The 72089-nt window shown below is 47.2% G+C and overlaps 1 protein-coding gene and 2 non-coding genes across 3 annotated transcripts; all 3 read right to left on the reverse strand.

Annotated features, from left to right (window-relative positions):
* Positions 1 to 3741: 3741 nt before the first annotated feature.
* LOC149354403 (uncharacterized) lies at positions 3742 to 33933 on the reverse strand. The gene is made up of 6 exons (XM_089575980.1): positions 33782 to 33933; positions 33108 to 33244; positions 24613 to 24720; positions 16440 to 16505; positions 4861 to 4968; positions 3742 to 3782 (listed from the first exon to the last, which is right to left on the reverse strand). The coding sequence occupies exons 1-6, from the start codon at positions 33931 to 33933 to the stop codon at positions 3742 to 3744; spliced, it is 612 nt and encodes a 203-aa protein (XP_089432106.1).
* Positions 33934 to 50179: 16246 nt separating this feature from the next.
* On the reverse strand, positions 50180 to 50250 carry TRNAG-GCC (transfer RNA glycine (anticodon GCC)). Its single transcript has one exon. It is a non-coding gene; the product is annotated as a tRNA-Gly (tRNA).
* Positions 50251 to 52751: 2501 nt separating this feature from the next.
* Positions 52752 to 52822, reverse strand: TRNAG-GCC (transfer RNA glycine (anticodon GCC)). The gene has a single exon. It is a non-coding gene; the product is annotated as a tRNA-Gly (tRNA).
* Positions 52823 to 72089: the final 19267 nt, after the last annotated feature.

Raw genomic sequence — 72089 nt, forward strand, 5'->3', positions numbered from 1 at the left:
CATTCTGCTCCTTTTGTTTTTCCATTTCGCCGCCGCGATGCATTCTTTTATGACAGTTGCTTCTCCTTCAGAAATATATAAGCCACTAAGTTTCTCACCTAGGGCTTCGTCAGTAACTGAGGAATGTTTCTCTTGCGACAGCTTCAGCTGAAGCCTGGTTGACGCAGCCTATTTTTCCGACAGTCAACTAACCTTTTCAGCCCGTATCGGGTTCTTCGGAAGGTCATTATGTTACTGGCGTCAGGGGAAGTCATTTGAAAATACTTAGGTCGTCTTTTCTCTCACTTTTAGTCCATTGGTTTTTTGTGAATGCGAATCGTCGTTGGCACGCGTTCACAATATAAGCAAACGTGTCCACCATGCTTCAGAATTAAATCACATTTTTTGTATGATTTATTTATTTTTGTGATTGTGTGACCAGTGATATCAACAAACGAACTTTTAGAACGGATATCAGAGAAGTCTTTAACGTTGGGCCCGCCAAGACACAAACGTGTTTCACTGACGCGAGCTATTAAAGACTCGATATCTTCTACGCAGCTCACCTTGCACGGAAACTCACAGGAGCGAGGTGTTTCTTTTTGCCAGCAGCGCAACTGTCACATTCAAGCCCCTGTCAATGGAAACCGCTTTCCTTGTTATTTCACGGCTTGGAGGAGCAGTGAAGTATTTGCAGCCCTCGTCACCTGCAGCACTGTTCTGAAGCGGAGTCGGCTTCAGGAGATGCATCTCTGCGTCACAACCGTTTTCACACCGTCAATATCAATGTTATGGCATGCCCACGCACTACTGGGGAGCGCTAGGCTATCTGCCTTGTCGAAAATTGCAGAGAACCCACCTGAAGAAAGCACCTCTCGATCAGTAACATCCTCACTGGATTGCTGTTGCGATTGAGGCGGCTCCAGCTCGTACGGCGTGTCACAAACTTCGGTGTCATTTGGAGAACCAGCGGAGTTTGGCGTCACACGGCGCTTTTTAGCAGCTGCTGGTGGTTGGCGATTGAGTGGTTCCTTTCTTTTTCTCCCCACCTTGGACATGTAGCTGAGACAGCCGGGGAATATCGTTGGTGCTGCATCTTTCGCTTGTGGTGAGGAACGTGCGAGCAGTGTTAGAGTTACTTAGTGTGCGTATGTGCGCGTGATTGTGACCTTGTACATAGTTGCATATGCTCTCTTTCCTATCTTTCCTCGCTATGCCCTCTGGCTGTGTTTCGCCTCCCTTTCTTCTGCGCTGTCTTTATTTTCACCGGTCGCACCTCGGGCGCTTAAGATTGTAGACAGCCGCTCCCGCGGTCGACACCCATCTTTTCTTTCCGTTTTTGTTCATTATCTTTAATAAAACTACTACCGGAACCTCGCGGCTGAATTACCGCTGACAAAAGTCTCCGGTACTCCTGAGCAGCACCCGAAGCCGATGCCTCTATTATTAGCCGGTGCCTCCAGACCAAACTTTTGGAGGTTGAAGTCAGACCCATGCCGTCTAATGTGTGATAGTCAAAAGAGCTGACCATTGAGAGACCTGGCGCCTATGTGCCCAGGTTGTTTTTCGCGCGTCCTGGAGAGTTTTGTCCCTGATACTGCAGGTGAGTAGACCTAACTAAAATTATGCCCGTTTTTCTTGTTCTTTTTTTCTTCGTCATTCTTCAGGAACGCTTGAGCACTAATGCGATTTCAACGCGTTCTGCGTATTCCGCAATGGGCTCTCAGTTATTTGAAGAAGGCGGCCCTCAGCGGCAACTGTCGCCGGCATTTCTTTTCAAGGCTATAGCTGCCTGTCTGGCGCATATGGCGCATTCTTCATTTCCTGCCTCTAGTAAAGAATTAGTCCGAACGTAAGGTATCTTGACCAGTTTGAAATTACTGTTTCACTGTGACAGTCTCACTTCCCTGTATGTAGCTTTTGGGAGATTAAAAAGTTTACCAAAATGTGTTCGCACAATTGAGTTTTAAATGAAGTCATTTACCTCCTATTTTTGCTCGATTTTACGATGCAGGTTGTTTAAAGGTATAGAATCGCTTTTCTTGGCATTTGGCAGAATATTTTGTGCCCTCACCTCAGTTAGGAGCTACCTACACAAAGGAGCATGTAGAATGGGTGTTTCAAAAAATATAGCACACAATTTCCGTAAAAAGCCTTGCTTCTCTAGCTGCATGAGCTTCGAGTCATTGTAGGCAAAGAAGGCTCCCTCTTTCTACTACACCGCATAGCCACCTTACTACCGCGCTTCTAGGTCGGCTGCTTCAAAGTGCATAGTCTGCATTACAATAAATAGAACAATTGCAGGTACGAGATTATAGCGACACGCTCACAAGTACTACAATCCTGATAACAAATTGTCACCCGCTTTACATAGCATCAAAGTTACATGACTTAAATCTCTTATCCCACACTTTATTTCACTTCTTTGGTGCTCTGCGTAACGCTAAGATATATAAAGGATAGATGCCATAATTTGCATTCCTGCTTCTAAAAATAAACCAGACCGTTAAACCTGTGCTTAACGGCAACCGCTCACGTTTTCTTTTTTTTCAAACCAAATTATCAGCTTTCATATATGCCGAAGGCACGCTATAAGATCATGCTGTGTAGAAGCTAGATCTCGCTGTGAAACAACGCAAAATTCAGACACGCGTACTTTTGCATCTCCAGGTGACGGAATGATGTGGAATCGTGCTATTTATTTTCTGTATCTGAGTGCGTGCTCTGTTTTGTAAGACCATGAATGGCAGTTTACCACTATCCCTCAAGAAACAAGTATAATACAGCTGAGCCTTACCGGTACGCCCCTATGTGGGGGAACGTGGAGTCTAACGAAAAGGGTTCAACTACAGTTATAGTGACAACGCAGCGAGCTATTGAAATAAGAATGATATGTGCAGCGTTAAGAGACAAAGAGAAGGCAGAGTGGGTCAAGGGACGAACGCAATTTAGAGACATCCAAGCGGATATCAGGAGGATGAAATGCGCTTATGCAGGGCATGCGATGAGAAGGCAAGATAACCCATGTCATTAAGGGTAAGACTGCATTCCAGGAGAAGGCAAGGGTAACAGGGGCGGCAGAAAGGTAAGTGGGCGGATGAGATAAAGAAGTTTCCGGAGATTAGGTGGCCGCAGCTGGCACAGGGCAGGGTTAATTGAACAGGCTTAGGAGAGGCCTTTGCCGTGCAGTAGGCGTAGTCAGGGTGATGATGTTGACGGATATGATTCATTTTAGAAGGTTTAACGTCCTGAAACAACACAGGCTATGAGCGACGCCATAGTAGAGGGCTGTGGATAATTTATACCACCTGGGGTTATTTAACGTGCAGTGACATCGCACAGTGCACGGGCCCCTAGCATTTCGCCTCCATCGAAATGCGACCGTCGCGGCCTGGAGGCAGTGGCCGAGCACCAAACCCGTTGATCTACTGCAGCGGCAGATGACGGTTATGATGAAACTTCGTGTTAATAGTAATAAACTTTAACCGAAAGTGTTGTACCGTTCCTTAAATTTCAGCAATGTACGCGCCAGTACCGACGAATGCATACAACGTTCGCATGTCACCTTGTTAACAAAGACACGCCCAAAACGCACGCTGCGGCAAGGTAAAAAAGAACCAAAGAACGCACCGACCAGATTTCTTTTTATTTTATTTATCATATAGTGTACGCATCGTATCTACTGAGCGCCCTGTAGCGCAAAAAGCAGCGGGAACAGCGAAGCGATGCGCATGCGTCACGTAACGTCATCAAACCTTGACATTATCCATACGGTGGCAGAGGATGCTTGTGAATGGAGTAGCCTGAAAAAAATAATGAACAGATGCAATGCTGAGCAGATATACAAGTTCAGAAAATAAAAATTAACCAGTTTCCGACTCATACCATGCACTGCAGCTCACTTTTCCGTAACTATACTCCATCCCCTGCCCCTTCTCTTTATGTTTTTCTCGTCCTGAGGAGCTGTTACGAAAGTTCTGCTGATAAAAACACTGCCGCTGAACATGTCAGCAGCTGGCTCTCGTCACTTCCTGGGTGGAGTTTTGTTACACATATCGGCTTCCAAATTATGTATTCGGGTCTCGCAGGGTAACTTGCCCGCAACGCTACAAGAAAAAAACAACTAGAAATGGCGGGAAAATAAGCCTTCAGCACCATTATTTGTGTCCACTTGCCAGCCCAAGCATGGCAGACTATTTTTTCATGCGCCGAGCGCCGAGAATAGCGCAACCCTGTCGTTGTAACGAGACAACTAGCAGCGATTGAACAGCAAGGTCATGTTAAAACCATACGACCAAGCCGCACTTCTGCTCGAGAAACCGAATCTGCAGTACTTCTTAGATACCAGGAGCGGCAAAAAAATCCTTGATGCCTGATTACGGGGCACTAAGGATGGATTCGTAAAGAAACTAGCAGTCTGCTCTCTACTGCAGCAGTTTCGCTGCCAGACAAAAGCACCACGCAGGTTAAATTTAGAACATTGCTCGTTCACTGCCTTCAGAGCCGTCAGTAACATTCACAAACTAATTTCACGCACAAAGACGCGTGACGAGCTTTGTAACCTCAACGGTGTGTTTTCTGCCCCTACTGGGTACCTATAACACCGGTTTCCCGATGAAAGGAATTACTGCGGGATTAATAATAAACTGGCTGTGTAGTAAGTAGCGCTGGAGGAGCTATGGGACTGGCATGGCCGGTGAAAAAGGCAGTCATTGTGTGCGTTGACACACCCTCGAATGAGGTTACCAAGCTGACTAGTGAGCGTATCCATCACAGTATCATAAAGAAGCATAGGAATTGCCTTTAGCACACTCCATCAATGTGTCTCCCGAGCTCGCAGTGTGCCCTGACGCTCACAAGCAAGCATGAAATTCGAATTACCTATGTACCAAGAGCAAACGCAGTTGAAGCCATCGCACTGCCCTCGAACTTCCTTGTCGTAACCATACCTTTGGCTGCATTCTTGATCGCAGTAATCTCCTTCGCATTCTGGAAAGAGCACAGTTGGCGAGAAGGAGCAGTTGGTGCATGAATCCCCCGAAAAGTTTCGCGAATGCGAGAACTCTCTACCATGATTTCGAATGAAATGAAATGTGTTGAAATGGAAAGATTGTTTCTCTCTCTCGCCTTAAAATTACAGTAAGGAGGAGAGGAGACACTGGTCAAATAGCCACTAAAGACAGTTGAGAGAGCACCTAGAGACGCATGCACGAGCAGTAAGAATGGTTCCCATATGTAACTTTAACAGATCGTAACATATCCCAAGCAACTTTCAGTAGTTCAATGTTTACTACAATACAACATACTCGATCCATAACAAGAAAATAATTTGGCTTACTTAGAGTACTGTTGCAATGTTTATCTGGCTTCTAAAACAAACCAGATAGATAAGCACAAAAGAGACGTCACGGCGTTATGTTTCTTTTGTGTTTATGCTATTTCATTGTTTTCAGAATGGGTATAGTGTTGAGCTACATTATAAAAAATGATTCTATGCGGCATGACACGGAACAGAAAGGTAGAAAAACTGAGAATTCGTAATCCCGCGAGAATTAATAGAGGCGGATACACAGTGCGCGAGGCGACGTGTCATTTGAATCTGAAAATAATGTGAAAGCACCGCATTTGCATTAAGAATCGACTTCCTTTTACACCTTGAGTCTTCAATCCAGTTATTTTTGAGCGGATGGCTATGTTTTTACCGTTTTGTGAGTGGCCCTCGGGCCTCAGTCAGTGAGCTCCGTGCTATGAGCCGACGAACGTGACACCACGCTTCCCATCAGCAGCGCCCTGCACTGGCTGGCCGTGACTGCAAAGTTGAGGTTTTGCCGTTTCGTGCCGTGCTTGCGAGGCATGTTGCGAGCACTTGCCAGCAATATGGTGTTTACGCTGAGCCTTGCATGAACGCTCGGTAACATCGAAAAATGAACCCATGCATTAGGTGCGGTGTAATACGGTGAAACCGTGGCATTAACGTGATTTCTGCGGCTCAAAGGATAGGTTTGATCCAAGCTCCTGCCTACAGCGAGCCATGCCAGTATCAAGAGGAAGTGCTCGCGCGCACCCCTCGAGATTAGCTGTGGAACGAACCAGTGCTGTTTCTTTAACGAGCGCGGGATGGCGCCAACTATACCATTTCTATCAAAGTTTGCTTTAATAGTTGCTAGTCACTACACACGGTAGAGATTTCGGAATGAAGTGGCAACCGTATGACGCGATATTCCTGGCAGTGCTACGTACGATGGCGGCGGCCGTCGCCCACCGCTGCCGCTGGTTCACGCGCACGAGGCCACGAGACTTCAGCTTTGAGTTTTCTGTGGTGGTCTGTTGCCGCCGCTCCCCATTCAGTCACCTCTCCTCATCAGGGAAGTATAACACTTCTAGAACCACGTTTTTAAGACTAAACAGCATAAAGTACGACAAAAGCGAGCATCAAAATTCTTCTTGAAATAGAATGTATTTTTAAGGGATAGAGCACAGCGGTGCCAAACTATATTCGGCGGTGCTGGGACTTGCAAAAAGTGACGTTTCTCTCCTACTCCTTTCCGTAATAATTAAAAGCATATAGGCCAGAACAGCCTTTATTGTTCTCTTAATCCTACCAAAGTTTCAGCTGAATTATTTTGATGCATGGCTCAGACGGAGCTAGCGTTGACAGCTTCTTCGCAAAAACCACGCTAGCAAAAAATAGACGCCCAATTTCTCCAAATAGCTAGATGAGAAGTAACGTACCCCCAAAGCCATCTTCTATTGGCTAGTCTCGCGAGCTGCGTCCGGATGATTAGCGAAATTTTCTGCAAACCCAGAAACTGAGCGACGCAATGAGTGACAGTAGTTACGCGGCCCTAAGCTCATCGTGCGATGCCAAAGCGCGGCGTGTTGCCTCAAATCCTTGTTGCCTTTTTAAAGAAAAGGTACATTTTCTCGTCCAAAAATACATACATTTACGCGTCATATCAGGCAAGCAACGTTTCCCGTGGTTCACTACCTCATTAAAACGCCTTCTAAGTAAAAAAAAGCGAGTTTATCGCAGAGCGAAAACCACCGGTTGCTCTAATCACTGGGATTTGTATCGTGCCATAACATCTGATTATCGAAAAGCCTTAAAAAACGCCAAGCAGGTATTTTCCAGAGTATGCTTCCGTTTTTGTTGGTTGATAATTCCAAAAAATTTTGGAACATCATTTCTGGTCCCAAGCATAAAACAATAGCTGTAAACGATAGCAGCGGCGCAGCCATTCCGTCATCAGAGTGCCCTCAAGTGCTCAACGACGCCTTCTCTAATGCTTTTTTGCAGCAATCATCTGTTTCTCTGCCCTCTTTTCAGTCTGTGCAGAATCCACTAATGGACCCAATTGTGTTTGACAGTATTGGTAAAGAAAGTCTAATTAATAGTCTCAAAATTTCGTCGTCTTCGGGAATCGACGACATAAATTCTAAATTTTTAAAGAATACAAGTGTTTATTCTTCCATTTACTTGTGTGCACTGTTTTCGCAATCTTTGAATTGAGGACAGCTGCCCGGGGACTGGAAGGTGGGTAAGATAGTACCAATATTTAAGTCTGGTGATGCTCATTGCGCCCTTAATTACAGACCCATATCATTAACGAGTGTCCCGTGTAAACTGTTTGAACATGTCATTTTTTCTAATCTGGGGCGCTATGCCGGAAGGCCCGAGTTTGGCGATTGCCCGAGTTTCATCCGAGTTTGCGATGACGGCAGTCAGTGAACGAAGCTAGCGCGGAACGTGCGCAGGCAGCGGATAATAAAATGTAGAGATAAAGCCACGTAAAGGTGACACAAGCGCACCCTGCGCGCCTGTTTCACGCTTTAAACACAATACACTCCGCAATACCAGGCCGCAGCGCTACCTGAAGTTATCAGCGCCATATCAGCAATCGCGAAATCGTGACTTCTCTGCTATCTATCTGCACACTCACCGCTAGCTGTTTGACACGCCTTTTCGGGCGCGTCAAAGGCGTGTCTTCTCTTTCAGGCTTTATCTGTCTCTCCATTTCCGAAGACGAACAGTGCGCACTAGGTGCACTCTAGTATCAACCTTTTCTCTTCTTTCGAATACGTTAAAAGGCAACAGATAATATTATGAACATTTTATTAATTTTCAAATGTATCTTAAAATCTGAATCCAATGAAGCGCTGTTGAAAAGCATAGCTTTAGGAAATTAACAAAGATTTGACACTTTCTGCCGCTAGTGGCGATAGTGAGGCCATTGCTTGCAGCGTAGCTTGCATACGAACTAGAGCGGCAGCCCACCGTGCCGAAAACGAGAGAGCTCCTGCGCTGACACGCTGCCGGTAGCGCTGCCTTCGACTGGAAAGACTGGGCAACTACTACACGCTGAATCTGTCTTATTTTTCGGCATTGCGTAATATATTTTATTGTGTCGTATATCAAAATATAACAGTCATGCATCTTCTGGCTTGCATAATACACAAAAGCAAAAAACTGAACTGCACTGGACCCCCCGCGTCACTGCTGCTCTCTGCAGTGACCTCAGGTGGAGTTCTCCGCTGCTACGGCCGCTGCCGCACCCCGCTATGGCCAACCATTGCTTTTAGTACGCTCTTGGCTAATCTCAGCGGTAGAAATTGGCCGTGCGAGCGGCTGTGATGCGGTGTGAGAAAAAAAATGCTGTTTGGCTGTATTCAATGATTCATTACGTATGCCTGTTGTGCGTGACGCCTCTTTAGTGCACTGCGGATGCGAAGATCGTGCTATCCAGCGACACAACTCATCCTATGTCATCAGACGCTGACTAAAAGCTGTGAAGGTGGTGGCGCGCGTATCTGCGTAGTATTTGTTTACGCCGCGCACTTCAAGGTTTTGCGAACTGGTTTTGTCACTAACGTCGATTGCCGTTGTATACTGCAGTGACATCGCAATAATATCGTTCGGGCAGATGAAAGATCCTGTTTGTAATAATGGAATCGGACTTATAACAGAGAAAGGTGTTACGGTTGTGAAGTACGCAGTGCTTGCGTACTGGAAATTACGAACTCTTTATTGCACTGGGTCTGGAGCAGCGACCGTTTGTCGATCCCGGATGTGTTTGACACATTGATGCTGAGCTTTATCACCGATGAAAGGACGGCCAAGCCAAACACCTGTGATGCGATGTTGTTGGAGTAGGACGTGCTCCAAGCACCGTTTCGTCGTCGTGCTCCGTGTTTAACGCCTTGCAAGCAGGTGTGACGCGCCGTCAGTGTTGCGCTGTGTCCTACGTGGTTTCAACAGTCTATAGTGTTGTGCAATCTTGGTATGCGAGTGAAGAAATCGGCGGCTGTCGCCACGTTGCATGTCCTTCGCAGAGGTGTTTAGATTTATCAGCGATAACGTCCGTTTTGCTTGTTATATTTAGATGGTCAACATCGTCGATGTCTGTCAGCAATCAGCACAGCCGCGCAGCATACCTGTAGCCGGCAGGGATGTTGGGAGTGGCCCACCCATAGCACGTAGGCCTATAATTTATGTACGGCACGCTGGGGGCGTGACCAATGGTTTTGACTGACAGGTGAACTCGGAGCTAAACTCGTGAACGGTGAAGTGCCCCGAATTCATCTCGGGACTGTCATCGCGGCAGCAGCAGCAGCCTGGGTCATCGCTTCCTCTGACGGCAAATGTCAGTACGGCCGGCTGGACCCGTCTATTGCCATGGCCGACGACGAATTGCAGCGACATTTTCGCCTCTCCAAAACATCGGTACGATGGTTGTGTAAAGAGTTAGGCGACGACCGACGCCTGCGAAGAGTGCGTGCCGGGCCTCGTTCGCTTTCTGTCGAAGAGCAAGTCCCCTGCGCCCTCCGGCTCTTCGCGACCGGGAGCTTCCACTGGGGAGCGTCGGCGCAGACCGCTTTATTGGATGCCACCAAAGCACTGTGAGCCGCTGTGTGAGGGACGTCTCTTTGCAGAAGCGGTGGCTCGCTTTACCCACGACTGCGGCCGAGCGTGCGTATGTTAAGGAGCGTTTCCTTCTGCGCGGCGGCATCACAGACGTCATGGGATGCGTCCACGGGACCTACATTGGCGAAAGAATTGCAGATATGCACAAGAATGTGACACATATACAGTCAGAAAATAGGCGATTAAGAAGTCTAGAACATGTTTTCTGCGCTCCTGCATGATAAACCAGCATTCTAAATTAACAGACATCTTGCTTCTGAACTTTGCGATCAGTAAAAAATAATTGTTCTCGCCAAGTCCTTCGGGCTACTCTACAGCACAGTGCCAAAGTCGGTCCCAGACTCTTTTGGCCAAGACTGTATCAGCCGCTAACCTGTTGCACAGAACAATTCATAACATGTCAGGTACCTTAATAGAGGCCCACAAAAAAGTGGGCTCCTCTGCAACGGCGAAATCGAAAGTTGCAGACGGCCACTTGTTAATCGGGCCACTGCAGAGCACTCACCACTGTGCTAATTAATTAAACCCGACGAATGAATGTCATCCTTCGCACAAACCTTTCGTTTGCATCTAATAAATACAGTCACAATACATCAAAATCGGAAGATAACCGCCACTGCTGACCAAAAGCAGGTGCGAGCTTATTGACAACGAATTTCGGACAACTCACATTAACGCGGTACGCATGAAATGAACAGATGCATGCAGTTCATTTCGGAACACGGCATAATATTCAAGCGATTCTTAACAAAACGTGTTTTCTCATTCAAGTCACGCGAAATTCAACTTGCGATGAAAAAGAAAACGTGCGATAAAAAAAGTTTCACCACGCGGGATTTGAACCCGCGCACTCCCATTGTCTGTGGACTCGACGGAGCGACGCGTTAGACAACACGACCACAGAGCAGCGCGGAGTGATACACCTCTCTCTATTTTATTTTGCGGACTACTTCCGTAGCCTTCACAGCGTTCCACATGTATCTCGTCGCCATTGGCAGTCAGCTGATGACGGGCGTTGGTAGCGCTCCCTCGCGGTACAAAGCAGAATTTAATAATGCATGAATCACTCTAAAGCGCTTTAAATCCAAATCTTGCACACTATAAAATGCTTATAAAGGTGTACTAAGTGCATTATAAAATTCAACAAACATAAAATTCAACAAACACACAAATGAAAAGTGCACCGGCGGTTGGCTCACGTGACCCGTTCTTTGTAGACCGCCCAAGAAGCCCATGAGGTGGCGCCGATGTGATGATAAAGCAGGGAATATATCCAGATAACCCAATGAAGTTGGAGGCGTGACGAGGGTGGGATTTTGTCTTGCTACCATTAGTTCACTCATCTGAGGGCGTCGCCAGAGCTCGGGAAGATTCCGAGTTTCAGCAAACTCGGGCCTTCCAGCATAGCGCCCCTGGTTAAATTTCTAGAAAATCACTCGTTCTTTTTCTCTCATCAGCCTGGCTTTCGTCAATGATTTTCTTGTCAAACACAACTCATTTCCTTCACCCATGATTTATTTGATGCATTAGACAAGGGACTTTTCATTGACTGCGTATTTCTAGCTTTTCAGAAAGCATTTGATCTTGTTAATCGCCAACTACTTTGTTTTAAGCTCGGTAAACTGAACATCGACCCAAACATTCTTTCATGGATCGAAAGTTTTTTGCGTAACAGAACTCAATTCGTCACTGCAAATAACGCTGATTCCTCACCATGCTCTGTTACCTCCGGCGTGCCTCAAGGTTCCGTACTCGGGCCGCTATTGTTTCTGATATGCATTAACGACCTGCCAATTTCTATTAACTCCACAATTAGGCTTTTCGCTGACGATTGCGTCATTTATCGACTAATCAAATCCGCTTCAGACTCATCCATACTTCAAAGTGACCTAAAGAAGGTATCTAATTGGTGTAATAGTTGGCTTATGAGACTGAATATTAACAAGTGTAAGGTCATGCGTATTTCACACCGATCTGCTAACGAAAATCTTATTCCCTACAATATTTCAGGTTCTCTCCTTGATAAAGTTACCACATATAAATATTTAGGGCTTCATATAACTTCTAACCTTTCGTGGCAGGCACATGTTGATTATATTGTTAACAATGCTAACCGCATGCTTCGCTACTTCCGTCGTAATTTTTCCATGGCGCCATCTTCTTTAAAGCTACTACTCTATAAAACCTTAGTTAGATCGAAATTAGAATACGCGTGCTCTGTGTGGCACCCGGGACATGAAACTCTTACAAATTAGTTAGAGTCAGTACAGAATAGTAGCGCTCGATTTATTTTCTCTAACTTTTCCCGCACTTCTAGTGTAACTGCAATGAAAAATACTTTGAACCTTCCTAGCCTTTCCCTTCGTAGAAACTCGCGCGAATGCTAACTTTTCACAAGATTTACTACCACAATCAGCTAAAATGGGATCTTCTATCTCAACCATCATTCATATCACCTCGCACGGATCATCGCCACAAGGTACGCATTCCATACTGCCGAAGCAATGCATACTTCCACTCGTTTATACCCAAGACGGCGAGCGATTGGAACCACCTGCCCACCTTGGTTGCCGATATTTCTGACACCTGTTTATTTAAAAATGCCGCGGAAAACTATGTGTTTGACTAGGCTGTTTTGTTACCTAATCTGATATGTATTTTGTTCAAGCTTATGTTTTTTCTTTCTTTGCTGTATTACATTACATTTTGCATTTACTTTTTGTTTTCATTTTGCTGCATTGTTATTACATTTTTATCCACTCCCTTCTGTAACGCCCCACTGGGGCCCTGAAGGTATTGTAATAAATAAATAATAAATAAATAAATAAATCATCGCCGCATGCGGTTAGTGGTTAATTCTGACCCAATCACGGAATTTCCCCGCGTAAACGTGTTATGAAGGAAAAGTGACCGCCTCTCTGCGACATGTGAGCGCGAACAAAGTAGCAGTTAAGCTGCGATAATGTGTTTTAGCCCTAGAACAACATTTCGTGCCGCAGATCGTTGGCATTCTGCGCAACTGCGCTAGCTGCTTCACACATCAACGTACAAAAGCACGCGATACAGGCCGAGTATCTGGACGCGTGGCATGACGAAGCCGAACGAAATGGACTGTGCAACAAAACAAAGACACGTCGAACGCGTCTTTTCGTGCGGTCCTACCAGGGCGTTGGGTTGCGACGAGCAAGGATGACGTCACATGCCATATTGACGGAGCTTGCACAGAAGACCGCTAGGTGCGGTCGTTTGAGAAATATCCATTAAATAAAATATTTACTTTCCTCTCATTTCTGTTTAAAAACAGTGTTGTTTTCGTCAATCCCACTGCCGCAGCTATTAATTCGACCAGAAATCTCGGCGGCAAATTTTTTTGGCCTACTATCACTTCAAATATACGCATCCACTGGCGTCACGTGATAACGACATGCTGACCGTGCGTGCTGAAGCGCTTGGCTGACAAACCTTAATCACACAGGCCGTGCTCAGTGAATGCCTTGTGTGCTTTATTCCTTCGAGAAAAAGCAGTAGGAAAATAAAGCTACAAATGCTGATATAAAGTGGCCTAAAAAAAGCCATTGCGTGCGCCCAGTGAAGTTCTGTGTATCTTTTTCAAACCTTTGCTTGGCGCGTGATAGCCTTTTATGTTTATCTAGCATAAATCCTACCAACACAATACACTTTTATTTATATCCTAGAGTTTAGGATATAGGACGACACCAGCCTTGATAGGAGTCTATGGTAGACAGAGGTTGGCCAGATGTTTCTTGATAATTACAAGTGAACAAGGGAGGGGAAAGCCTTAGGGTGCTTGCCAACGTTTCGACAAGAGTACGAAGACAAGTCCTCTTGTAGAAACGTTGGCAAGCACCCTGAGGCTTTCCCCTCCCTAATTAACTTTGTGATTACCAGCCTTGGTAGGATGCGACTAGGGATATAGGATAGCATCACCTGACACCAGTCTCAACAATGAGCTCTGAGGGCGGAAGACTGTTCACAGTGACTGGGCGTAGAATTGGTTTGGTTTAGTTCATGGGGTTTAACGTCCCAAAGCGACTCAGGCTATGGGCGACGCCGTAGTGAAGGGCACCGGAAATTTCGACCACCTGGGGTTCTTAACGCGCACTGACATCGCACAGTACACGGACCTCTGGAATTTCGCCTCCATCGAAATTCAGCCGCCGCGGCCAGGATCGAACCCGGGTCTTTCATGTCAGCAGCCGAGCACCATAACCACTGGCCCACCGCGGCGACCCGGACATAGAATTATTGTATCTTCGGAAAAATCGCGCCGTGGAGAGTTCTTCCGAGCTCAGCTGAAGGCGAAGTGCAAATGTAGTGTCATATTAAGCGCACACTATGGGTCGCCAGAGGAAGTCAACGTAAATGTGTTCATAAACACGTGAGATGCGTTTCCGAAGTGAATGCAAACAACCATGAAAAAATCGTCTGCCAGCTACTTCCGGTTCCAAATTTCTCCCACGTATTGCCTTCTGCATTGCAATTTCCGTGCTTTCGTGCAACTTTGCTAATCTGTTTGCTAATCTGCTAATCTGTTGCCAATCTGTTTGTGCCGCGACATTGCGTATTGTACAGCATCACCGTAAGATCAGGCGTGCTGTGTATGAACACGTCCTGAGCGCAGAAAATGATAATTACGAAAGGTACAAGAGTTTTCTCGTTGTTATAAAATTGCCATCGTAGGTTGGTTGTTCTGCGTATGCACGGCAGTCGGCTGTGTGCGCGGTAGAACTATTTTAACGCATTGGTCATCAGATATTAGTTTTTTCTTTGCTGCACCACGAAGACAACGAAGGCTGAGCTTGCGCAGTTTAGCAAACGATAGATGTATTTGTCTCAAAGCGTGTAAAAGCTGCCAGTGGGCTAGCAGACTATCCATACATGCAACAGTGCTCACAGCGCGTCTCAACACATCGGACTCCATATGCATAGAAAGACTCCAACCGGTTACATTATTTTGGCTGTACTTCATGAGAAAACTCGCTACTAAGCAGAACAGAGCCGTCGTCTGGTTGGTCTTGCGATGATTCTATACAATCAGCAGAGTTGCAGTGGAAATAAATTAGTGTAAGAAGTGAATTAACACAGCGACTGGCGTGAAGCAAGCGAGCAGGGGGAGAAATTTGGAACCGGAAGTAGCGGTTCCTACTGCTACCTACTGCTCCTACCTACTGCTTGCAAACCGCCAGTGAGCACTTCTGTCTTTGAATTGCCTTTTTGAGACAACAGAAATTTATTGGAGTATGTAGTTCGTGAAAAACCTCACCGATGATCACTGTTAAGATGAGATTTTCAACGCTAGCTGCAGCGTGGCTTCGCGAGTGGCGCTTTGGGGATTCCCGATGCCGTTGTCTCATACGCCCACGTTACGTTCACAACCCCAATAGTGTTCGCATTCATCTCCGGCCAATCGTCCACAGCTTGCTGCATCGGCTTCACGAGCACGCAGCTCCGGATCATGACGCCGCTGTCGATCAAGTTCACGGCGACATTCTTGTTCTTTTTGTGAAGTCACAAACTTTGGTCGGGACCTCCCTCTGGATGCTTATGTCGCGGTGACAGAGCATCGGAATGAATGCGTTTTAGAACGAAACCTAGCCTAGAGTGCTTCGTGTGGTAACCATAAAGTAACGACCTAAAGAACAGTGTATGAAAGGTGGAAAAGAACCTTTCTTACGAACCTTTCTTCCGAACCTGTTTTCACTTTCGTCGAGTAGCTAATGCGTCATTTCTGTCCGCAAACGACACATATCCCAGCCTCCCTCCCATAATACCGATCCCTGTCATAGGTTTAGAGCAATCAACGAAGCTCTTCGGTCTGACTGGGGAGCATCCGGGTGACTGTCGCACTACCATACGGTTTAACGACCTCGGTAGAATCTCGAATTCACTTTTATCTTCAGCAGAGCCTGCAGCGGAGATTGAAGTGCCACTGTTTTCCAGCTTTAGGTTCTCTACGGCCCGTTCATTCTATATTCTACTACAACCACCCGGATCGGGATTGTGCTCACTATTTCTCACTGTTTCCTAGCTGAACCGCGGATGTACGATTAGCCACGTCTTTTCCCGTCGAACAACAAATACGGCTACGTAAAAGACGTGTTTGCAGTTTCTCCCTTCTCGCGTCTCTTGAAATACGCACTCTAGGCTAGAGCTCAAGCGAACCCCGCTTCTCAACTGACAGGTTCTGGAAGCTTTCTCTAGGGGCTAACGTGCAGAAGAACTTGCTTTGGGGCTAGTTGGTTCATGATTGAAGTTCAGAATGGCGCAAAAGACACCACACTTTTTTCCTGTGTTGTGTCTTTTGCGCCATTCTGAACTTCAATCGGGCTAACGTGTTTCGCACTATATACTATCATATTAAACGGCTGAGAGAACTGGGCATCAAAGCACTTCGAGACACGGCGCTCGCTTTATGTAGCGAAATACTGGCAGTAGCGATAAACCGGTCATCAATGAAATCGAGATCGGAAGGAGCTAGACATGGCTTAAAGAAATATAGGCTTTTTAGCCACCGTACTCATCCGGCCTTCATCAGCTGAGGCATTTCGCCGAACACGATGGCTACGCTTCTGTACGACTGGATCTGAAAGGAGCAGAATTGATTTTCTATACTCGTGACGGCATTTATATACTATCAATGAGAAGAAACTAAAAGTTAATTTAAATCGCGCCCCTTCGCAAGTGGGGCGACGTATCATTTGTACTGGACTAAGTATTTCGCGTATTCCTTGAAAGCTAACATAAAATTTAAGAGGTAGTGAAACTTGTGCAGAGAAGAAATCGAATGCCTTGCCTCGCCAACGCGCATAGCTATTTTCAAGCTTTTACAAAGCATACGGTTCACGAGTTACTTTAACCTTGGGCAGACATACAAACTCGAATTGTTTTCGAAATGAACGAAAATTTCACGAAAAGCATGGGCGGACAGTACATTTTCTGTCTTCAGGTGCATCGTTTATACAAAAGAGAATTTAGTCTGCGGTTAACTGCCGCGCGGCTTTCACTAGTTCATCTTCGCCGTCAGTTGACTTGATCTCCTTTCGTGACAGAGGTCGTGTGGCCTTTACCATGAATTATTCCTGCTTTGCTGCGGACCCTGCTATGTCAGTCTAACAAATTTCTTGAGCTTCACTCTCCATCTGTCTCTTAGTCAGATCCGGCTACGTCTCCCCTTTATTGCTGCCCACTCTGATTCTCTCACACACCTCCGGATCTCTATCTTGTGTTTTTCCGGTCTTGCCATTGCCCGCTGCTTTGTTTTAATTGCAGCTAAATTTCCTTAGTTTGCGTTTTCTTGTTAGTCCACTCTGCTTCCTTTTGGCAACCTAATGTTAGACCTTTATTACTTTTATCAGCTTGATTTCTAGCCTTTTTATTAGCATCTGAGTTTCAACTCCCTACGGAGCACCACGTATTGACGTTTAGAGTCGCGTAGTACTTCGAATAAATCTGCGAGCTATTTGTAAGGTCTATATTTACATTGCAATTTTTCAGCTTTTTGTTGAGATAAAAGCTTGATAGCGCAGTTGCGTGACATATTATTCACCAGACACTGAAACTGTTTCCGAGCCAAAAGCACGAAGCCCATCTCAAACCTGCGTCTCCGTGGCTCACAGCACGGCCCATAGAGTTTATTTGTTTCCCTGGAGTCAGCCGCGCAAAAACGCGAACAGCGGTCCAATGTGGCGCATCAACGGCTACTTCACGCGCCTTTACCGGTTTGGTACTTTCTACGCAGCCTAGGTATGCAGTGTTCCTTATTGCCTAATATGATGAACTAGCGGCCAAGCTTCATCGAAGACCGAATTTAACAAAGGGCAGCTTTTTCGCAAAACAAGACTTAACCCGTTTTTGACACCCCTAACATATTTGAAACGAATCAGTCTAACCCATATTCTTCCCCAAAAGGCGCCTCCAAAGAAGAGCGGCTCACCGGAGAAAACCTCCGAACGTAGCGCTGATTTTGAACCTATTCAAGAACAGTGTTATTCACTGTCGTTCATGGCTTGAACACCCTCTTAAGCGTTTGTAATATCCACAGAATGGCTTACCTGAGGATAAGTTTGGAAAGTAACTGTTCGATGACAATCTCCAGAACTCAAGTATTAAGCAGCGTCTTACTTCCGTTACTGTGTCAAGCGCAATGAAAGCAAACGACGCCTTTGATATTGAATGTTTTCGCAGCGGATGTGACAAGAAAAGCAGGACTAGCAGAAGTACGGAAATGTCGCGCATGGGATGGGAATTTGCGCGAGATAACAACTGCACAGTAAACCGCTATAAGAACGTCTCATTCCATAATTAGCTTCTTGCAGCAACGTGTTACTTATTGATTGCTTCTATAGTAAATATGGACCGTTTGTAGCCTCAAAAAAGTGCAATAGCTAAAAGTTTAATTTCGCATAAATTAGCCAAAATATTCGCGGTCAATTCTTTGCAAAAAAAAAGATTTAAACCGTGTATCTTGCTCGGGAATTAAGGCCCACTTTCAACCGTCACGATGGCGAGAAATATAAACTCTAAAGCGAAGGGCCTTAGATACCGGGGGTCCCAAGTCACAGTGACCAAACTTTTAAAAAAGATGGTGTGCCCTAGGAGAGTGAAACCAACTGGGTGCTGTCGAGAGTCGCACGGCCATGTCCCCATCCTTTTTTTTGCTTCGGGAACTTTACTATTGCTGAAGACTGATTAGTTAAGATTTTAAATATTGATATCATAAATAAAGCCTCAAGGTGAAATTGTCGATCGACTTAGAAAACAACCCGCTGAAATGTTTGCTCAAAGGTACCATTTACGCAGGTTTTTTTTTTTACCGATCTTAAAAGAAAGCCAAAAAAATGCAAAAGCTACTACGTGACAGAGGATTTACGTCAGTGCGTCAAGATGCGTCTCAGAGAACAAAAGCCGCTCTACTCCCAAACGCTGTCCACGTCGAAGTTGTTCGTGTGTACTGGGAGAGAGATGTGCAGTTTAACAGAGTACACTATGGGGCCAGTTGGTCATACATAATCTGAACGAAAAAACGTAGCATTGAAACAGGACACAGAAAGTTGAGGACAGGACGGGGCTACAATGTAGCCCCGTCCTGTCCTCAACTTTCTGTGTCCTGTTTCAACGCTACGTTTTTTCGTTCAGAGAGATCTGCGGCAGCTGCTCTCGCGGGGTAGCCTTTTGTATATCGCGGGCTTCTCCTTAAGGCCTGCAAATAAATCTGCGTAAATGGTGCCCTGGTGTAAACATTTCTGCCAGCTATTCTTCGAGGCTACCTGCGTATTCTCAAGTTATATTTTCCTGAAGCCAATATTTGAAAAGTTGGCTAAAAAGTTTATACTAATTATTTAGCGTTGTAGGACGAAAAAGACACTACAGAGTGGGCCATGCTACTTTCAAGAGCACTCGATTGGTTTCACACAGCTAGAACACAGCGTCTTTTAGCACCTTGCAATTTTAGCTGGGACACTGGGGATGTACAGAGGCGTAGGATTTTTTTATAAAGGTTTGGGCTTGCTTAGCACTGTCCGCAGTTTTTCAGATGGTGTGACTAAAACTATGCCTTTTCACCATTACTTATGCATATGCTCACTGGAATTAGCACCAAGGCATGGACACTCTATGATGATGCCTGAAGAATAAAATCTCCATATGCGTGAAAGTTCTAATCGGATCTGTTATAAACGATTAAACTTATAATTCGAACCCACCGTTCGAACCGGTGGTTTCAAGTTCGGAGCCCATTAGCCACATGTAAATGTTTTTTCTTCTGTGTTCTAATTAATTGTCTTTAAGCGATAAAATAATTGTACTACTAATCTCCTATTGATCAGCACCACAAATTAAAATAAAAAGAAACATCCGCTATGCTCCTCGGTTTTGTTGTGTGTTTAATGTTTGCCATAACGAGCCCCTCGTTTCCCTTTGTCTGCTCATTTACCAGGATAAAGCACACGAGGTTTTCTCTGGTTTTTCCTGGTAATGAAGGCAACTCCATACTTAATAGGCATTGCGGGACAGGAACAAACAAACAAAAAACTACACAGTCTTGACGTAGATCATGGCACGTGGCTTCGATACGCACTCCTGAAGAACGGGGCCACTGCGACTGCAGCTTTTCTTCCAGCATCATAAGCTGGGAGCTCATTAATGACTACGACCGCAGATAATGCTATGCTGCAAAAAGTTGGTTCGGTTGTTTCTACGCCGCCAAACCTACGACCGCTGTCAAGAGGCCATCTGCTGCAGTGGACTTTTTGACGGTCTTCTTGAATAACAGTGATATGCTGTTATGTTCGATGTCCTAAAGAGTTATTTAAAGTGCTCGGGATCTTCATTTAAGAAACTGTGCCAGTACCCTTTGACAACGATTCCAAGCGCTAGATTGGCGCCTTTCTAGTTGTTTCGCCTTTTCTTTGGACTGCTTTTATTGATTTTATCGCTCGCATATACACCTGGAAGAGAGCTTGGTTCTGGTGTCATAGCATTTAACGTCCTAAAGCGACTCAGGCTACGGGCGCCGCAGTAGTAATGGCCTTCGGCTATTTTCGTCCAGCTGTGGATTTTTAACGTGCACTGATATCGCACAGTACACATTCGCTGGCATCGAAATGTGACCTCCGCAGCCGGCATTGAATCCGCGTCTTTCGCGTCAGCAGCTGATCACCATAACCACTGAGCTACTACAGCGGCAGCTTGAAAAGTGGAATTGATATAACTTTTGATGTATCACTCGGTTGTCCAGCATATTTACCTAGCAAACTTTGGCGACCTGCTGAATCATGCTGGTTATAATTTTGTCTGACATTTCTTAATATCGATCATTTTTTCTCCCAAAGAGTTTGACAAAAGATTGGTTTGGTTTGGTTTATGGGGTTTAACGTCCCAAAGCGACTAAGGCTATGAGAGACGCCGTAGTGGAGGGCTCCGGAAATTTCGACCACCTGGGGTTCTTTAACGTGCACTGACATCGCACAGTACACGGGCCTCTAGAATTTCTCCTCCAAAGAAATTCCAGCCGCCGCGGCCGGGATCGAACCCGCGTCTTTCGGGTCAGCAGCCGAGCACCATAACCGCTGAGCCACCGCGGCGGCCAGTTTGACAAAAGAATGGTTGGATAATGTAACCAAGGAAATGCTAGTTGTGTGCGCGCATTGCTCAGCGATTATGACAAGTAGACAATAGAAATTGCTATTAGATTTGACGGCATGCAATCCCTCCTGCGAGACGAAGGTCGCACTGTCCACTCGTATTCCCCTCGCTCTGAACAGGCCCCTTCAGTGTAATTAATTAAAGACTCAAAAATTGTCAACAAAGGTGTTACCATGCTCTGCTTCAAGAATACCAGTCGTTGGCGCAGCACTCACGTAATGGAAATAACCTTTTCACAGAACGTTACGCAACTTACAAAAGGGTGTTTCTTCGCTCGATCCTTGTGCCAGTGCCCAAGTGGCTCCACAAGAAAGTCAATAAGGAGCTGGGTGAGTTACGAGCACAGTGTTTTGTTAAAAAAAAAGGGAAGTCAGGTTCCTGTCTCTATCTGCACGCTACCTTGTATGACCTGGAGAAGGTAGCTTGCAAGCACGATGTCCCCGCCATTATTTCTTTTCCCAGCAAGCTCACGTGGTACCGCTCATGTGTTCACAAAACAGAAGGCATTGGAAGGTGCTCGTTCAAAACAGCTCACCGCAAAAAGCGTTTTCGATGCCAAAAAGTGCTAATTCGCACCATTACATTGATATCCGGCTTTGACAACTGGCTGCGTTTTATTTGCTTATACTAAAAAGTGGCATGCTATTTTAGTGCGCGAGACACTGCTCTCATTAAGGCCACATGATAGATGTCATTTATCGGAGCACTCTCAACAATGTGGGGGCTCGCTCTTGTCCGAAATGTCACTCTTATTGTTCGCACCAGATGAGGTTTTGGAAAAAAAATTTTCTCTTTTGTATGAGTAGGATTTGAAGTTTGGCTAGTTAATTTTGAAAGAAAAACACAGCGCGAAAAGACACAGTGGAGGAAGAGCGAGCGCCTGTGTTGTGTAATTCTCGTTGTTCGTCCATCGTCCCCGTTGGCAATATGTTTTTCCTTCAAAATGATTTTCCGTATCAACTATTGCGGACCTAGGATGTGACTGAGCCTGTTGCTTTGTTCATTGTCACTGTAAATTTTCTTGCTTCAGAAAAGACAACGCCACTAACACCCCTAAAAACATTTCTTGCTCTCCTCGTATCAATGCGGAGCCTGGATACGAAATCGCGTGTGAGTCAAGCGACGTCGTGACTGTTTCGTTTACTGCTGGCGTCCACTGATTGCTGACACTCATCCGCATCAAATGCAAACACTGAAAACGCTTTACAGCACTGTGATACACCCGATTCTTTAACAGCGGCCGACATTTACTGTACACGTAGAACTTCGCTTTCGAAGGATTTGGCAGCTCACGCATAGCACAAGGCATCCGAAGTAGCCATGACCTGAACCCTGAGACCCTCGGCTTATTTAATAATCTAGAATTCTACAGTAATCTCGTGTCAAAGAAATCAGGTGTTGCTACTGAAGTAGCCCGCCAACAGAGTCTGTGCTCCGGCGTGCTAGCCTGAGATATCTCAGATGCCATCACCGAACAACATAATTTATCCTGACGCGCTCCACACCGGCCTGTTCTTGCCCAAGCATTGGCAGCACACATACGCGAGAAGTCTTGTTCACCGTCACATGTTCTCAGTGACGCAACCACCTCGCAGCTTTGCCGACGTGGGTCATTTAGAGATACGCGCTATTTAGAGGTGCAATGGTGAGTTCGAAAATTCCGTCAGAAAGCAAGAACATTTTATGACACCGCGAGAAAAAAAAAGCCATTAAATAAGGTGTAAATTTCTTCTCGTCCTTGCCGACTTGTTGAACTTGTGTCTATATTAGTGCACCTAACTAAGCTGAAGTTGCCTAGTTTTTCAAAGCAATTCACGCAAGCGCAGCTTCGTTTTACTGAAAACTGACATGAAACGTTTCATCTTGCTATGTCAGCGCGAACTGGATGGGTTCTAATTAAGAGTCTTGAGTTTATCTATTGTCCTTCACAGTTCTCATACTCTATTCATTTCGCGCGTTGGAGACCACGTTGTCCCTAATGAAGTAAGATTCCGAACTTATTTGCAACGTCCCCCGAAGTTCGGTCAACGCAAGGTTTGCTCGTGGGGTGAAGTAAGGCTTTTTTTGCTTTGCGACCATTCCCAAATCAAGAACGGCCGACTCCAGCACGTCACCCCATGCACGTGATAGCACATTGTTAAATGCTGTGTAACTCTCGCTGAAGCTGACGTTGTGGAGCCGGCTTTAGTCAGATGACATGGATAGAATTCCCAAACGAATTCGAAGCCGAAGCCAAGTCCAGGACAGTTTCGCGTACAGATATGATACTTCGCGACCGGTGTGAAGTTTCTCTTAACGTTGCCACGTGGCGCTAGGCTGGCGCTTGCCGCTGCAGCCGTAGCGTCCTGTTCGTTGCAGGTGACCTGTTCCTACCTAAATAAAATAGCAACATTGAAGACTGAGGTGCGTAAACACAAATGTTAGGAAAATGTGGCATAACGTGATATAATGCAAGTAATGAAGGAATACAATGTGTATGTTTAAATTAGAGCAAGGAAATTAATTAGTGCGTGTGCGTGTGCTTGCGTGTGTGTGTGCGTGCGTGCGTGTGTGTGTGTGTGTGGAGCAGGAGATGACAGAAGGAAAGCCAGAGTAGTAAGGAAAGTGCAAGGCAGCGTCACTACGGCACGCCTTCGAAGATGCAACACAAATGATGCTGTAAATAGCTTTCTAAACGCGCCGCCGCCATGTACTCAGTACTCGCGTCTCGGTTCAGTGCCGGAAAGTTGTTACTTTGCTCTACCACCGCAAGCCTCTTTGTGCTGGCGTTCATCTTAAGGGGCACAGGGAGCGACCGTTTCGATGGCTACGCACAGCCGGCGTTCTTTCTCCTATCTCTCGGTTGTCCTCGTCTTGCAGTTAACAAAAAGGGAACTGTTACCGCCAATATAGGTCATTATTTAGGAATAGTTAACAGTACTTTATGCCGCCAGGAAAGCACTTGCTAACTGAAACGTTGCACGTGCCTTCACTACCATGAAATGAAATTCACGAATTCGAGGAATGAACTTAACGTGAAATCCAATATACTTTGTGCTCTGTAAACGACTGCCAGTAGCGGCAGTTGGCTTACGTTCCGGTAACAGGGAAAAGTACATTCTGAACCATTTCTTGAAGTCGCGCGGGCCACCTGATATAACTCTCAGGAGCTCCCAAGGTGCTGTCGCATGCGCACTATGCCACAGCAGCTCAAAAAGCACCCCCAAATTTGAGCTACAGCAGTATATTGATGGCTCACACAAGGCACCTGATCTTGCAATCACACTCATTTATCATAGTAGGCGGCTGCCCTTCTTGCAGAAGTTAAATCTACGTGGTCCACATTTTTACCTCTTCAAATTTGGTGTTGAATTCAACACGTGCATCTAATAGTACCACCCGAAGCACAGCGTGCGACCAAGTATTCCTCTAAATTTGTGAGCCAACTGGAAGTTCAGTTGGAGCCGTGAGCCTGCCTCTTCGCCTCTTCGCCTCTTGAAAGCCTTGAAAGCCTTCGCAGATAATTATGAACTGATAGTAGGTGAACCAAAAGAAAACAGTTCGCTCACGCTCTCTCCAGCCGCATTTGCACAAGTACTTCTCGCACTCTGCCGTCAGGTTTGCCTTGCTGCCATGATGCATGGAACACGATGCTTCACACATTTCCGGTGAGCAATCTGCGTACAGGCGTGGTAACCCTAAGCGCCGCGGCAGAATTATGGCACCGGGGCGCAGTAATATGCAACAGGTCGGAAAGCGATTAGCCATATTCTCTGGCAGAGCATTGTGCACCCTGCATTTATTCAAAAGCAGATGGATATTTTTAAAAGCTCGCATTGTTTTTGCGAGATTCACACACCTGTCGAGAAAGTGTGCTCACTATCTGAGCCACAGCAAAGGCTGTATAATTGAACTGGTGGCCTCTAAAAGAATTCTGTAGGAGGCTGGGAATTTAGCTCAGAGTGCTATTAACAAAACTATATCACATACTTCAAGTACTCACTTATGCTAGACAGTACATTCAAAGCTTTTACCGTTTTAGAAAAGAGAAATAATAAGGGCGCGTGACATAAGACTGTGTTTTTAAATGAATACTAGCCTCATTAGGCGTATCACTCGTTCCTTAATACAGGAGTCTGGACAAAAGGCGCGCGATACATGGACATGCTCACTGTAATTTGTAGCACACAGGCAATAACTGGGCTGAAATTTATGGTTTACAGCAGTCGAATACACTGCCAGCACAAGCATAAAACATGCGAGGAGACGGTCGGCAACCCAATCCTTTAGGCCGCCGGCGAAGTATTCTACCTGTCAGCACCTCCACATTCGCGATGTGCTGAAATGTGAGCGTCGGTGATTATTGGCTTGTTGCAGTCCGTACTGAACGTCGGCCGCGGTGCAGCGTCGGTATATGCTAGGGTGTATGCCTTGGGAACTCACTGCGCATTTTAGTGGTGCTTATAGTCACACCGCCGGTGCCCTCTGTCACAAGTGAATTTTTCCATCAAAAGCTAAGACAATGATATCTTATTGCTATTACTATTCATCAATAACCTCTCTGATATCTACTCGATACTTGATGATACGGAATGAGAGGAAATCAACACTTTATGACTCTACGTCCAGAGGCGCGAAAAATTCGCTTCTAGAAGCCTCGCGTTTGAAGGAAGAAGTGGAACAAAGAACACCCCTCTGTGCAGAATTCCTAAGTTTACTTTTGCACCGTGATTTCTATCAACTATTTTTCAGTGACGAACCATGAAGAATACTGGCAATTTCTGCATCAATCCTCTTCCGTTCCTTGTCGCCATTGTTATATCTGGCACGTTTTGGCACGCATTCTGGCAAACAGAGAACCACAAAATGGCAGCAATAGACGCTAGTGTGTTTGAAATGGCTTAGTCAGGAGTACCACACCAAAAACTACTACCGTAAAGCCGGAAGCCGACAATAGCAAGTAGCCAGTAGCGACATGTATGTGTGTTAAAAATACACGGACCTGCTATCAGGATGTGGGAATATATTTAGTGGAATTAGTCAGAGCACGTTCCATTTTAGATCATGTTAACGGCAGGAAATTCCTTTCACATTTGGTACAAATTTCTACACATCATGCAATATTTCAATCACATCATCTTGGCGGACAGGATAGGATGTCTGCGGAAATTGAAACGACGTGTGGGATGGTGTGGGGACAAAGTTCTTTTTTTTTTCAGTGTGGCACCTATCCTGCAGTCTCGCTATTGAGCAAAGCCGTCAGGACTAGTTCGTTTCGGCGATAAAATATTAAAGCAGGCTCTCACATCCGATAGATACTGGCACATTTTGATGACAATGCCCCAACGATTTTACACACTGCCGTCAGTGATTACGGCAATGGTGCCATCTTCTGCAGAGCCGGTACTCGTCGAGCGAGCGCGTGATTGGCTACGCAAATCGCATCCTGACTGCAGCGGAACAGACCTGCACGATCACTGAACAAGAGTGGCTCGCCGTTGTCTGGGTCATTGAGAAATTTCGCCCCAAATTGTACGTCCGCCAGTTCACCATCGTGACTGACCATCCCAGAACTTGTCCGGGCGCCTCTGACGCTGGATTCTCCGCCTCCAGGAGTGGGATTTTTCAGTCACGTACAAATCTGGAAAAAAACACTAATACGCCGACACGCTCTCTCATTGCCCCCTCACCTCTGCGCCACCTCCGTGCGGAACTCACGCTTCTTCATCTCTCCAATCTGATAATTCAATGGCTGTTCAAGCCATTGATTTGATGCCCCCTCCCAGTCTCTGAAAAAAGATTTAACTGCGCGAAAGGGTTCGGACACAAGAGAGACACATTCACGACACTTAGAAGCGCGGCCTGACAACTTTATTTTTCAGGAATACGCAAGCCGTATTCCTGAAAAATAAAGTTGTCAGTCTGCGCTTCTAAGTGTCGTGAATGTCTCTCTTCTGGCCTAACCCTTTCGCGCAGTTAAATCTTTTTTCTGAAATGAACCAACCATCCCGGCAAATCCTTTTGCAACATATTCCCAGTCTCAGCGATCTCGCCTCTGAACAGCTGGACGACCCTTACTGTTTGACTCTTATCGATCGTCTGAGTGGCGCTACGTGGCCTCCAAATGCCTCTTCCGTCGCCAACTTAACTGTTTCAAGCTGGTCAACGACACCCTTCTTTGGCGCAATCATAGCCCCCTCGGTCACTGCTGGGCACCGGTCCTTCCCTGTTCTCTATGCCGTGAACTTTTTCGGGTGTTTCACGAGGAGCCCATGATCGGCCACTTAGGCTTCCAGGAAACTTATGACGGTACCAAGCGCAATTTCTTTTTACCTGGGCTCTCAGCTCTGTTGCAAAATGTATTTCACATTGCATTTCAGTACCACCCAGCACCTTCACGGCTAGTTAGACTGAGAGATAAGCGAGCTTTATCGCCACTCGCAATTATGGCGGCCACTTCTCCAAAGACGAAGATGAGCGATAATGATGAATATTTACAGATGAAGACGAAGATCGCGCACTGCGCTTACAATGCATGAAATTTAATCACTTGATACGTGATGACTCGCTCTGTTTTGTGCTTCTTTTGAATGAGCACGGCGTCAATGCCCAACCTGCTGGCGTCTGTGTGGATCCCGGTCTTGTCTTCGTCGAAGTGGGTGAGGGCTGGTGGAGCTTGCAAGCGGCATTGTAGTTTCTTGAAAGTTTAAACTTGTGGCGTTTCTCATCAGAACGTAACGTCTGCTTTTGTCAGGTGGGTCTGGGGCTCGTCAATGTGTGAAAAGTCTTTCATGAACCATCGGTAAAGGGCGCAAAATGCCAAAAAAACCTAGAATTTCTTTCTTATCGGCTGGCTGCGAGAATAGAGCTACAGCGGCGGTTCTCTGCTGGTCTGTGAGCACTCCACCCTTGCTAGCAACATGACCGCGGACCAAAAGCTCCTCGTAAACGAAGGGGTACTTTTCTGGCTTCGGGGTAACTCGAGAAGACTTACAGTATCAGCAACTCTCGGCAGCCTCTTCAGGTGGTTGTCGAAGCTTAATGCAAAGATCAAGGCGCCATCTAAGTAAACAAGGCAGGGTTACCAATTGAGGTCTGCTAACGCCATTTCCATGACCTGCTGAAAAGTTGCCGGCGCAGAGAAAAGTCCAAACGACATCACCTTGAACTGAAAGTGGCCGTCTGGGATCATGAAAGTTGTCTTCTCGATCTCTTTCGTCGCTTTCATTCCCCTCTAGCCACTTTTGAGATCCATCAATGGGGAAGTATTTCTCGTTGGAGAGTCGGCACAGGGTTTCTTGATGCGACGGAAGGGGCACGCATCCTTCTTAGTTACCTTCCTCAGACGACGGTAACCCACGCGGAAGGGAACTGTACCATCTTTCTTCTTCACCAGAACTGACACCCGCAGGCTGTTTGACGGCTGGAGCACGTCGTTCAGCAGCATTTATTCGACATGATTCTTGATAGCTTCGTGTTCTTGGTCTGGCACTCGATAGGGATCTTGACGGACAGGGTGTGTGTTTTCAGTGGTTGCGATGCGGTGCTTCGTGATTCGCGTCTGACGGAGCTTAGACAAGGATGAAAAACTGTGTTTATTATGCTGCGGAGGCTTTTAAGCTCATCTTACTTTTGTTTGGACAAACGCTGGGTTCAATCAAAGGTGAGCTTTGGTGCTTGGGCCACTTGGGACGCCAATGACGAGTCAGACGAAACGAACACATTGCTCACCTCGGGAGTTTTTATCCATGAACGCGATAGTTGTGCCCTTTTTGAGATGTCGATATTCTTCGCTGATGATGGTAATCGGCACCGCAGCTCTTCCATTCTGGTAACCAGGGACGCGTCTTGCGATGCCGATTTCATGATCTAGGAGCAACTGCGTGTTTCCCTCAATCACGCCCTCTATGTTCTTGGCTTTGTCGACTACTACGACGACAATGATGCTTGACCGGAGTGGGATGCTCTCTTGTTCCTCACGGACCATCAGGCAAACATGATTCTCTTGTACTCCCTTCGAATGTACCGCTTCTTCTGTTGAGGCTGTGATGAGCTCGGATAGAAGGTCGATGACGGCTTGATGTCCAGTCGCATGTCCATGCCCAAGATATAGTCGCGGGAACACTGCGGCAGGACTACGAAGATGGCAGAATAAGTACGTCCGTTGTAACGCCTGCAGGGTATCCTTCTTCTGGCGTCCATTTCTGAGCCATCCCATGCGGTCGTCAATTTATTCACCTAAGGGGCGAACCGTACACTGATCATGTCCAACATTTTCGGGGAAAATTTTTGAAAATTAGAAAGTTGTAAGACACAGTTATAGAAACATTGAAGGTAAGTTATATTCTTCTGATATGCAGCAAGATTTTCTTTGAAAGCGGTTTAATCGATTGCTTCTAAGAGTTTAAGACTGCCATAGAAAATCAAAGAGAACGCTTTCGACGATACAAAAAACGTCAATCGAATAAAAATTAGAAGACTGCCGTCGGCTGATCTGCGGATATATTGATTGTTGTAGTGAAATATGACATTATATGAGCATAATTGTGCTCATAAACGGTTTTCGCTTAAAATGTCTATGTCCAGAACTGTTGGGTACGGACAGAGTATTCTGCACCTGTATCAATCAAGGCAGTAACTGTGCAGCCGACGACAATGGCTCCAAGGTCGGTGGATCGTCTCCTTGAATTAGAAGTCGGTCTTGGAGTCGGGTCATGCCTTCGTCGGACACTATGACTGCGGCTGGTGCTTCATCGTAGAAATAGCCGTCATGGACGCGGCATGGTCGTACGTGTTCGTCATTGGAGGATCTTCGTTTCGTCTTGAAGGAACCTCACCTGAAAACGCAGATCTTTTTAGTTTCCACAACGGATCTAAGCCTGGAGACCTTCCGCACATGGCCGCTGCGTAGCTACAACATGGCGATGCAAACCGCACAGATGGCGGTGACGGGGACCTCTCTTAGCGGCTTGGCGTGTATTCGCGTCAAACAAGTACTTTTCGACCTCGCAAGGTCACTGGCCGGGATCTGGTAGCAGTGCATGGTAGGAGAACCTCAAAGGCCCATTCTTCGGTATCAGCAGTGACAGAGGATGTGGCCGGCTTCACTGCAGCGAAAGCACAGCAGACGGCTGTCGTGTGTTGAACAGGCGTCGCACTTGTGGGGCTGGAGAGTCATTCGTACGCTGTGCTGCTGTGAGCTGGGGAGGGTGGGGTCGGGGAGGGCTTGGGCCGTCTCGTCGATGCTCAGGACTGCGTAGTGCAGCGGTGTACGTTGTGGCCGGTGCTTCATTGTTGCCGAGGTTCGCAGTGCTTCCTGTACCTCATCACGCACGACATCTGCAAGGGCCGCTTCTTGAGGCTGGTGAGCAGATGCTAGTGGCGTTAAATATTACGGATAATATTCCGCAGGCTGTCTTCCCTTGCAGGTGCGCCGTCTGAGTGACTTGGCGACAATTGAAGTGGTCGTTTGTAACAGTGGGTCCATGCGCGATGCGTCTTCTCGACGGTGGAAGCTTCTCTCATCAATTCGACAACAGTTTCCGGAGGACTCCGTATCAAGCCGGCGAAGAGTTGCTCCTTACGCCACGCATCAGAAAGGTGACCTTCTTGTGATCAGTCATCTCAAGGCTCGCACTCAGCAAAAGGTTTTTCATTTCCTCGGTGTATGCAACCAGGCTTTCATTTGGGTTTTGGATGTGCATCTGGAGCATCAATTCGACGCTTTCCTTGCGGAGGATACTCGCAAACGTCTTCAAGAATGCTTTCTAAAACTTTTCCCACGTTGGCAGGGAATTCTCATTGTTCTCGAAACAGGTTAGCGCTGCGACATCAGGAGGACACATGACGTTCCGCAGTTTGGTCTGATCATTCGACCTGTTGAACGGTAACACACGAACAAACTGGTCCAACCATTCTTCCATGCCTTCATGAGGTAAGCCGTGGAAGCTTGGCGGCTCCAGGGTGTGTTGGAATGCGAACGACGTAGTCTGGGGGACAGACTCCATCTTCGTTAACATGGCCGGTTGACGATGCAGCGCTTCCACGAGATGCCACGCAGTGATGACGGCACTCCAGCAGTAAGGAAGACAGTGAAGGCTCTGAAACGAAACTCTATTGGTTTGACCTGCTCCCACAAAGAACTGAGCAACTCAGTGGCGGCGATAGCAACAAACGTGCTCAGCGGTCGTCGAGGAACCAGGGCACCGCCGCTCTCTGTCGTGCTCAATTTAAAGCTGACAAACTTTCGAGAAAAGGCGCAGTAATATCCTGCAACAGTCTCGAACAGAATAGAACGAATTGCGCGTGGCTATAAACGTTCCCGACAAATCCGGTACTATCTTCGTCTCAAACAAAGCGATAAAGCAGCGTGACGGCGGCTTTGCGCATTGCCAAATAAACATTATAATGCTATGAAATAATACTACCGTAATCTGGCAGTTTTGTCACACATCACAATTCAGCGTTACGACAGACGGCAGGATAGTTTTGATGCCTGATTTGTTATTTTAATCTGTTTCTCCTCCTCTACTTAAAACATTGCTTTTTCGAAAAGTTTAAATGAAGGTTATGGGGTTTAATTTTGTTTGTAGGGCTTGGTAATATAAACCACACGAAGGTATGGGTTCTTTTTTCCTAGATGTTCATAAAAGTGCTCTACAGGCTGAACACTAATCTCTCATGACCTTTAATATTGTTATATCAGGAATGTCACATTCATAAGCTTTAAAGACGCCGTATTATTTATTCTTTTAAAAGCCGCCGTGGTTGCTCCGTAGTTAAGATGCTTGGCTGCTGACCCGAAAGACGCGGTTCGATCCCGGCGGCATAGTGGCAGTGTCAGCTGGCGAACTGATCGGGATGATGCTGTGTCTCACTACAATGATGTAAATGAAGCATGAAATGCTGTTTTGTAAACAACTGGCAACACACAGGGTTTGTTATATTGAACTGCTCTCAACCTGTTAGAACGTGTTAAGAAGGCAGTGTTACGCATTACCTCAGAAAGTAGGGAAGGGCGCAAAAGGAGGAGAAACCTGAAGGCAGGCTTTGAAGAAAACGCCCAATGAGCAAGAAAGGGTGTCTGTTGTCCTGGTGCCTTTCGTACGATTGTGGTAAATGTGGAAGCATAAAAGCGTGACTTTTTCTCAAAATGAAAATTTTCAATTTTTTTCAACTTTCATGTACCTTCGCCTAGAAACCGACTAAATGAAATTTTAACAGATTGTATTTAAGTTTGCTATCAGTAGTCTGAATCTAGATGTCGTAAAAATTGTCCGTCTTTATTTGTAAAAAGTTAATAAGTGGAAGGTCTTGTGTTACGGTTCATGAGCAGTGAGGGTAATATTTTTCCAAAAATAAACATGTATGTGCGAGCATAGACGCATATTTTTGGATTGCTGAGGAAATGAACATTTATTTCGATAACTTGGCCTGAAATTTGAGAGTAAACTACTAAATGGGTAAAAAAATTATCCAGGAAAAGCTAAAGGCCGCAGGCATTAACAGTCAGCACTTATAATCCCACATTGAAATATGTATTAGTTTTTGGTATATAAAGCAGGAACCAAAGTAACCAATTTAGCCTACCATTCCGCGTGGAACACTGCACACCCTGGAGGCTCTACAGCCAGCAGGCACACTATATCGGACCTTGAGTTGGGCTTTCGTGTTAACAGATTCGCGACGGAATTTCTGCATTAAAAGAAGCACAATTCATCATACTATGGTTATTTACGCTGTGAGGCTATCCTAGGTAGAGACCCCATATGTACATCTATGTACTATCGAGGACGAAAGTGGTATACTCCACGAGGCGGTAGCCGGAGCAACGAAAAATTGCGTTGCAACGCCATCTACAGGTGGCATCTGGGATCGAGACAGCCAATGCGTGACCTTTATTATCAGCAGGTATCTCGCTTGGCTCGTTTCAATCTACCGAGCTTTAGCTCGCCAAAATGGCGCAGTTTTCCGTTGCTCCGGCTCCCGCCGCGTGGAGTATACCACTTTTGTCCCCGACAGTACCTACATGCATACATGCTGAATGTTGAATACAGGTACTCACACGCCACACGCTTGCAGTTGCAGTAGTCCTCGCCATTATCGCCCATCAGGCACTCACTAGTCAGATTAACCTCAGGACCTCCGAAATGTTCCTCGCAATACGCTCTGCAGGTGTCTTCCTTGCAAGGCGTTGCTGGTCTGTCAGAAACCACACAATAAATCAGATGACACAGTCTACGTCAAGGTACAGTCGTGGCCCCTTATTATGGCCTCTGTTAATACGGACGACACAAATTACCGACATCCCTTCTAGGGACCGAACATTTTCAATGCAGTTTCGCCTCCTTAATATGAAAACTCACTGTTCATACAAAGGACAGGGTGAATATACGCAGAGGCCATGAGGGCCCAAGAGAGAGAAATTGTTTAAATGAAAGCGAAGGTGGAAAGGTCGGCCGGCGGTAAGGTTACCCTGCCCTACTCTCCGCACTGGAAAAGGGGTAAATGGAAAGGAAAAAGAGAGTGAAGATTCGACCATGCCGCCTTGCAAATCACCCTGCCTACAGGAAGGCACTACGTCGATCGCGCCTACCGGTTACGCTGTGAACGCATTCGTAAATTACAATCTTGCCACGCTGTTGAAAAAAAGGCGTTTTTATTTCTGCGCCTAATATTTGGTTTCACGCAGCAAAAGGATATTTAGCACCCTGAGAGTGAACGAAATATGGTAGTTACCCTCCATTATCCTCGTCCTCCTTTCCGTCCTCTTTTCCGTCCTCTTTTCCGTCCTCCTTTCCGTCCTCCTTTCCGTCCTCGCCCCCGTGTTCGTCGTCCGAGCACGCTGGCGCCAAGAGGATAGAGACTAACATCACCCAAGCAAAAATCATTTTTTTCCGCTCTGAAAGCTCTTCTGTTCGCAGAGGGTAAAATAGGTGAGTCACAAGCTGGAGAAGCGAGAGGACGGAGGTGCGGAATTTTCCACACAATTCTCACAGAAACAGTTTTGAAGAGCGCTTGAAATCGCGTTTTTTTTTTCCAGTGCTTGTTCCTAGTGAAAGGCTAGGAACGAACATGAACTCAAAAATTACTTTCCGGCAAGGACACAATAACACGTTCACTAAAATTATGCCTCACGTTTAAGAGCTCTGCTAGGCATTTCAGGAAAAGCTATTTAAAAATCGACCCAGCTGTGTTCCCTGCTTGCAGCTGGTAGTACTGCCGGTTAATTGCTTTTGTGCGTTAAGGCTAGCTTGCTCCTCGATCCATGCAAAATCTGCGCAAATATATTGTCCATCACAGAAAACAATCGACACGTGCTTAATTCCGCGCCTCAGAAATGAAAAAAAAAACGGCGCCGTCATTGTTCATTATTCCGAAGTGTTTCTACACTGGAGACAACGCCGCGCAAGCTGCTTTAGTTTAGTGAGATGAATATATAATGTCCGCAAAGGCAAAAGCAAACGTGGCGCCCAGAACAGAAATGAAAGAGCCGACATATGCGGATCCTGTGGTCTCTCCTCTGGATTATCATTGTTGCTTGTCAAAGCTAAAATTGCTCTTGATTAAGACTTTTGTTAACAATACATATTACGTAGAGCGAAGTCAGACTAAAGGAAGAAAAAAGTACCGGTCCACCAAAGGGGATGCGAGAGGGGAATTTTTCAGATAGGAGAAATTTTCAAGACCCCGGCAACGATACTCGCTCAGCCGCGAGAGGGCCAAACTCACTCAGCGAGGAGGGTCTCGTAGGGAAGCTTTCGTACGAAGATGACGTGCTGGTTGGGATATATAAACGATAGATTTCAACATTCATTGAAATTAAGGAAAAATGAAGGAATGCTACTTTTTTTCCGATGGCGTTGATTGGGGAACAAATAACTGGGCAAGCGTGTAACTTAGAAGATAAGATTACAGAAAGCAGAAAAAAAAATACAACCGCAAGCTGTCGGGCCGGTCCCAATCTAACACCTCCGAATGCCGCGTACGGTGCTCTACCAAAGGAGCTACCGGGGCGGCTGCATCGCCTTCTACATTCGAAGGCATTCATGGTGCGTGTAAACTATAGCCTTGAAAGTGTTAACCGACTCTACACCTAACGTGCAGGCGGGCGTTGTAGTACAACGCGAAATGCCGAAAGTATCCCGTGCAGTTGTGGCGAAAAATTTCCGGGATCCAGGTTCACGGGGAAAAAGATTCTACGCTGTTGGATAACGCTGGAGAATGTAAAGAGTGGACACGTGTGCTCCATCCGCTGGAAGAAGAGCAGCTCATTGGATAGCGAGTCAACTCGAAATTAAATGCTTTTTCGCGCGGATCCACATCCCATAAACTTTTGCCCATCATTGTACAACACTGCCACCGCGGTGGCTACGTAGTTATGGCGCTCGGTTGCTGTCCCGAAAGATGCGGGTTTGATTCAGGCCGCGGCGGTCAAAATTCGAAAGATGCGAAATTGCTCTATTCATAGACTTGGCTCGATGGCCATTGGAGCTGTAATCCTAGGCAGCGTTCAATTGGCTCTTGAATCCAGATTATCGTTAAAAGGCCTTGTAAATGTCCATGTTCCAGGGGTATAAGGTTGCATATAAGCTGTAGCACAAGTCAGTGGTAACCACTCTTGGAGCTGTGGCCTGCGAAGCCCCAGAAAAAATATTTGTAGGCGCGATATTCGAGACGTTGGCGTTTTCGAAAAATGAAATAAAAAATGGCACTCAGGGGTTTACTACTGTTATTAGCGGAATACATGTACAAGATTGTCGCTGATATTGATCTTCCGTGGATGGCTTTCTTCCAGCAGCAATTGTATAAACTAATTACGCACAGCAAAGACAAGTCTTCATGCACCGGCGAGCACCAGTTCTCTCCTGAACTTTGACACCGAGAGCCCCACTGCAGAGTGCAGGGACTTACCTTATGTTCTGACGTCACGTTCTTTGTTCGCAGTTATAGCAGAGCGGTTTTCCTAAGTGGCGTCGACATCACTACAGCATTTCGTTTTTACCGCGTCTTTTCGCAGGAATTATCAGGTGGTACCACAGGAAGGAGCGCATAGACTGAGCTTACGCTAGTATCTCAGGGATGAAATTCAATAGTTAAACGAGCGGCAGACTCTTGCTTTAACAAAGTCTGCATTACATCTGATGAACCCATGGAAACTCAAAATCGTCCGTGGCCGAGGTTAATGGGTGCTGCACGGAAAGAAACGGCGTTTTTCCTTTTTGGCCCCACTCCTAGGTTCCGGAGCAAGCACTCTGCCCCACTTTCCCATAGAGCGCATATAGAGACTTAGAAAAGATTGTGCGGGATCCGGATCGGAGTTCAAAATTTATTTATGCTCAGTCAGGGAAATTAGGTTACCGAATTAGGTTACATCTTCCGGAACAAGTACCAGTTGACTGGCGAGGCAATACAGAAGTAATTTTTCTTCCCAGCGAATCCGCCACCCACAAAGTGGCTGCCGCTGTAAGCGAGCCAGAAGCGTGTGTCTGCTCTCAACGATGCTCCATAGACGTAGGTACTCAACAAGCATTTCGGCGGGTACAGCTATCCCTGGCACTGGCGGGCACATTTATTTTACTGACCTTTTCCGTCTCAGCACGGAGTAAGCGCAAAACAGGTGCACCAGACTACACATGAAAATCAGTAAGAAAATTCTACTTCACACGTAATGCAGAAACCCGTGGCTGGCTGGCTGGCTGGCTGCCTTGGCCTGGCTGGCTTGGCCTGGCTGACTTGGCTGGCTGGCTGGCTGGCTGGCTTGGCTTGGCTATATGGCTGGCTGGCTGGCTGGCTGGCTGCTGGCTGGCTGGCTGGCTTTTGGCTGGCTTGGCTTGGCTGGCTTGGCTGGCTTGGCTTGGCTTGGCTGTATGGATGGATGGATGGATGGATGGATGGATGGATGGATGGATGGATGGATGGATGGATGGATGGATGGATGGATGGATGGATGGATGGACGGACGGACGGACGGACGAACGTGCGGGCGGGCGGGCGGGCGGACGGACGGACGGACGGACGGAATGGATGGACGGATGGATGGACGGGATGGATGGATGGATGGATGGATGGATGGATGGATGGGATGGATGGACGGGATGGATGGATGGATGGATGGATGGATGGATGGGTGGGTGGGTGGATGGATGGGTGGGTGGGTGGGTGGGTGGATGGGTGGATGGGTGGGTGGATGGATGGATGGGTGGGTGGGTGGGTGGATGGATGGGTGGATGGGTGGGTGGGTGGATGGGTGGATGGGTGGGTGGGTGGGGTGGGTGGGTGGGTGGATGGATGGATGGGTGGATGGATGGATGGATGGATGGATGGATGGATGGATGGATGGGTGGGTGGGTGGGTGGGTGGGTGGGTGGATGGATGGGTGGATGGGTGGATGGGTGGGTGGGTGGATGGATGGATGGATGGATGGATGGATGGATGGATGGATGGATGGATGGATGGATGGATGGATGGATGGGTGGGTGGGTGGGTGGGTGGATGGATGGATGGATGGATGGATGGATGGATGGATGGATGGATGGATGGATGCATGCATGCATGCATGCATGCATGCTGCCTCTGTCTACTTCAGAACTAACTGCATATCAGCTGTCTGGTGACTGGTGACTGATCGGGAAGATAAATTCACATTTTACCTGCAAGCACGTATGTGCACACACTACACCTCTATCTTCAAATTCACGTCCTGTGTTGTTCCTAAATTTTTTGAAATAGGAATTTTCTGTAATCCTGGCTTCCTGCAATCTTGGATATAGTGCTAAAAATTGTTGCAAAATAACACATCCTAATCGCCACCCAGAATTTTATTTATTTATTTATTCAATAAACCCCTAAAGGCCCTCAGTCGAGGGTTTTACATAGGGGGGAGAAATGACACACAACGCAAAAAAAAATTAAAATGAGCAAGCGCTAAGGTGCAATACATAAGTACAAAAACACATGTAGAAAACAAAACAAGAAATAAACAAAAACCTGTAGTATACATTGCAATTTACACGAAAAAAGAACAGATAGTGTTTTAGAGGCATAACAACCGCAGGAACAAAACAAAATAAAAAAAAGCTGAATGCAGCATGTGGTACAATCAATTAGTAAAGCTAAACAGACATTTGGGTTAGAAGGTCCTGAAACTTGTTAAGATCCCGTTCAGAAGCGATGTGTGATGGTAGATTATTCCAGTCGACTATAGTACGTGGTATGAAAGAGTCAGCAAAAAAAGAAGTGTGGCATGATATGCGTTTAACTTTCAGCGGGTGGTCGCGACGTGGAAAAAAAGATTCAGGTGATTGAAAAAAATCGTCATGGAGTAGAACATGATGGTAAAGTTTATTGAAAAGGGTCAAGCGTATGGAAAAGGGTCAAGCTCGCGAGCAGCGGAGCGGTTATACCGACGGCAACGCGTTGCTAAGTAAGCAGAAATTAAAATGAATGATGGGAAGGCAACTGACTTCGTTCGATTAATTTGATAAAACAAAATACACTGAATACCAAGAAGAATTGAGCAATAGTTTTTCGTTACAGGTTGCCGCCAATGAAGAGTTTAAAGAATTGTTTTCAACCTACTCCTACTTTTACACTTGCAAACGCATACACTAGTATAAGTATCTAAAACGTTTTTTTTTTCATGCATCATTTTGTCCCTAACAAATAGTGAACGAAGTAAACGGCTTCTGCTCCGTTGTACGGGCGAAAACAAACTAGGGCCAAATCCCCTAATTCGCAATTCGCACGTAAAAGCTATCCGCTTTGCATATTGTATCGTTGGCTGTAGGGACAGCGGTTCAATAACGAACACTTTTTATGTTCGTGCAACTTTAACATAACTCAATTCCCGGTCGTTGCTTTTATTTACAAGCAAGTGCACGGACTTCCACTCTGTTGGCAGCAAGGCCAGGGCCCGCTTGCACAAAACTCTCTTACTCTAATCTTCACGATCAATTTAATCTCATTGAAGACTCAATCTTCCCTAGCCGATAAGTTGTTCACACGAAAAAAACTAGACTGGAAAAAGTCATGAAATAAAGATTTCAATAAGGCGGGGACCAAGGCTGCATTGAGCAGTCTTGTACCAGTCTAATACAACATAGCTGCCGTGCGGTTGGTCAGCCTCGAGATTCCTGCCCAGCACTACAGTGTACTAGTACTCTGTACCAGCACTTGATGCGCCGTGAATGTGTGTTTCGCGACACGACGAATCCTCTCGGCACATTCAGCGAGTAGCAGCTGCAGCAGCGTTTACGGTTCGGGCGAGACGGCGTAGCCTTCCTCGCCGAGCTTCGCTGCGCGAGATCCAGCACCCGACGAGTCGGAGGGGCGCCTGATCGTCGGGCTTTCTGATCACCGCCGGAGATACGATCGGGCCCACGAAACCACAACAAGCCGCACACTATGTAGAGTTGCTCTCGTCCTCGTCCGCCGCAGCAGTGCATCCGGTAAGCTTATTTTTATCAGTGTCTTTCCCTCGCTGGCTTTATTGGTGCTTGCTTCCCTGTGTGGGGTGCGCTTTCGCACGTATTTTAACCAACTGCGCGGCCGGAACAACAGCGCCCATACGTAGTACGATGTCTCAAATGTGTACCCGTTTTGCTCGCACTGGACTGCTGTTGAACAGATCGCAAGTAGCTCGAAGGTACCGCTCGCCGCGAATAACGTTTTGAGGCTCAATGGCGCAGTTCGTGATTTTGTTACTGCAAGTCGACGTCGTGTGCCTGTGTGACGGTCAGCCTGAGATTAACTGTATGTAAGCACTACGTGCGCGAGCCTGCGCATGGCATCGGCGTGAACGAAAGATGACCACCAGCGTTTACTTCCCAGCTGGCCATCGCCTAGCAAGCTGTGTGAAGTCCAAAGTGGCTTCTAGTCTGTCGTCGGCTTTCCGCCCGTCGAGGGTGCAATCGACGGCAGCTGTGTACAGATACGTTGGTTGACAGCAGCTACCATATCATCGATATCGTCGCACGGTGGCCGGGCGGCATTCACGACGGGCTGATGCTGGCGAACAGCAGCGTGGTTAATGCTTCGATGGAGTGTTTACACCGATGCGCTGCTCGAGAACAGCCAGTAAACATGCAGGCCCTGGCTGATGATGCCGTTTCGGACCATGGACTTGCCCGGGAAAAGGCGGTTCAAAATGGCTAAAACTCTGCGCAAGGCAGCACGTAATCGTCGGCAATTTTTTCTCTGACTTGTTTGTTCTTCTATTTTCCTTATTGCGGTTGTTTACTGAACAATGGTTTTCATGTTTTATCTTATTTTTGTTTTCCTTCTTGTCTTTGTTTTTCGGGGGGAAATGTGCGATGTACGTTGCCAGGTTAGCTGGATGCGTTATATGTTGTTGCATGCGCGCTTGTACTCACTCAGCCACTCAGTAATGCGTCTGCCTGTCTGTAGCACGTATACCTTGCAGGTTAGGGAATCTTGTAGATAACGCCTTGCACGCATTGAACATGTGGGTTCTTGTGCTTCTTCTTCTCTTCTTCTCTTCACGCGCTCTTCTTCTAGCGCATGCCGTCACGGGAATTCACAATCTTGCAGAGCCCTCCCATCTTGATGGGTGCCGACAGCACCATCGGATTGTCATGCTTTACCCAATCTTTATTAGTCGATCGGAAAGATTCCACGTATGGCCCTATAAGTGACTATAAGTGGCCCTATAAGCGTTATCTCTTTTTCTTTTCTTTTCTTGCTGTATCTGCTCTGTTTCCTGTTCTGATTTCTTCGAGAAATTTTTCCGCTATTCTATTCCTGAGATAAACTGCTCAGTATATCCGCTGGTTTCTAGCCTTTATGCTTCAATTTTGGGGCTTTCTGCTTCTTTTTTCGGACAGCACTTCTTGACGATCTGTACTGGAAGAGATGATCAAGCAAAATAAAACGCTCAAGCTGACCTATCACAATAGACACGATCGTGACCATGACCCTCAACAGATGTTTAATAAGAGAAATTTCGCCGGGTGGAATGAAGCCAATATCCAGAACGGCATCCAGGGTATGTCACGGAAACAGTGGGAGTACGTTACGGACCTCTATTTAAACCACACTCTGGCGCTCAGGTTTACGTAGACTCGCTCGAACTTTTCAAGATATGTATGGAGCTGCCAATTGCTGCTGGCGCAAAGAAAGCCCCGACGTAGGTTATGTTGTACGGGACTGAAATTCTGGATATAAAAATATATGATCCCTGGATCGTGAGAGTTCCCAACCTATGACAGCACGATGAAGCAGCAGTGCCGCTACTGCTTTGCAGCCATAGAGCTGACTGCCGTTTATATGTTTCTAGCAAAGTACGTTACGAAATAGTACGAAACCAGCAGAGATATAAAAGAACTGCGGCGCACAGTGCGCGATACCTATGGCATCATCTCTGCCGGGAGCGACCGCGAACCGAACGGCAAAGGCTGTCATCCTACAGCGTCGACACCAGCCGCATTTCCTATCAGCAGCGTCAATTCGACGAGCACACTCGAGAGCGGAACTAGGCCAACTACGAGGACATGACCTCTGATCCACTCATCAACTGCAAGCGAGCCATGCTGAGCAGGGCAGCTCCTTCTGGGCCAAAGTTATAGTGGGGACAGATGTCCGTCCTTCCGACGGACATCTTCCTTTACGATATCGACAGCATGTCCTACTACTTCAGCCTGCGGCCCGACGTTGCCGAGGTCTCCACCTACGGTAGCGGCACGCCTAAGGTACTGAAACTCGCCTGCCTAGGCTTCGTAATGGCGTCCGCCATGGCCGAGGTGTTGTACTCAACGCAATCAAGCACGAATATGTGGAACGAGGCAGCCACCTGCCTTCGGCACCAGGAAAACAGCGCAAAAGCCACGGAGGTGGAGCAGATCATATTTCTGGAGCGCCTAGTCGCACTGCGGCAACAGTTCCGGCATGTGTTCCGGCAATAACGCTAACTTGTCGCTTGTGGTCGCGCTTTCGTTTCGGCGCCGTGGTGCATGAATGAAGGCTCCGGGATGATTGCTACCCGAGGTTCTTTAACAAGCGCTGACATCACACAGTACACGGGCGTTCTTCCGTTTCACCTCTGTGAAAGTGGCATGGTGCTGCTGTCTGAAAAGGATGGGTAGAGGGTGGCCTGGGTATCTGAGGTTGCAAGAAAATGTGCTTAAACTTCGAAGTGCCCTCCTGCAGCGTCAATACATCTTTGCAGCCTTTCTTCGTAGCTTCTGAAAACCGATGCCCTCGTGCGGTCCGTGTATTTTGAGCACGCGTCCTCACTCTGCTGCTTGAGCTCGGTAAAGGTTGGCACTCGACCCCGGCTGTAAACTCTGCTTTTCAAATAGCCCCACAGAAAGAAGTCGCACGGAGTTAAATCAGGCGAACGGTGAGGCCATGGCATGTTGGGCGAGCCTCGTCCCATCCACATGTTCGGAAAAGTGCTGTTGAGCCAGTTGCGGACGCTTTTAGCGTATTGGGCCGGAGCCCCATCCTGCTGAAATATGCATACTTGCTTCTGCATGTGTCTGTCTTGCAGTTCGGGAAGGACCTGATTTTTGCGCATGTTCAAATATTCATCAGCGGTAACTGTGTCTTCGAAAAAAAATGGACCGACGAGTCCCTCGCGCCAGAGTCCGCACCAAACAACTGTGCGTGGGGACTGCACATTCCTTGTTGAAAAAAATCTTGAATTATTTCTGTGCCCAATACCATGTGTTCTGTTTATTGACCCGGCCGTCAAGATGGAAAACGGCTTCATCTGAAAATAATAGAAACTGGAGATGTCCACACGCAGCTATGCGCTGTTCCGCGCGGCAGAAGTCAAGGCGACGCTCCTTGTCACCTTCCGCAGCTCTTGCGCAGTTGGCATTCTGTACGGATAGTAGCCTTTGAGTTTCAAAACTCGATGAACAGTTGCCGGCGACACGCCGAACAACAGCGCAGCGCGCTTGCAGGACAAATGCGGGTCTCTGCGCCTTCAAGGGCATCGGCGATACTGCGATGGGTTTTACCTGCATCGGTTCTCTTCTTTCTCGCGACACTGCCTCTTCCTAGGAAGGTGCTTTTCCATCTCAGCACAGAACTTTCAGAGGGAGGGCGACGGCGAAATTTTTATTTGAATTTTGTGCGTACGAAGTGCATCGAGCCAGATGCAAGGAGCCACGACACAGCTGCAGCCTTTTGGTTCGTTGAGTACGCTGGCATATCACCACACTCGTAATAGAACATACGATACGTGACGATTCAAACACAAACAGTTAATCTTTCCCGCAGGCACAGAACGGAGAGCTACTCAAAGTCGTTAGAACAAACCAACTGTCGCAAGCAGACGACGCCGAAACGAACGCACGACCACAAGCGACAAGTTAGCGTTATTGTGTGCAGTGCAATCGATGTCACATCTTCACCGTGGTTGTTAGTGTTACCAGCGACGACTCTTTCTTGTCACATTCATTTCGACGAGCAGACGAGCCGCATCTTCGAAACCAGCGCGCTACCCTGCCATCTGCTGAGCCGGGACGTCATTTGCCCCGCCTTCCGCCAGATGGCGCGTCCTGTCAAACCAGCTGCTTGGCCCGCGTCTGCGACAGCTTTACTCGCAGTTGACAGCAGTTTCTTCTTAATTTCAGGAAATTCAGGCAAGTAACAACGTTTAATTACGTCTCAAATAACGTAGACCATAATATGCTACCCCGTGAGCGAAGTTTGTTCTCGATTAGGCCAATAGTTTGCTCACAGGAATTTTTTAAATTCCCCCAGATACAAATTTTATTCTCTGTATATATACCGGGTAGAAAAAAACAGCGCGAAAGGGACGGAAGACAAACATGACGGAAACCACACGGACGAGCACGGAAACCACACGGCGGCCGTGGCCGCTGCTTCGATCGCGGAGGCCACGCTCCGGCAAGGCAGTTGGCGCGCTTGCTCCGACGTGGCCGCTGAGATCTGTTCCTTCGATCCATATTCGATCGCAGAGGCCACGGCTTTGAGATGGCGGTTGCCTCGCCGCTCGACAGATGGCGCACCATGTCAACGCAGCTTCTCGACTCGCTTCTGCGAAAATTGTGCACACCGCCGAGAGCAGTTTTCCGTCCATTCCGCAAAATCTAGGCAAGTACCGATGTTGAATCACTTATCAGATAAAGTAGACCATATTTTGCTACTTTGTGAAGGCTATTAAAGGGGTTGTGAAAAGAAAATGAAGCTGCCCGATTTTAATTTTTACTGCTTCCATAACCATTAGACATGCTAATTCCGAAATATTTCGACTCAATATTGAGTCTGCATTTAATAAAGCCCGTTCGAAATCGCTGCCTTTTTGAGCTCATGAAACGACCATGCGCCGCCGTCGGCTGGCACACACACTACTCGACTACGTCATTTTAAGATCTTCAGAAACGTAGAGATATCTTCAACTTTCGTTTGCCCTAAAATAATAGCTTTATGAGAAATTCAGAAAGTGAAAAAGGTTTTCCAATTATTTGCACGCGTAATTGCACTCTGTTAAACTGCAGCGCGTGGTCATACATCAGTCACTGACCTGGGATCAGTTTCGGTTTCGGTTCTGCTTCTCCATCCTCCTTGGCTTCAGTATCAGCAGCTCGACATAGCCTTGCTTACGTGAACCTATCTAGGTGGTGTTCCTTGACAGCGGTGGTTTGAGTCAGAGAATCGAGCTGAACAAGGCCAGCTGTCACCCAGACTTCGCGCACTTTTACGTGGGAAGCTCCCAGACACCCTTAGAGCGTGTGGGGGTAGCGGTCTCGGACTCAAAGGAGACGCCCTCGACTCAGCGTGGCAAACTCAGCGGAGACCAGCTACCAAGTGACAAGAGGTTTTTGGGCGTTCGGTGTCCAGCTTTCGCTGGTCGCAAGCCAGAGAATGGGTCGGAGCCAAAGGTTCACAAAACAAAACAAGGTTTATATAGCAAAGAGACGATACAGAGGATTTCACAATCACTAGTACAAAGACAAAGTGATTAGCAACACAATGCAACTCGTGCAAAGTTAAACTCGAGAGAGAATGCAATACAAAGGCAATATTGCACCTAAAGTGCACTAACGCAAGAGAGAGATAAACAAACAAAACACAATTTGTTCACCGGGCACTGCGGCAGTCCGACGACCAGAGTTCCACGACGATGCCGTCCCGCAGACTGGCGAACGTTGCCTCGTTGGTCCGTGGCTGGCCGAGTGGTGTTTTCCCCGCGAGTCGAACGGGCGCGCTTCGATGAAGCTTAAACGGCGGTCCGGACTGACTGATAGCTGTCAGCGTCCTTCTTTTATAGGCTCGCTCTCACGTCTGTTTGTTCTACGCGCCAAAGTAGGCGCGCACATACGCTTAGCATCTCCCGTGCTGTCTCCCTTCCTTTCTCTCGCCGGCCGCGCGTCCTCATTGGTTAAAGTCAGGAGTCGTTTCGCGAAGGTTCCAGCGTGTTCTAGCGTGGCGCCGTCGTGGCGGCGTAGCCGACGTCCGAGTGCAGAGGAGGGGGACATGTCTTAGCGCACGCAAGGCTTCCCCCTCCTCCCCCCGTTAACAGAAGAAACGACTCGCACTTTCTAGAGAGATCGGCGTGGATGACTCATTCCTTCGGCGCACGCCGTGGCGGTGGAGAGAGAGGCACGCGCTCGGCGGGGGCTTTCCCTCTCTCCCGTTGGGCTCGCGCCGGCGAGACGCCGTGCGCGCGGCGGTTTTACTTTGTTTCTTTCTAGAATGCGCCGAATTTTGTGACACCAGCCCATCTCGACGACTCTCTCTTTACATGAACTCGATACGAACGAGTCAGCTATCGCGGCGCGCAGCGTCTCCGTGCTTCTGTTCTTTGCTGCAGAAAAATATATTCCAGAAGTGTGAAGAGGGTTAGGCATAATTTGCAGATGGGGCTGCGAGTCAACCCCCCCCCCCTTGCGATAGAGATGAAGACTCGAGTCCACGACCGGGTTCGGAGGTTCACGGTCGGGGATCCCGCAGGCAGAGATGTCGCGGTCTCTCGGCATGACTGCTACTTGCCGGGCGCGCGACGTGCCGTTGCGAGCGGCGTAACAACGACTGACAGCAGCTCGCCGCCTGCGCCCAACCGATGTCAATGACAGGCCGCACGCGGCGCGTCGCACTGACAAGGGGCAGAATGCGAGTGCGCAGAGCGCCAGCGTCATAATGACGTGGGGACGCGTTTCTCGGGGCCGGCCTGTCAGCCTGGATGCCGGCGTCAGAAAAACACGCTAGTATTATTTTTTCACGCTCATAACAAGCACTGGAATAGATGAATGCCAAAAGTGAATCATTTTTGAGGATCTTTGGCTGATGCCGAGTTGCTGGCAGTATTCAATTCGGCGATACAAGCAAATTTCATCCAATGACCGTTTTATTTACTGCCTGGTCGCCGCTCGCATAGCTGGCATTTGCTAGCTCATCTGGCGTCGCGGAAATCGAGCATATCTTTATTTTATTATGGGACAGGTTCACAGTTAAAGGGTGACGAGATGTAGTACCTTTTACAGCGCTGACCAGTCGCGAAGCTCCCTCAGCTGCGGTATCGATAGTATCGATGCAAATCCAGGTAGGCTTAGCGACGACCAGGGCCGCCGGCAAGCCTCGATCGCAGCTTCATCGCCCGGCGCGTCCGCAGGCGGCGTCGTTGCCGAAAGCTCGGCATGCTGCCACTGCTCGAATATAACGGGCAGCCTTTCTGATAGCATGGCGCTGTTTTGTCTTTTCTGGTGCGAATGTGAAATACAGCGAGGCTGCAGGCCGGCCGGCAAACCTGGATCCCGTCCGCTGGCGTCATAAAAATGAGCTAAATATTTTTCTTCGTGTAAATAATAAACTTTGGGAGCAAGAAGTGTGGAAAATAGATCATTTTTGAGGATCGCTGTACAATGCCGAGTTGCTGCAGAAGCAGCAACTGTAATACGAGCAAATTTCTTGCCACAACCGCCGCTCAGCTGCCGCTGCCCGCGGCCGTTGCGGTCCGGCTTGCGCGCCTGGCGTCCGCTATAGCTCCCCTGCCGAGCGCACCGCAACAATGACCATATGTTTTGTTGTGAGACGATGCTGTTGACAGTAAAGCGATGCCAAAAGCAGGCATTTTATCATAACCCAGGCTACTTCCAAAGCGCTGTCCACCGCGGCTTCGGTGCGAAACAGGCCTAGCGACGACCAGGGCAGCCAGAGAGCAGTGCAGTTCGTCGCCCGGCGCGCCCGCGTCCAGTGCCGTTGCCGAAAGCGCGCTACGTGGGCAGGCATGCTTTGTGGCCGCCCGAGTACAGCCGGCAGTCTTTCTGATAACATCGCTATTTTGTCTTTTCTGGTGCGAACTTCAGTAGCCGAGCAGCGCGCAGGCGCTGGTGTGCGGTGGCAAAGTGTTACACCGGATGTGGGCCGGGCATGAGTCAAGTGGCGCAAATATGCTTGCCGCTCCGTGTCCCTGCTTGCTGTAGGCGGCAGTTCGCAAGCGGCGACTGGTGCGGCGCGCCATCCAAGTTTTCGCACATGCGTCAGCTTGAGAGCTAGTAGACTCCATTCTGAGCAGACGACGGTGCCACATTCGAGTCAATATGCGTGCTGTAACCTCGGTCAACTATGGCTAAAGAGGCCTCGCTAAGCCGCCATGTTGTGTTGACGACAGAAGCCTCTGATTGGCTTCTTAAAATGACGTTTTCTGTGAGTTGAGGGGGACGCGCGCTGGGAAACCGAAATTTAGTTTTTTTCGCTATTCAATCAACCCAGACAATGAAACGAACCAAAGTATACTTAGAATGAAGGGTCAGAATTCCAAATACACACGTCGTTCAAAATTTTCGGAAAACGTTTCCGACCCCTTTAAAGCTCGAATGGGGCAGCAGATTTTACAGAGAGGAATTTTTAAAACCCGGCCCCAAATATTCCAGACCCTTTACACACACACACACACACACACACACACACACACACACACACACACACACACACACACACACACACACACACACACACGCACACGCACACGCACACGCACACACACGCACACACACACGCACACACACACGGACGCACACACACACACACACGCACGGACGCACACGCACGCACGCACTTAACTCGAGAGGTTGGGCACAGAGCAGGTGAGCAGCCTGCCAGAAAACCGGCTTCAGACACACACAATCAACGGCTAACTGCAGGGAATGGCCACTATAAGTGCTAGCGGACTAAAAATGCAAAATTGAGTCGTCGATCTTCAGTATTTGTGTTTGAATGATATTTAAGTTGTAGTAAGTTGTAAATTGCCAGCACTCTCACCCATGACCAAGAGAGCAAACGCAACCTCCGAGGGGAAGATAGACGTACTCGAGAGAGTGTATGCAAATTGTGGCGAAAAAACACTGTTCACTTTTCGACCTGCTTGGACTGTATGTAGCAAAACTGCCCGATGAGGGAGAGAGAAAGTAATTTAATGAAAGGAAAGGTGGAGAGGTCGGCCGGCGGTAAGTTGACCCTGGCTTTTTCCTTCACACTGGGAAAGGCGAAACGGAAAGTAAAAGGAAATTTAGAGTGGGAATGGAGGGTGAAGTGACAATACAATGAATACGATAAATATGCAATGAACTGCTCGGTGATGCCCCGCATTGACTACTGTTTAATGTACGGCTACCATTCATGTAGAGCTCAGTGTGACCGCAAAACTATTCAAAAGAAAAGCACGTCCATGTATTTATGGTAAATGTACGCAAGCGTGTATGCGTACGCGCCAAAGTGCTTTCAATACCAATACCAATGCCAAAGTGCTTTCACTGACACTGAAATATACACACACATTTGAATCTGTATCAATCGTAGGAAGCCACTTTCGGGTTTTTTGGTCAACTGCATTAAACGGAGGCTCTGATATGAAAAAGCGAGTCGAGCATAGAGCGGACGCTCTGGGAAGACTGGCCGCATGCGCGCTGTATAGCAAGAAGTTCTAGTCCGTTACAACAAATTTCTCACACAGTACATCACTCTTCGTAACCGTCCCCCCAAAAAAAACAATCATCACACAGTCATGCGTGGCAGCCGCATTCAGAACAAGTACAACAGTTGCAAAAGCATGGCATGGACCAGCTAACGCTGCTCTTCCGCTTTACATTGGGTGTGTCGCCGTTTAATTTTTTCTCTCCCTCTATCCTTAAAGATACCTCACACCCACCCCCAAAATAAACTGAACTTGCTGCAGAGAGGCGTCTGCAAAAAGAAAAGCTCTCAACAAACGTCGTGCGTTGCAAAAATTGTGCAAATCACATTCAGTCTCACGTGCAGCGGGCGTCGTGAAAGATGTGGTTATGAAAGGAATGACTGCGATAGAATTACGAGTCACAGGGATGTAATAAAATAAAAAAGCTCCATGCGTAGGCCGGGAATCGAACCCGGGCCACCCGCGTGACAGGCGCGTATTCTACCACTGAACCACCGACGACCGTGGTCTCGATGTCTACGACCAGCACACTGCAGCCTGCACAACTATGTGACGACATCCTGTGAAGGCAAGTGCCGTCTCGATACGCGAAGCCAAGCCCCTCGATGACTTCCCTTGGAGGAGTGCCAGGAGCTCCGGTTTTTCCAGCCCTGTTGATAGTGGAGCGAGTACCGGACATTCGGGGCGAAGAAACGAGTCTGTCTAGCTGACCTCGAGTCGAGGACGCGTAAGCCGGGAACAGGCGCCTAAGAGCTCTGCTCTAAAACAAATGCACTCTGTCTCGTTGTCAGGAGTAGATGTGAGCATAATAAGTATTGTAGAGAAGATATAGCGCATCTTAGGACCATAGAGTTTCAGTTACTATCTAGAGGGAAAGCTAGCGCACCATCTATGTAAATAAATAAATAAATAAATAAATGTAACTTTGCAAAACGACAAAAGGGACGGACTAGCGCTGATAATTCTCATTACCGTGGCTTTAATCGCAATGGATTTTCTTCCTCTCTCACTTTCGTTCCTAACAGCGGGTCCTACAGTAAACCAATTTTTCTTGAAAGGGATTCCTGAAAACAAGAGCAACCAACGCTAAACACAGTTTGCTAAAAGTATGACTTAGATCACTCCATCATGTGCTGTGCGCGTGGCGCAGAAGTGAGGTTACCGAAAGAACGCCTGCAGCACAATTGTTTGCTACCGGAATGCTATCGAATAAACCAAAAAAAAGGAGCTCATGCGTCGGCCGGGAATCGAACCCGGGCCACCCGCGTGGCAGGCGAGTATTCTACCACTGAACCACCGACGCCTGGATGATGCAAAGATATCGCCCTTAAGACTGCACTTTGCGCAACTCGCTCAGCCGGTTCTCCACCGACAACCCTTGGACGCATGTGCCTTGTAGGTACGCGAAGCCGTGCCTGCCGACCGACGACTTCCTTCTTAAGTAAGCGCAGGGGCTGCGGTTTTTCCGGCCACGTTCACCGGAGGGAAGATTCAGGTATTCAAGAGGAACAATCTGGTCAGTCTAGCGGGCTTCGATAGTAGACGTGTGTAGCGTAATTGAGTGGGTATTTTAAAAGTGGCACTGCTCATTACTTAGAGTTTCTGGGGCGCCAGTATCTTTCAAGCGCCCAGATTGTTCTAGCGCATATTATGCTCACATTGTGTGAGTCAAGCGCAAAAATAAACCGGAAAATATGTGAGATGAAACAACAAAAAATGCATTATATCTCGTCGTTGAGAGAAGATGTAAGCATCGAATGTATTGTAAAAACCGCGTAGCGTATCATATAGGACGGCTCATAGACTGTGGTTGACCCACTGAAGTCTTGGGCCTCCTTCATCAGTCACTTTTCCTAGCTTTTCAGACCAAGTGAGAGCACTCTCGGCTACATCTGACCACAGCCGACATAAGAAAAGTAGGTGATGCCAGAACACTCTATCGATCGCTGTTGACTGCGCCTATCCGTTCCTCATCTTGTTTTTCACTTAGCCGTCCTTGCCAACATTCGCGCTGCAGGAGGAAGGGATGAGCGATGATGAAAACTACATCCACCGGACAACGCGAAAGGCCGCTATATATGCGCACCTGGTGCGATACGCTGCGGCGATGGTCGAGATACGTCATACTTGGTAGTGCCTGCGTTCTTGCAAGTAAATTGACATAATGTTATGCCTATCCTACTGTGCATTCTAATATTTCTAATTGTCCTTGTTTATGACAGTTAATGCATCAGGTCCCTTTTTCGGTTCAATTTTTACTGGTTTTCTTTTATCCTCAGTTCTTGCAGTGTCACTGAAGCAGTTCTACTATGGTTTGATATCTATACTTTACCCTCCGGTTATGTACCGCTATGTCATGACGTACTGGCCATGAAGTACTTAATAGCGTACGTAAAATGGCTCTCTCGATCTATACAAAGGCATTCTTTTATAATAGGCTCAATAAGTGATTGCCCGGTGAGCTACGGCTAGACAAAAACGTCCTTATTTTGCCCTCGGCAAAATGTCGCCTATCTGGTATTCCAGAAATCATTGAGCATTCCTTCACGCTTTGTACAGACCTAATACTGCTCTGGGATGTCCTACAGCGGACATTGATAGAAGTGGTAGGATTTTAATGCAACTAAACCGATATGACGTGCAAGATCATGAGTTTAGCCTTGCTTACTCATGATTTGGCTTTGCTAGGTCGTCGTCACATAGGGCGATCTAGGTTTCGCTAATCTGGCTGTTCCCGCTGCAGATGGAAGTTGATGAAGGAGACGATGTCCACTGAACAGTAACACGCATTGTGATCGGCAGCGGTGATAGCATATCGCTCTTGTCTAGTGGACAGCGGAGCTTATCTGTTCACGCCGCCGTGGGCTCCAAATCCGGTGGCGGCACTATTTATTTTAATTCCGCAGCCACAAGTTCAGAGACGCCACAAGATTTTTTGTTGAGTTTTACTTCGTGAAGTAGTACAGTCGCACTGAAATAGAATTGACTTCTTATATTGTACGATACCTTAATAAACTGCAGTCTGTTGATAAAGCCCTACATATGTTTCCTTATTACACTGCATACCACAAGGAAAACTCATATCTGAACAGGCATTGTGAATTTCTTGTGTGAGCAAAATCTGATTTATGCCGAATTATTGTTCATCTCACTGATGTCTCGGCCCAGAGAGGATTCAATCCGGAGGGGATGGTCCCTATTGATAATAATATTAATATGTGATAATGTGCTCAGTTCTACCTCTATTGTAGTGCTTGCTGCCTAGAAGCGTTTTGATTTCATCTTTTGCCACCGTCATTAAACGAACGGTATGGTATGAAAAAGCCGGCCGAGCAGAGGGCAGATAATGTCGAAACGCTGGCCGCATATCTCTTGCATGACAAATTTCTCAAGCCCGTGACAACCCATTTCTCACACCATGAAGCACTCGCTGTGATACCGAACAGGAACAAGCACGACGTACTCAAGTGCGGTAGAAGTATTCAAAGCAAATGTAACTTTGCAAAATGGCAAAAGGAACGGACTAGCGCTGATAATTCTCATTACCGTGGGTGTAATCGCAATGGATTTTCTTCCTCTCTCACTTTCGTTCCTAACAGCTGGCCCTATAGTAAACCAATTTTTCTTGAAAGCGATTCCTGAAAACAAGAGCAAAAAACGCTAAACACCATTTGCTAAAAGTATGACTTAGATCACTCTATCATGTGCTGTGCGCGCGGCGGAGAAGTGAGGTTACCGAAAGAACGCCTGCAGCACAATTGTTTGCTACCGGAATGCTATCGAATAAAACAGAAAAAAAGCTGATGCGTCGCCCGGGAATCGAACCCGGGCCACCCGCGTGGCAGGCGAGTATTCTACCACTGAACCACCGACGCCTTTTTTTTTCTTTATTGCCTTCAAAGGCGTGGGAATACAGTGCATTACAACATATGTGACTATTTACATGGCTATTTACATGGCTACAGCACTCCTCCCTTCCAGCGACCATTCCAACTTCTTCAGTTGGGATAGATTCTGGAAAAGGGATACAATTTCTTCGTCAAAACCTCGGTCTTTTAACACATCGTAAATTTTCAGGACACTCTCAACAAAATATTGATACACAGATGTGGCTCCAGGATCGCAATGGCGATATGCCATGGCACTACGCCACACAGCATGCAAGCCAAGTAGAAAAATGGTGTCATATGGAGCTCCATCGTCTTCGACAGGCAGAAACCTAATGCCGTGCGGAGTGAGCGGCAAATCTTTCTTTATGGTTCGCTGCAACACGTCCCAAAAGAAGATTGCATTATTACAGTCGACAAAAACATGGTCAGTTGTTTCCTCCTTCCTACACAGAAGGCAATGGGTGCCCCACGGGACGTACATGTCTCTTTCATGTAACCAGCTTTTAACAGGTAAGGTACCTGTGGGCAGCTGAAAGAAGAACGCTTTTGCTGAAGGCGTTACCCACATTCTTCTTACCCTCTTTAACACACCACCGACGCCTGGATGCAGCAAAGATTTCGCCCATAAGACTGCACTTTGCGCAACTCGCTCAGCCGGTTCTCCACCGACAACCCTTGCACGCATGTGCCTTGTAGACACGCGAAGCCGTGCCTGCCGACCGACGACTTCCTTCTTGAGTAAGCGCCAGGGGCTCCAGTTTTTCCGGCCGCGTTCACTGGAGGGAAGATTCAGGTATTCAAGCGGAACAATCTGGTCAGTCTATCGGGCTTCGAAAGTAGACATGCGTAGCGTAATTGAATGGCTATTTTAAAAGTGGCACTGCTGATTACTTAGAATTTCTTTGGCGCCAGTAGCTTTCAAGCGTCCTGATTGTTCTAGCGCATACTATGCTAACATTGTGTGAGTAAAGCGCAGTAATAACCCGGAAAGACATGTGAGATGAAACAACAAAAACATGCAGTCTATTTTGTCGTTGAGAGGAGATGTAAGCATCGAATGTATTGTAGAAACAGCGTAGCGCATCATATAGGACAGCTCATAGACGGTGGTTGACCCACTGAAGTCTTGGGCCTCCTTCATCAGTCACTTTTCTAGCTTTTCAGACCAAGAGAGGGCGCGCTTGGCTACATTTGACCACAGCAAACATAAGAAATGTAGGTGATGCCAGATCACTCCATATATCGCGATTGACTGCGCCTATCCGTTCCTAACAACTTGATTTTCACTTAGCCGTCCTCGCCAACATTCACGCTGCAGGACGAATGGATGAGCGAAGATGAAGACGACATCCATCGGAAAACGGAAAAGTAAATAATAAATAATAAATTCTTTACTTCACTCAAGAAGTGAGAGAGGGAGTGCGGGAAAAAAAAGCTGAAAATTTAGCTTGACTGGTTCCCAGCTCCCCAGAGTACAAAAAGTTCAAGAAACAAAAAAAGAGAGGAGAAGGAAAAAAAAATAATGGCAGAGCGGCATAAGAACAGCACAAATCAAAATACAGAAATGCTTTGTTTACAAAGTGAGATCGGCTTGTACAAGGAAAATAAACAAAACAATTCTAATTTAACTGTATGAGACACCGGTGATAAGCGAAAGTACATGCCGGAAAAAGCCCGAAAAAACAAGAACGTTACATGAGTAAAGGAAAGAGACGAAGAAAAACAATGCGCATGAACAGAAAAGCGTTGCTCAAGGAAGGGTACAGCGTACATATGCAGAATGCGAGAAATACCCCATCATACGAACGGATTGTTGTCTATGAACAGTAATTTCAGTTCTCTTGTTGAAGTTAACTCGGGAGTGATACCGTTTCTATAACAGACATTTAACAAGTGTGGTAGCATTCTGTTTATCATTTGTCGTCCATAATCTGTCCTGTACGTTTTTACTAACCTATACTATATTCATAAGCTAGTGTCCTTTTACAAAGAGATGCCAACCGTAATAGACAATGAATGTTGTTTTTTATTTCAATCCTATAACGCGAACACAAGCCGTGCGAGTATAGGCTGTCTATTTTCATTATACAATATTTTGAGAACAAAAGGTGGGAAGGGTGACTTGTGGGGACGTTTTCAATGTTTCTTAACATTTTTTTCTGCGATGTCACCATTTTTTGCAAATTTCCTTTGGTTGTATTCCCCCAGACTAGTTGGCAATAGTTTGTGTGAGTGGAATAGAGAATTGTACAATAAAAGTTTAACCTTTGGAGGTAGAGTATATCTGTTTGCGTACGTTACTCCCACGATGCAAGACAGTTTTGAGATAAGTATTTTAAATGTGTTTACTATCTCTATCTTTGAGTTTTTCAACTTAATGTATCTGTCAAAGCCAATAATTTTGCTTTTCGCACGGCATAGGACAGCCTTCGTTTTACTAAAGGCCGCCATACATACGCACCTGGTGCCATGGGCTGCGGTAATGGCCGAGATACGCCATACTCGGTAGTGCCTGCGTTCTTGCAAGTAAATTTACATAATATTCAGCCTATTCTTACTGTGCATTTTAATGTTTCTAATCGTCCTTGTTTATGACAGTTAATGCATCAGGTCTATTTTGCGGTTCCATTTTTACTGGTTTTCTTTTGTCCTGAGTTCATGCAGTGTCACTAAAGCAGTTCAACAACGGTTAGATTTCTATTCTTTACCCTCCAGCTATGTACCGCTCTGTCATAACGCACTGGCCATGACGTACTTAATAGCGTACGTAAAATGGCTCTCTCGCTGTATACAAACGTTTCTTTAATAAGCGGCTCACTGAGAGATTGCCCAGTTTGCTATGGCTGGAGAAAAACGTTCTTATTTTGTCCTTGACAAAATGTCGACCATGTGATATTCCAGAAATCATTGAGCATTCCATCACTTAAGCAGGGAACACATGTCCGGCAACGCGTCCGGCGCGCCGCTCCGGTCGCCGCTTCCGAACTGCCGCACCACAGCAAACAGGGACACACAGGGAGCGGTGAGCATCGCTGCGCCGCTCAACCCAAGCTCCGCCCACAACCGGCGTCGCACTTCGCCGCCGCGCAGCGGTGCCTGAGCGCTGCTTGGCTTGGTGTACAAATATTGCAAGAAAAGACGGCATCGCCTTGTTATCAGAAAGACTGCATGCTATACTCGAGCGGCAACAAAGCATGCCTGCTTATGTTGCGAGCTTTCGGCAACGGCACCGCTCGCGGGCGCTCCGGGCGACGAGCTCTGCTGCTGCCTGTCTGCCGTGGTCGTCGCTAGGCCTATAGCCTGCTCCGCATCGAAGCGGCAGGGGCCGGCGCTTCGGAAGTCGCCTGCGCTATAATTCAAGGCCTATTCTTCACTCCGCTTTGCTGTCAACAGCATCATCACACAATAAAATAATAGTATGGTCAGTTTCCGTGGCGCCTTCAGCAGCGGCTAGCGGGCGCCAGTCGAGCCGGACCCCAGCGTCGGGCCAGCTAGCGGCAGCTGCGAGGCGGTTCTCGCAACTAATTCGCTCGTACCACAGTTGTTACTTTTACCAGCAACTCGGTATTGGCCAATGAACCAGAAAAATGATATAATTTTCTCATTTCCCTATCCCAGGGTTTATTATTTACGTCAAGAACACTCATTAGCTCGTTTTTATGACGCCAGCAGACGCGATCCAGGCTGGTCGACCGGCAGGCTCGGCTTACTTCACGTTCGCACAAGAAAATACAGAACAGCCATGCTACCAGAAAGGATGCTTCCTAGATTCGAGCAACGACAGCATGCCTGTGCTAGAGTGGAGCTTTCGGCAACGCCGGGCGACGAACTGCGCGCTAGTCCCCGACTGCCCTAGTCGTCGCTAGGCCTAGTGGTTTCGTATCGACGCCGCAGCCGCGGGCTCTTCGGGACTGGCCAGCGCTCAAAAAAGGTGCTACACTCGGCACCCCTTGTTCGTTCTCCCAAATCCGGGACTGTTTGAACGAAGACATGGTGTTCGGTGAAAACAGCGCTGTCAAACTAACCGTACAATTGAGCAGCCGACACACCGCTCACCACGGTACCTCTGTCGTGCTCACCTGTGACGTCGCGAACTCGACGTCATCGTGACGTTGGCGCTCTGCGCGCTCGCATTGGCTGCCGCTGCCCGCCGGAGCGGCGTGCCGGACATTCGCCGGACGCGGTGCACCGGACATATCTACGCGGTTTGACGCGTCCGGCGGTCGCCGGCTGGCCGGAGCGGCGCCGCCGGACGCGGCGAGCCGGACCGGATTCGGAGCGCCCGCCTGACATGTGTCCCCGCCTTTATTGTACAGACCGAATACTGATCTGGGATGTCCTACAGCAGACATTGATAACAGTGATAGGATTTTAACGCAGCTAAACCGAGATGACGTGCTAGAGCTTGTGTTTAGCCTGGTTGGCTCATGATTTTGCTTTGCTGGGTCGTCGTCACATAAGGCGATCGAGGTTAAGCTGATCTGACTGCTCGCGCTGCAGATGGAAGTTGATGAAGAAGACGATGGCCACTGAACAGTAACACGCATTGCGATCAGCAGCGGTGATAGCATATCGCTCTTGTCTAGTGGACAGCGGAGCTGATCTGTTCGCGCCGCCGTGGATTCGAAATCCAGCCGCGGCACTGTTTATACTGATTCCGCAGCCACAAGTTCAGGGACGCCACAAGGTTTTTTACTACTTATATTGTATGACACCTTAATGAACTTCAGTATGTTGATAAAGCCTTACATATGTTTCCTTATCGCACTGCATACCGCATGGAAAACTGCTATGATGGACAGGCATTGCGAATTTCTTGTGTGAGCAAAATCTGATTTGAGCCGAATGATATTTCATCTCGCTGAGATGTCTCCCCAGAGAGGATTCAATCAGGAGGTGGTAGTCTCTATTGATAATAATAATAATAATATCTGATGATGTGCTCAATTCTATCTTTATTGTAGTGCTTTGCTGCCTAGAAGGGTTTGGATTTCATCCGGATTTCATATTGCTTCTTAAACATTTTGCGAATAGTTTATATACACAGAACATTAATTTACTGTAATAAATACCATCTTTAAGTGATGCCCGGGAGGCCTAAGGCGGCGATAAGAGAGGCTGATAAGTTTGTATCACCGCCGTTTGAAATCCCGCTCGCGGCAGATTTTTGATACTGGTGACCGTTTTGACAGAAAGTTTCAGAATATTTGGATAAGTTCGGCCTTATGTTCGAATGAAGCTTCTTCCTCATATTCGACGTATTCAATATTCCCCTCACATTCGATGTTCGCCTTATATGTCGACAATAGTAGAGGAAGTATTTCATGTTTAAAACACGCTTTCCTTTCTTCTCGGTGTAGGCGTTTTTGCGCTGCATTTACACAACGCAATACGAACCAGCCAGGCAAACCAGCCTCGTGCAGTTTACTACATGCATGAATCCAAAGGAAGCTCTGCCAGAAAAACGGCGGTTGATCAGCTTATTCGGACATACGCTGGTCGGTGGTTTGTATTTCCAGCCGAAGCATCCTTCTTTGCCGGTGAAGCTGTGCCGCGCGACGTCGGCTTACTTGGGTTAGTGCCTGTGGCTGCCTTTGGATTGTCCTTGCACACTGTTATCGGGAGAGAGCTTGGCAGTTACTTGTATGCGCTATCTGCGTCTAGCGCATAATCGCCTTTGTTGCCCACGCGCCATAAAATCCGATCCAGCAACATTGCATTCGCATGTCTGTCTGTTTTAGGATGTTTGGCCAGACGGCCAGTTGCAAGGCACGCGTTAACGCGAGTGCAACCTTGTGCGCATCCCACTTCTTAATTCACTGCAGTAGAACAGTTGAGAACCAAGCAATTATCACCTAGTTTGTACCACGCCAAAGACTCCTTTGTAGAGAACATGCGGTCGATTGAACGAATTCCTGGTCCAAATGATGAAGTGCTATGAGGTGTCGTGAAAACATTTATTCGCTAATGCTTTGCCTTTTGCTCTGGCTATTGCTCTATAAAGGACGTATGTACATAGCGGAAAACTGTTTCCCGCGCCATACCTCGACATAACTGAAAACTGCAAGGTTCTCCTTTCGGTCTTGTTAAGTGATGAGGGACGTCTGCAAAAAATAAAACTACTAAACTAAGCTACTAAAAAATATTTCACTGCGCCGCCGAGCCCATCATCTGAATAGCTCTAAGATTATCGGCGCCCGTTTTTGAGGCGGGAGACACTGGCTGGACTTCAATTACAGCCCCCGTCAAAGGTATACAGCCCAAGGGGTTTTTGGGGTTTGCTTTTGAGGCCTCCAGTCAGCCTCGTTATGAATCCTCAGCGACCGCAATCTCACGAAAGAGGAATGGCTATGCGTCATTAATTTTCCCAAGCTTTGGAGTGCTAGATGTGCTTAGTGAGCCGTGCTAAAGAGCTTAGAAGCAAACCCCTTGCACTGTATACTTTTGACGCAGCCAGTACGTATGCGCTATCTGAGGAACCAATCATCATAGCATGAATATACTTCTAGTTCCTATGCGTACTTTACGTAGCAATTACACTATCTTTGCTGTAACTTCTATAAAATATCCTGCCTAAAACTGCGCTTTAATTCTTCCTGACTTTCCGGAGTACCGCCGGGTACCTACAGGTGGCACAATGGCTACAAGATTTTGTCCTGTCTGGTAGTAGGCTTATTTAGGGTGAAAATATTGGAGAAAGGTGTTTAACCCCACTTTGAATGAAAGAAAAAATCCTTGTGCTATGGCGCTTTGACCACAGGTGCCCTTGCGGCATTAGGAATCATCATCATCTTCATCTTCAATTCTTCATCAGTTTGCCAGAGTCCTGTTCGGTTCTTAAAACAATGAATAGACAGTAAATGCACATCTACGTTTAATAAATTACATAAATATTTACAGCTACATTCAATCCACTATGGTACAAAAGCTACACCATTATTAAGAGGGAAGCTGCTCCCGGCTCTCTTCGTGACTGCTCCAGGCTGCACGCATGTGCCTAGAAAGCCGAGCAGCTCTCTCTGGGCAGCCTCTGCAAGTGAGAAAGAAATAAAAGGAGGTGGTGAGTGAACTTGTTTCGCTGAAATTGAAATCACTCAAAAGTTGTTTTCAAGATAGGAAACTCCAGATCAGCGTTAATTGTCACATAGTGTCGCATAATACAGAGCTACATACAGAAGCATAGTTTTCTTCCGGATGAGGATCCCTCCGAAATTTCGGTTCCAGGATAGTGGGGCAATGCTTTCCGGTTTACGACCGTGTCCGCTTTTCTTTATTTTTGATTTGGGTTTAACAGAACTGATGGTAACTTATTAATTGTTGTGAGAAGCGGGGCATGCTTGGAGCCGCATAAAGGAGTTAGGCTTCCAAAAACAGGACGAGACTCAGCACAAGGATGTTGAGGAAATTCATTACAAATACCCGCTGTCAAAACGTTATCGAAGGGACTCAAGCGAATAAATATAATCTCTCTGCGCCCAAGACATAACACTGCTGACATATTGGAACATGGTGTAATCTTCAAATTACAGTAAAGGCGCGCACGTCTACTCCAAAATGCATGGATGCACGGTGTTGAAACCAAATATTGCCTTCCATAACCTTTTGACTCTAGGTGTTGCGTCAAGAGTTCGGTCTACTCGCTGTTAACCGTACTCGTCGGCCACCCACGACTCATGTGATCAGTTGGGGCTTCCGTTTAATGCATCAGACTTCTTTCGTGCAATGCGTGCCACTGTCACTGCTTAAATTATCACTCTAGTCAGCCGAAGGTGAGAATTCTAGACAGTAGGCCTACAGCTTCAAGAAGCTGATGTCATAAAGTTCCTGGGACCGCAAAGTAAAAATATAATCCTGGGAGTGCGATTCCCTTCGTATAGTATAGCATGATTAGAGAAAATGCATGAAATCAGGTTTCAGGTTTCAGCGCTTGTTCTTGAGCTGAGCCACTCTGCGAACAGAAGGGCTTTCGAGCTCCGCTCACAAACCGAAGCAAAAAACGGTGCATTGCTTTTATTTACCAGTTTAACAATGAACCTAATTCACTCCCTTTCGAGTTTTAGCTTTGCACGCACACACAAACACACGCACACACACACGCACACACACACGCACACACACACACACACACATCAAATAGAGTCACCCGAAATTCAAAAACATAACAGGATTTAATTCGCGACGTTTCGGCTGGAGGGACAGCCTTTTTCAAAAAATCTGGCCCACCAGCCAAACCGTCGTGAATTAAATCCTGTTATGTTAAGTTTTTTAGCAGGGGACGGCAGAAAGTTAGGTGGGCGGATGAGAGTAAGAAGTTTGCGGGGATACAGTGGCGGCAACTGACAAAGGACAGGGTTAATTGGAGAGACATGGGAGAGGCCTTTGCCCTGCATTGGGTGTAGTCAGGCTGATGATGATGATGATGAGGATGATGTTTTTTCAATTTTTTAACTTTATCTGATATTGATTAATCAGAGTGCAAGAAATCAATTTTGATATATATATATACAGAGTGGGTCTTCAAAGCCCTCGCAAAGGGGAAATAACCTTTGGGCAGTTTTCATGAAGCGATGGGACGCACACAATGACATGATCATGTGTGTGTATATATATATATATATATATATATATATATATATATATATATATATATGTATGTATCAGCGTGGTAAAATAATATGAAGCAAAGATCGGCGATGGAAGTTTTCTCGCCCATTCCTTAGAGAAAAAAAAAGGTTTCTTGCGCGTATAGGCCACGGCTGCAGTAGTATCAGCTGACATGTGCATGAAGTTCCACAAAATTTTCCCGAGGTAAGGCGAGAGAGGAGTTTGATCGTCAAATCCTGCTTCATATTATCGTGCCCGCAGTTGTATATACACGACCATGTCATTGTGTGCGTCCCATCGCTTCATGAAAACTGCACCAAAGGTTATTTCCCTTTTGCGAGGGCTTTTAAGACCCACTCTGTGAAATAAAGGCATGAACTGCAATTGCACACAATAATCGTAACGGAACAAAAGCCCCTGATAAAGGGCTGCCCATAAACGACATGGATCAACTAAGGAGTCTCTGGGATCAGCTCCTTTCTATTTGCGGAAAAAGCAAAAGGTAAGAGAAACTATACAGAGCGGCCGTTACGTCTTCTACTGAAGCGGCTATTTTCCACAGATTCACACGTTTTCTCGGTTCTTCTTATGTATGCTCGCACTGCATCAGGTACATAAACACCTAGCCATAAGCAGAGTAAATGTTTGGTTTATTTATTTATTTTGGGTTTAACGTCCCAAAGCAACTCAGGCTATGAGGGACGCCGTGGTGAAGGGCTCCGGAAATTTCTACCACCTGGGGTTTTTTTAACGTGTACTGACATCGCGCAGTACACGGGCCTCTAGAATTTCGACTTCATTGAAATTCAGCCGCCACGGCCGAAATCTAACCAGCGTCTTGCGGGTCAGCAGCCGAGTGCCGTAACCACTGAGCCACCGCGGCGGGGCGCAGAATAAATGTATAGTTTGCTTAATAAATGATACAGTTTAGAGATGTGATGAAGGCTAGGCGTAAGAAAAAAAACAAAAACAAAGTCTTTATGTAGCACCCGTAGTTTTACTGACCATTTTCGCCATCCTGAACAGCAGAAGTCACTCTGATCCACCTGATACATTCCGCAAAAGGAAACAGCGTGGCCTGTCCCTAAGAGCGCAATATTATGTTACAGCCTTTGCTGTCTAAATCTGAAACGAGCAACTGTGAATCACAACCGAAATGAGGGGTCAGTACCGTGGTGTCTACTCCGCAATCAAAAGCAGGCTGGGGTATCACCAGTTCAGGCCCAATGAAAGTCGTTTATATAGAACCAAGAAATTGCGATGCTTGACAAAGGCGCCTGCTGCTTGTGTAGTTGAGAAATCCATTAGTGTATGCCTGAACCAGCGAACAGCATCTGCGGACGCGCAAGACATCGCCGGTGCACTTCCAGTTATGCAGGATGGAGCTGGCATCAACTGTGCGCGCTGCACGGGGTCGGCTCCACACGCTCCGCGTCTGCAAGCGCGGCAAAGAAAAGATCTCCGTAGCTTTTCCGCTCGATCGCAGCAGGACTTCTCGCAACGTGCTTACTCCCCGGATGAATGTCCGGAATTTTTTTTAATACTTGAGTAATCAAACGTATTGCATGTTTCACTGCGCTGTGAGTTGGTGCTTCAGCTTGTGTTGACTTGCAGCTGCTAACAGGCGTTACAATAATTTTTGAGTGGTTGATGAAGGGCGATCTAGCAGTAGGTGTTGAACGGCCGCATCTAGAGTTATCGCTGTCCTCCTGCCCCCGTCTTCATCGCCATCTCCGCATGCTTTTATAGAAAGGAATTCAGCAAAACAGCATCGAAGGAGGCCGTAGATCGCACTGGGCGTCCATCAGCAATTTAGTTACTAAGCGGACGTGCTTCGTTATGTGCGACTGAACGGATAAGTGCAATGCGCAATGTTTTCGCCGGAGTGATTTTTTTTACCTTTCGTATTAAATCTTTTTAAACCTTCATCTTCTTTCATCTTTGTGAAGCCCTTTTCACCTCAAGTGGCATCAGGCAATAACTTCAAAAATTCAGGGGGCACTTTGACTGTCTAAAGTGCGTAGAGGCGAAAGCGTTTTCCGCACCACTTTGACTGCTTCTGTGGCACTGGTGGCGTCACATATAATTGAGTGCCAATTACTAAGTGACGACAAATCACTAATTAATGGTTAATTACTGATTTGTGTCTGAATACTAATTAACTGCTAATTAATGACGCTTAAGCTTCGTCTTTAGGAGTGGAACGCGACAGCGTGTGTAGCGCTGCCAGGGAGTCCCCGGAACGCCACCACCCGTTCGGCGCGATGCTTTGCCCTTTGATCGCTTTTTGAGGAAAGGAAATGGCGCAGTAATTGTCTGTCATCTCGGTGGACACCTGAACCGCATCGTAGAGGAAGGGAGGAAGTGGGAGTGGAAGAAGAAAGACAAAGATGGCCCGTAATGAAGAAAATGAACATTGTATTTGAGGAAAGGAAATTACGCAGTAACTGTCTCACATATCTCGGTGGACACCCGTCAAAATTCAGGGGGGCACTTTTTTGACCTAAAGTGTGGTCACTGATGTGTGGTTAAGATGCTAAGCTTCGCCTCTAGGAATGGAACGCGACAGCGTCTTGCAACGCTTCCAGGAGCCCATAGAACGCCATCGCCCATTCGGTTCTATGCCTCGCTCGTCGGCAAATTGGTTTTTGAGGAAAGGAAATGTATGTGTCTCTCATATCTCGGTGGACACCTAAACCTCGCCGGAAGAGAAGGGAGGAGGATGAGAGTGAGCGAAGACACCGTATTCACTAGACGCACCTTTGTTCTTCCCAAACCATCGTGCTGGCATGGCGGAGTGGATAGCATGCTCGTCTCACACTCCGAAGACCGGGGTTCGATTCCCGAGCTCGACCAATTTCTTACTCGGTTTTATTTATTTATATGGCTTGACTTGGAAAGTTAATTAGGCTAATTGAGCAATTAAGCAATTAACTAAGCTCAGTCCCACTTACTTCGAGCATCACTATAGGATCCCTTCAATTGGTTGCATGGTTACTAGCCGAAGTACAATTGGCCCTGTTTGAAATTCGCGCACTGTGACGTCACGACCGTTTCGACCAACTGAAAAGCGTGACATTTCTGTCGACAACGGCTGCTTACAACGATGAGACATTAAAGGCTTTCGCCTTAAAAGTGAAACACCAACCCCACCCAATGTGTTACAATGGAGGCCAGTATGACGGTCGTGAACACGCTCCTGTGTACGAACTGCAGGATTCGGCCCCTGGTGCACTGAACTAAACCTAGTACGAATAGAATCGCAGAAAAATGGCTATTGTCCAATTCTGCTCGTCTCCGCCAGTTGTCAAGCGTTGTTTCTCGAACGCGCTGACGCCAGAATGTATTCAAATTATCATTAACAGCACAGTTGCAGACATCGTAATCAGGCGATTTCACCACCCGTGTCTCTGCCATAGCCTACCAAAATCGGCTTGTATCAATTGTCTGGGTGGCACGATTACAAGTTTTGCAGGGTGGGATCACGGAAAGGGGCAAGCAGCCTTCTGCCGAGGCAGTGCACCGAGATGCACGGTAAAATAGAAAAAAAAGTGAACGTGGTGAACCATGAACATAGGGCAGAGTAATGCCCAGTCAGACGTAAATAACCCAGGACAAGGAATTAATGTATGGTTCTATTTACGTGGGAACAGCGCAGCAAAAAAAAAATGACAGCAACTCATTCGTCTATAAATCAATGATGGACCAATTTAATCCACTTCGCTGTGCCGTCAGAGCGAAGCCACGGCTGCCAGCATAGAAAATGAGGAGGTTGGCTTTGCCGAAAGATTCCGAAGTAACGCTCATTTGAATTTTCACCCTCTTTCAAGGCGCGCATGGATCTAATACTCGGCAGTCATGATCATAAAGGCGCGAACTACGTACTGGGCTTGCTTAAATTAAATTCTGAAACCTTGTCAGGCACCCGTTAAGGGAGACGTGAGGACAAATAGAACCTGGTTTGCATCGACTGGGCACAGTGTTCAAATAACATTGAAGCCACACCCACCGGAATCGGAGCTTTTAAAAGCTCGAAAAGACCAGAAACTAAATACTAGAGTCACCATCACTGCCCAAAATCGCAAGTAAACTCCGTGCGCTGACTCCACTTTTCTACATAGCCATTAATTTCGAAACGGTGTTACCCAGAACATTTCGCTAAGGACGTCACGAGTTTGATTCGACTGGCGGCAAAATAACATATCCAGTATTCTACCCGATAAATGCATCTTTTGCTGCCAGCAGAAAAACGTCAGCATAGACAGAAAAGGGAGAGAATCTGTTTTTGCCCAGAACATTAACTGGATGGAGTTCTGCCCAGCGTCCATTCGTAGTGCAACCCAGAGCACGGTAGCTTTGCGGCGAACCCGCAACAATGTAAACGTCATACCTTTTTACATTCTGCTGCTGGCGCCACTCAATTGATCAGGTATGGTCTGAGACTTAAGTAAAGAACAGGAATATTTGCTCCCAGTATAGCCTAGTGGCCATAAATGCGGCTGAAAGCTTTGCTTGCGGGGGCTGAAAACTGCATAAAAGCGGAAAAACTACGTGCTCCTTCTTCCGGTTAATGGTCATACTAGGCGTGTTCGTATAGACACCACAGCTGTATAGACCAGAATTTTGAGCCTCTCCTGGGCGCGGCCATTTTGCGCCGACTGGCGCGCCGCGGTGCGGGCGTTTCTTTGGGGACTGCGGGGCTGCGGCAGTTCCGCGGCCGCGCCTGCATATAGCCGCGCTTCGGGCGCTAAAAAAACATTGTCGAGCATACTTCCGCTGCGTGGCTGTGTTGCAGGAAGTATTTACGTTATCAAAGCGATAACATTGACGTATTTTAATGACATTTAGTTTGACATTGAGATTAATTGTGCCGGCGCTTAGAACGCGCTCGTGCTTATATCGAATTCCGTCTTGGTGCTCCACCGCAAAGAAAATTTTTGTTCAATATCAAGCATTAGATGTGCGGCTAGCATGCAGTTCCAATTCCCATGCACTCTTATTCCTTCCTGCCGGCCGGCCATAAAGCCCCCCTCCACAAACAGGGCCTTCTTGTCGCCGCGCCAGTTATCAACAAATTACCCCTGTGAGCTCAACTGAGTCGCAGTGCCAACAGAAAACAAATTTTGTCATGGTTTATGCAACCTGGTGCATAAAAACGCACTTTCGCTTAATTTATCAAAGCTTGAATAGATATGAGCAGCTAATCAAGCTTTCACTAATTCTGAGGTTCGAAGTCGCGTTATTTTATTGAGGAGCTCTCGCCGCGTGTGAGAGCGTTGCGTAGCCGTTTGGCTAAGTGTAGAAAATGTAATGAAATCGCGCATAGTATTTTCCTATGAATAAGGTAGATACCGCACCGCTGCGGTGGCTCAGTGGTTACGGCTCTCGGCTCTGGCCCAAAAGACGCGGGCTTGATCACGGCCGCGGCGGCCGAATTTCGATGGAGGCGAAATTCTAGAGGCCCGTGTACTGTGCGATGTCAGTGCACGTTAAAGAACCCCAGGTGGTCGAAATTTCCGGAGCCCTTCACTACGGCGTCCCTCATAGCCTGAGTCGCTTTGGGACGTAAAACCTTAATAAACCAAACCAAACTAGTGTAGATACCAACAGCAGAAAGATACCATAGATAAACCTTTACCCCCCAGATCCCTCTGACATGCGTGCGGAAAAAGCAGCTGAAGTCGGTAGCGGTCGTGCTTACAATCGTGTCATGAAATGTGTTTAATGGGAACAAGAGCAAGCTCAGCGCAAGGATGCCGAACACGTACTGCAGGTGATCGAAAACACGCGCTCCGTCGGGACAAACTTCAGTCTGCAGCTCGCCTATCCAGTTACTATACTCCACTGAGTCAAATCAGTAGATCTACATTCTGATGCATAAAATTATCATAGATGATATCGCACGTAAAAGGCGACAACAAACGACACGACAGCGCAGAAATCTGCTTAGAAGTGCCGGTTTCCAGTCCGTACACTACCTGGTCGACTACCCTCGGATGTCAGGTTAACGAGTAACTGCGCGCAAGATAACCGCAGTACTGTCTGGAAGAGGGAAAATATGAGTAGTGACGCACAGCCCACACCCTCATACTTTAGCTGATGGAGCACAGCAACGGCAGAAGCGAACACGTAAACATGCTGTCTACGCGCGGCGCCGGCGCGACCCGCAGTCCCTCGGACCGCGCGCGCCGACAGATGGCGACTGGTGTCGAGAGTAGGAGCGCGCCCGCAGCCTGCGTGCGAGGGTAAAAAAATCTGGTCTATACAGCCTCGGCTACCGCTTGCCTCTTGTGTAGATTTTTACCATAGAATCTCCACGGAACAGTCACGAGGAGCAGACCGCTCCCGTGTTTCAGACGCGACTTACGGAGGCTGTCGGGAGGGGCAGCAGTAGAGCCATGGCCAAAATGCCCCTTCTACATCCGACACAGCGCTCACGGGCGCCGCCCAGGCTGCAGCACTTCACTGTCAAGATAGTGACGACAGCCGCCTGGGCTGCCATCAGCTGAGGACCACCGTGAGGTGCGGAGATGCTTGAAGCGCAGGAAAGACCGCTGGCACCACTGGAACGTAGGGACATTGCCTCCGCTGTTGGCTGCACCTGAGGCGTCGGAAAGGCATATGCAACAATATGGCTGCCAATGGCTGGCTCCTTGTAAACGCTAAAATATATTGTGCATGAAAAGTAAACTCCATGGATAAAAAGGCAAGTCGAAGGACCTTCTCTATTCTAAGTGAAGAATAATCGCCTAACGGGTGTGCCTTGAACTGCTCTTAATATTGTTATCCCGAAAATTCTCACGACACTTCATACATCTCATTCACAACGAGAACAAGAATTGCGCCTTGCTGGAAGCATTTTTACTCAAAATAAAAAGCATGCAAGAAGGGAACCCTATCTTGCGCCAAGTATAAAATTTTTGAGCGCAAGCTCAGGTGTGCGATAACGTGGAAATGCGTCAGCACTGCGTAGTGAATAACAATTCATTTCATGCCCGTAGAAACATATATTCACCGCGCATCTCCCATGCCAGTTGGTCTTCGAGAAAGCCTTCTTTGCTTTCTGTATAACTCGGTTCCAACCTTTAAGCAAGACTAATTATTGCACACGCAAGACGGTGCCTTCATTCACATGTGCTCACACCGAGAGGAGAGCCTCAAACTATTCCTTTGCACGAAAAATATGTTCCCTGTCACTGCGTTCACCAAACTCTCACTCGCACCGAGTAGCTCGTGCCGAACACAAAGCGCCAATAATTTCGCGTTGATTGACCAGCGCTCCTTGCCATGCATTATCATCTGGTTGTTCTTCAACAACACTGGTGCGTGTAACTTGTTCGGTAAACTCTGTAGAGGATATCAGGTGGAACCCTCATAAATACACGCTTTCACCGAATTTCTTGGATACAATGTGCGAAATAAAAATTTCGAGGATAATACATGTGGATCAAGGTAACTCAGCAGGCAAGACTTGGAACCAATGTTACCGTGCAGGTCGCTCGGCGGGCGGCTGACGGCTCCGCCCTGCAAGCTGCCCTCCCGCGCGGGCGCTTCTCGGAGCTTATAATCTCCTTGGCCTTTACCGCGCTGGGGTGGCAGTCACCAGCGGCTTTGGTGCCTTGGGTGCTGTTCCGGCGTCCGGCTGAGGCGACGAAGCGCTTGGCGAGCATGGCGACCGACGGCTGCCGCGATGACCGCGAGGCACGTGTTGCGCTCTGCCCGCTGTTCCCCAACGTACTGTGGAATATGGATGCATTTCGAAGGAGCTTAGCAGCCGGCCTGTCGGCAGGGCCTTCGTAGAAGCACATAGCTGGCGATCTGCTTTGAGAGAATTATTTTTCAAGATGGCGTTCCCAGGAAGTCTCGCGCCGCTCGAATCTCAGAGTTCATGGGAATGAGGACCGCGAGAGATCATTTTCTTCTTTGTCTTCTCCCTCAGTAAAAATAGCACATACACGCGCGGGGAAATTGGCCAAGGTACAGTGGTAAATGCCAAAGAAGCATTTGCGCAGGATAAAGGTGGGAGGCGGTCAAGTAGTATAGTGGAATGATTGAAATTAGAAGAAAATGTATTTAGAAATATAAAATTAAAAATTATATTGTAATTGTTGAAATTTAAATAAATGAAACAAATTAGAAGTATAAGTACCAAGAATAGAGTTAAGTACACTTTTTATAAATTCGGCACAGTGTTATGCAAGGGTGTCCGCAGAACTTTTTCCGGGGGGGGGGGGGCACCTGATGGCTGGGGAAGGGGCAGGCGGTAGGTTAGCACCAAAAAGGAACTATTTGTGGTCTATATTGCGCACATGAAACAAAAATTAGAAACAGCAAATTAGTCCTAGGCATGAAGAACATACTACATTGATTTTATTAATGAACAAATAATTAAAGTAAATAAGCAAAATTCGAAAAGTTACTATCACTTATGCGTGCTAATCACGCTGTGTAGTTGTTTCCGGCTAGTGCATAAATAATATACATAATTCCAGGGAAGGGCAACCACCTCGACTTGCCCCCCCCCCTTTCCGGACGCCCATAGTGTTATGTATAGTTAGCAAGGTAACCGACAAGTTCCAATAATGTAATCATGCAAGTTGCCGCAAACACATCTTGGCTATCGCACCGAACGAGAGAAGAACTTGCATAGACAGAGGAAGTGCTAACCTAGAAAGAGGGACCTCTAAATATTGCTTTCTCTTAAATGCGAAACCACCGGAAAGAGAGAACAAAATGTTGTGTTGTTTCTACTCCTCCACATGAGTCACAAAGTTTTGTCGTAGCGAACCCTCATCTGCATAAATACAAATTTAGGTGGGGGATTTTGCATCGCAGAAGCTTCACTGGTACCTCCCAAATGCTTTCTTTACACGACCGGACATTCCATGGGTACTTTAAGTGCTTAAAATCCACGGTATTCACCAACGGATCATACAAGTTGGTTGAGATATTTTGGAACCGCCGGAAGCAGGGAGTCTCCAACAGAGTGAGGTGAGGGGCGCGATAGATTAGAGGGGCACTGAGAGCTGACCTTGCCAATAAATCAGCCACCTCGTTAAAATAGACACCCGAATGACCAGGTACTGAGACAAAGCGGACCTCCTTTAAAGTGCGTGGCACAAAAAACCTAAACGAACGATTCAATAGAGAGTTGCCGGACGTTTGGAGAGAGACTAAAACTGAAAGGCAGCCTGCAAGGATAAGTACGCGTGCTGCATGCCTCGGTGTTTTGAGAAGACCCGAACCAATAGCTAAAACTCTGCAACGAATACAGGAGTATAATTATGGATACAAACAGAATAGCTCCAAGCCAAATCCTGGGAATATATCCTAATCGCCGCCTTCTCGAAGCTCCTGGACGCATCAGTGGTGAAAACAATATCATGTGGAAAATTCTGTAGGTGCCCAGCAAGAAAACCATGCAGGATTTTTGCGGGTATATGTTTCGCAAGGGACGGCAAAATATGGCATTAATAGAAGGGGGGAGTTAACTTGAAACACTGGTCCTCGTCACGGCACCAGTTAGCTTGAAACACTGATCATCCTGGTCACGGCACCAGTTAAGTTTTTCCTCCGGATCGTCGTCGGAATGACCGGTTCGTCTATGATCGTACGTGGTTAGCAGTTCGAAGGGCACTTCGCGCCTTCGTCCACTCGTCCGACGCGACGAGTGTAGCGACGGTTCTGCAACATTTGTGCCGCGGATGTCGGGGATCGCAGTCCACAAACAGAAATGCGCTCAACTCAAGCCCTCTTGCCTTTTTTCCCTTGGCCTCTTTGTGCCCTTCTTCGTACAGCAAGGCACTGAGCAATATGGGGGCATATTGAGGACGGTGAAACTCCAGTGCGCGTGACTAGCGTTTACCAGTACTACGTGCTGTGAATCCGGCGGCTATCCTCCAACATGGCGGATCGCGCGCGGCGACCGCTAGATCGCAGTGCATTTCGCATAAGGTCTATAAGCCCGCATGGGTCCCCTATGGATGCAGTGGTGGCACAAAACGCTGGGGCTGCCCAATTCGTGCCTAAATGGGTCCCTCGTCGGCTAGGCATGAGCTTACACAGACTGGGCCGCCCACCTAGGTCTCACCGCAAATACATGCGGGCTAAGATGCAAAACCTGCTCAACCCTGGATTTCTGTCTACCTTTGTTCCTTCCTCGTGGACTCTTCTGTGTCTGTCCTGTCCCTCTCAGCCCCCTTCCCCGAAATGGCGCGGAGGCGCTCACTCTACAAGCCACTACCGAAGTCGCCCTCCCGACCCCAAACTCCCTTCGACGCTTCCATGAAGTGGACCGGAGGCTCCGATTGTACTCGTTCATTGTGTCCGGTCGCTGCGCGGTGACGTTATGCAGAAGTGCTCCCGCGCCTTTCCTGCGTTTGTTCGGAACAGGTTTTTTCTTCTCTCCTGCGGTTGGGTTGAGTGTGAGACGATGAAGGTAGCTGCGGAAGGGTAATGGATCGGGCTAGTTGGTGCAGATTTGACATTTTTCGAAGCGTTAAAAGAACAAGGACGCAGATATTAACTTTTCACTCACCGTCAACCGCGTTTGCTGGAGCTACGAACCTCGCGGCAGTAAACCCCTCTTAGCTTTCCGCTCCGCCCACTCTAAGCTGGTAAAGCGAGGAGTGATTGCACTTTGTTTCAG

This window comes from Amblyomma mixtum, chromosome 3 (genome assembly GCF_055824585.1).
Source record: "Amblyomma mixtum isolate Tamu chromosome 3, ASM5582458v1, whole genome shotgun sequence".
Taxonomy (NCBI): Eukaryota; Metazoa; Arthropoda; class Arachnida; order Ixodida; family Ixodidae; genus Amblyomma; species Amblyomma mixtum.

What these genes read in the sequence shown, in the direction of transcription:
- LOC149354403 (XM_089575980.1), bottom strand. Translation starts at nt 33,933, where the DNA reads ATGATTTTTGCTTGGGTGATGTTAGTCTCTATCCTCTTGGCGCCAGCG. An exon ending in CAACTGCAAGCGTGTGGCGT is followed by an intron (nt 24,721 to 33,107) that starts GTGAGTACCTGT and finishes GCCTGTACGCAG; the next exon opens with ATTGCTCACCGGAAATGTGT. An exon ending in AGCTGATGAAGGCCGGATGA is followed by an intron (nt 4,969 to 16,439) that starts GTACGGTGGCTA and finishes TGCTCTTTCCAG; the next exon opens with AATGCGAAGGAGATTACTGC.